At 38.4% G+C, this 72,089-nt stretch overlaps 1 protein-coding gene across 2 annotated transcripts; it reads left to right on the top strand.

Moving 5' to 3' along the window:
- The first annotated feature begins 24,863 nt into the window (after window positions 1-24,863).
- Window positions 24,864-33,295, top strand: LOC117979456 (PC-esterase domain-containing protein 1B-like). 2 transcript variants are annotated; one of them, XM_055109072.2, is made up of 2 exons: window positions 24,864-25,027; window positions 25,159-33,295. In XM_055109072.2, the coding sequence occupies exon 2, from the start codon at window positions 25,815-25,817 to the stop codon at window positions 27,027-27,029; it is 1,215 nt and encodes a 404-aa protein (XP_054965047.1). In that variant the 5' UTR covers window positions 24,864-25,027; window positions 25,159-25,814; the 3' UTR covers window positions 27,030-33,295. The 2 variants fall into 2 exon arrangements, with proteins under 2 accessions (XP_054965047.1, XP_034810957.1); XM_034955066.3 differs by having other exon boundaries at window positions 24,876-25,027; window positions 25,164-33,295.
- Window positions 33,296-72,089: the final 38,794 nt, after the last annotated feature.

The following is a 72,089-nucleotide window of genomic DNA, read 5'->3' on the forward strand; positions in this document are numbered from 1 at the left end:
TTTGGTAGAGATATATAAGGCAAATTAAACTGTTTGGCAGAATCTAAGATTTCTGAGCAAGGCCATCTCATATGCAGAAGAAAACAAATAAAGAGAAATTCTGGCAAGCTGCCAGTAGAAACTAGTTGCATGGGCCCTGGTAGATGCTAAATGCAAGGCCATGAGATATCAATTGACAATGAAACTTAAAATGCCCATCAGGAAATAGCCACCTTCAGATCCTTCCCTGTCTATCCTAAAACAGTAAAAATTCAGAGTACAGTGGAAATGGGGATTGTGTTCTAAAAGGTCCAGATCAGATAAGTTAATGTGAAGAGGTGGCCCAGACCCCTCTTCACCCCAAGTTATCAACCTTTCTTCTTCAGGTCACACATATAGTCCCATGGTGCATTCCTATATCCTGATAGGTTTGTTCTATATGTTGGGGCAAGCCATTAATCAGGTGACTGCTCTTGCACTACAGCCCAACTCATGGGTGGCCGTGAAAGATGATGGCAAGGGCAAACTGAACAGTACACCTGGTCATCAGCTTCCTGTAAAGGGAGAACTAAAAGTTCAGACCACTTAGGGATGAAAAGATGATGTTCTGCGTAATCTCACCAGGCAAACAATTTAGATCAGTGAAAGTGTTGACAAGGTGAGGGAAATCCAGAATGATTGGTAGAAAACACAAATGATATGTTTCAAATTTGGCCTTGGAACCAGTTAGAGCAACAGAGATAATAGCTCATCTCATTATCAATCCCATTATATTTTATTAGATTTTGACCAACCACCTAGCCACTGACAAAACAAAAGACTCTGTATGGGACACTATACCTGAATACATTTTACTGCAAGCACCGTGACTCTGCATGAGAGCTTTCTCTGGCTACAGGAGCTTGCAAACCTACACTCACCCTACATGCTGGCAAACCTGGAAATGTTGTGGAGTTGACATCTTTAAGAACGATCTTCAATCAATTATAGTCTGGATTTGATAGATAAATATCCTGGCTTCTTCACCCCTCAGATATAAAAATTCTGAGGCATGCTCTACATAGTCTTCCAGAGTTCCACAGTGGGACTGATCCCCCATTGTTCAAATAAGTGACCTGGTCATTAATGCATTCCATATTGGGTTTCCTACTTTCTTAATCTTTTTTTCCACTCTTCCCTAATCACCTTCCAAATGAACTACTTTCACTCCCTTAGGAAGAGGGATCCTTATCCCAGGACAAATTAGATTCTGGAAATGTGTATTCTTACTGCTTTCTATACGTCCCTTGTCATAGCACCACATTTATTGTTACCACTTGTCATTTTCCAATTGACTATAAGTATTAAGAAGACAGGGATGATTTCTATCCTGCTCACAACAAATAGCAAATGTCTAGCACAGCTTAAATATAGTATAAACCCAACAAATATTTGTTGAATGAAATCACTTGCAAACTAAACTTATCACAATGGCTTCCTTCCATCTCAGTGTAGAATAGAAAACCCAGTTGTCCTCTCATCTCCAGCCATCTCGCTAGATGTACATTTTATTTTATTTATTAAATTGCAATTCTCTGCACAAATCATATTGTCATATTGCCAAGGCTTTGCCCATTTGTTTCTTCTGCTGTTATAGTATTTCCCTCCTATCTTATTACTACCAATCCTTCAAGTCTCAATTAAAGTATAACCATCTCTGGAAATCCTTCCTTAATACCTCAGTAACATTTAGAGGTCTCTCTGTTCCCAAAGAACCTTGAGCATAATTCTATTATAATTCTTTCTAACGTTTTAAAACAATTGAAACTTATTTTTCTTTCCCCCCAAACCCATAAGCTGCTCAAGAAATGAATCTGCAGGTGTTTTATTTTTATGAAGTGCCTAGTACAGTGTCTGGGGGAAAATTATGTGCTCAACAAGTATTTTATGGCTGAAGATGAACATGAAGTATTAATATTATTAAGAACTAGTGACGTTTAGCCTGGAAAGAAGTCTTAAGGAATGCAGGGCATTTGTCTCAAGTATTCAAGGGCTACCTACAGGAATAAGCATTAAAAACTTCGGTGTTTTTCTCAATGGATTATGGTTAATTGTTTTCTGAGTTTGCAGAATTAGATGCTTGGGAATGTAAAACAAAATGCTTATTGGTTGCAACAGCTGCTGATGTGTGTAGTTTCTTATATCAATTACTAAATATTGCTGTTGGCAGTTGTTAGCAGTTTGATATGTATCTGTACTTGTTAATAGCAAAGGCTTTGGGTTCCAGCTGCCTGGGTTCAAATACCAATCCTGCTTTTTAATAGCTACACAACCTTGGGAAATTCAAAGTAATATTTCAATGCCTCAGTTTTCACATCTGTAAAGTGGGTTTAATAAAAGTATCTACTTTACAGGGTTGTGACGGTTAAATAAATTATCATATGTAAAATATTTAAAACAATACATGCTACACAGATGATCGTTATAATATAGCCATTTTATTCAACCCACTAGGCCAAAGCAGGTCCAACGAATGAAAGTATTAGCATATTTTGATTCAATACGAAAATTACTTTTGACAATTTGTGCTATCCAACAGTGAAACTAGCTGTCTCACAACAGTAAACATTATACTACTAGAAGTCAAACCATCCAACCAAGCAGTGGTTATCTACACTGGAATGTAGTCGAGATTTTTTAAAAATTCTAATATATTCTGATTCCATGACTACTCCAGCACCACATTGTGATAGCACATGCCAATGTGTACATCATGTCTTTATTTAACAACATCAAATCCCTTAAAATTTAAACTTTTTTTCCCTTCCAGAAGTAGAAAACTAAAAGAAATGAAAGAGAATGAAAACTTTGACCTTTAACACTTTCTTTAGTATCTCCTCCAACTAGATAACAAACAATTATTCAGCTGAAGAAGACATTAGTAAAGGCTTGCTAGAACCTTAACAGTTAGAACACACGCACAAACTTTCTTACTGCCAATATTATTCCTCAGCTGAGACCATTCCTGAGCTTCATGATCTAGATCGGGGTCCACAACCACCAGGCCATGGTACCAGTACTGGTCAGTGGCCTGCTAGGAACTGGGCCACACAGCAGGAGGTGAGTGGCAGGCAAGCAAACATTATCATCTGGCTCTGCCTTCTGTCAGATCAGCAGTTGTATTAGATTCTCATAGGAGTGCAAACCCTATTGTGAACTGTGCACATGAGGGATATAGGTTGTGCGCTCCTTATGAGAATCTAACTAATGCCTGATGATCTGAAGTGGAATAATTTCATCCTGAAACCATCCCACAACCCTGGCCATGGAAAAATTGAACGAAACCAGTCCCTGGTATCAAAAAGGTTGGGGACCGCTGGTCTGGATGACACATACTGGAGGGTCATAATATTGCCACTTAGACTTCCACGGGCACAGGTGGAGAGATGCTGGAGAAAAGGAAGTTTTAAAGCCATAAGAAGGCATAACAGAGTCCTAAATTCTCATTCATTTCACAAGAGCCTGTCTGCCCCATAAAGAAAAACTAAACAACATTTCACTAAGGCTAACCCCTGAAGTTTGGTCTGGAAACAAGCACTATTTTTTCCAATTCTTCATGTTATCCAGCACCCCATCCCCCACGCCCATCACTCTCTTTCCCAGATAATAATGTATCTAACCATGGACACATAGAAACTCTCACAGAAACAACCTGTATTTTTTTCCCTGACAAAACCATTATATTAGATTGTATTCCTTGTTTCACCACCATTTTTATTCCTTCCAGCAGTGTTTTAGGTTGCATAAATCCAAGATTTAGAAAAAGAAATTGATACAGATATGAATTGAATCACTCAAACAGAAGGGTCACATTGAAAGTTCTCTAATGACATTAGTCCAATAACTGGAATTCAACAATGAAGTTTCTAAAAACAAAAGTATAGGTCTTCGCATGTTTTTCTCAAGTATTCTTTAAATGGAAACTGCGTGGAAATGTAAAACCTCAATCACCACAGAATTAGTCTCTCCCAAAAGCACTGAGACAAGTTGTAGCCCTAAAACAACAGCTTTATTCATTGTACTTTTTAAAAATTGCCATCATACTCTCCTGTCTTTTGTCATGTACTCATTAAAAGTGACTCCTTAAAAAACACTATTTAGAGTTTCTGTTTGGAACTTTTAAGCACTATTATTGCCCTGTTGGAAAACTGCCCTAAAACTTCCAGGTAAGGAAGCCAATCTACCCTACTGAAGCAGCAGAAGACATGGAGACCTGATGTGACCCAGCTGACAGCCAACACCAACATGATAATGAGGCCACCTTGGACAGTCCAGCTGACTAGCTAGTAGAATGCAGCTGCCTGAATGAGCCAAGAAGGCAAAGCAGCAGACGAACCACCCTGCCAACCCATGGAACCATGATAAATAATAAATTTGTTTGTTTTCACAAAGGAAGTGTGGGGATGATTTGTTACACAGCTGTAGATAACTGGTATATCTTACATGAAAGTCCCATTTCCTCCAGGTGGTTCTGGTTTTCTGCTATATCTGGAATAGTAGCTTATGCTTCTCACCTCTCTAATTCTGGAGAAAATGAGAATACAAGAGTCTGAACCTGGATTGATCCATAGTTGTTAACTTTTACAGGCCTACCCTATGCTACCAAGACATGTATTCTATATTTTGAGTTTTGAATCTGGAATGTGAATCATTCTTGGTCATTAGAAAAGGCCTATTTTGGTTGTTCAGGAATAAACTTCTGTCTTCTGATTTTTCTTTACCTGTAATTTTATTCAAAATGTAGGGTGATGAATTCCCATGGGCAGCTAGCAAATTATCTGATGTGGGAAGCAGGTTCAGGATTTCTCAACGGTGAGTCCCAGTCTATTGTTTTCATCTAATGATAGCCTTGTGGTCTATTTTCATCTTTCTGGCCCTTGCCTCAGAAGAAGGAGCCATCCTGGCAAAATGCCTTTGCAGCTTTTTGGAAGTGATACAATCTGAACATGGCCATAAGTGTAAACAACGAATATTAGGGTCTCAGTGTTAAATATTTTCCCCACTCTCTGATGGTCATGATATGTTCAAAAAGGAAGGGATGGGTCATTATGGCTGGTGGTAAGTGACAATTTTATGATTTATTTGTTCTGTCTACCTAGAAACTGCTTCAGAAAAAAAACAGTCAAGGATTTTGTAAGCACAGAAGTGCTGTTTTGTTACAGTCAATTCAAAAAAGAAAGATAACGATGTGGTCTAGTGGTTTCCACATGTATTTCAGTGTCAGCAACTCTGAGTTGTAATCTCATCCAACTGTCTTTCTGGCTGACTCAGATTACTTAAGAAAAATTACCTAACTTCTCTCTGTCTCATTTTTCCTACCTATACAATGAAATAAACCACCCTTATAGCACAGAAAGAATTTTTTAAAAATTTAACTGATATTTATAAATACCCAGGAAATATATGCTATGGTGATCCAAAATACACACATACACACACACACACACACACACACACACACATGCATGCACATATCTTTTTTTTTTTTTTACTGTAAAATAACTTTTACTTCATTTAAAATCTTAGAGAGAAAATAAGATGGGAACAGGGAGGTTTGTAATTTTTTTTTCCCCATTTTAAAGGCATCTCACTCCTAGTTCAGCAGCATGGAGAAAGATTTGTTGTCAGCTCCTAGGTAGGGCAGTGATTCAAATTCCCAAGGTTTGTGGCAGCATCTGAGAGAGATTTTCAAAGCTCCATTTTCTTTTAATTAGCTCCCTCTCTGCCTCAGGCAACAAGTTCAGGGAATCAATAGGCTAGACTGAGTAAAGACTTTGTAGGTATCAGGAGCTACAGTATGTTAGGACTTGTCAGACCCTGGATTCAGGTTTCAGAAGGTAAGCATCACAGGCCCAAGAACATTCAGAAAGGAGATTTCAAACAGAAGCAGCTCACCAGCTTCGGGAGACTGTCTGACTCTGATTCCCAGACAGAGATTACCATGGCTTTCAACCACATGTTGTCCCTGCACAAGTCACTGAAGCTCCAAGGCTTGCCCTAGAGGCCTACAGATCTAGCCAGACTCTGGTTAAGACTTAATATCACACTTGAGAGAAGCTGCAAGTATGAATTCAGCTGAGGTGTTAAAATACTTTTGGAGTGGTTCTCAACGCTACATACTGTCTGTTCCCCTTATTATTATTTCTTCTTCTTCTTCTGATTATTATTAGTATTAATTTCTCTTGTCATAGTAAGTGCATAATAACATCTCTGCACCCAGATGTTGTGAGTAATGTTGGCAATATTTTTAACTTTGTGGGGCATAAATTTAATTTGTGCCATTATTATTACTTATTTATTTATTTATTATAAGCACAAGCTGCATGCAAGGCTGATAACAGCCTTGCCAAGTGAGGCATGGTGGATTTGTTTTCCAGAGTTCACATCTCTAATGAACAGTTCCTGCTGATTTAGATGCTACAATAATTGTTCTGGAGCAAACTATACAAAGTCAAGGGTAGAACATTTGGGATTCTTTGTGAGCATTCATTATTTATTCAGGGAATAGAATTCTGAAATTCCTATCTAAAAAATCTGATTATGTGACATGGAAAAAATAAAAAAGACAGAGCCTCAGTAATAAATCAGTCAGTAGCTAAGATTAAGTGACAGTAAATACCATTAGGTCCTGTTCTATTTGAAGCTTTAAACAGTGTGACCCTGAGCGTTTGTCTAAAAGAATCACGAGGTATCTAAAAAGTTGGGAAACATGGATAAACCTATTTTTAAATTGTTTGGTAATTATATTTTCAAAATTATATGTTCAAAATATTGTTGGTTATGATCTGTTGATATATCAAGCAATGGGTTTAATTTTTACTCTGGAAAAGTACAATGAATATAGAACTGAGTATCCAAAAAGTCTAGAAACCTAAGGAAAGTACTGCACTTACTGTATTTTTTAAAACTAATACCTGAGTATTTAGATATATGCTTTAAATTTTAAAACATTTCATCTGAAAATGTGTCAGGAGGTTGCAAGAAAACATATTTCATATATTGTTTGAAAATATAACCAGCATACTGTTTGACAATGATTCCAGACTTTTTTGGACAACCTGTAGAATAGTGAACGATCCAGTGTTGCTCATGCCCAAAAAATAAAAGAAAGGGCTTAACTAGATTCAATCAATTATTTTAACAAAGCTGCAGAAGAGGGCAGTGTGTGTGGAAAGAAACGAAGGTGTGCTTATAGGAGGGTAACATAGTAATCAATAAAGTAAAAAAAATGACTGTATGGAGCTTCAGAGATGAATTTAGGGATGGGAATTCTGTTCACTCTATGGGCATATTGGGTCAAGTGCATTATCAGGCTCCCCCATGGCTGAGACAAAAACATCACCTGTGTCAAGGTGAACCATCTCCCCTTGCCTTAAGTCCTTGTTCTTTGAGGAAACTTCATGATTGCAAATTCCTGCTTTCCAGGTATCTCAAGCCAGGGAAAGGGCATACTTTGGTTATAATTTTAGGCCATAAATCCACAGAAAGGATTTATGTCTCTCAGCCCTTCAATTTTCCTTTCTGATGTGTGTGAGACCAAAGTAAGCATAGTCCGTATTGAGGATCTTAAAGCAGAGCCACCATTAATTGTGATACAGGTATCAAAATGTTAAACATGCATATCCTCCTGTACCCTTTTCCTTTCTTTGAACCCTAGACATTGGGCATTTTATAAACATTGGAGATCAAAAAGAGTAAGTAGGCAGTACCCAGGCTTCATCTCTGATGCAAGAAAAGTTACCTATACTGGGGCAAATGCTTCTCTGACCATTCCACCCATGACCAATACACCTGATGGCTATTGCTGAGCTCTTACAGCTTTTTTATAGAATGTTAGCATAGAAAACCGTGTCAGGTCTGTCCCTGGGGTCTCTGTAGTCGTGGAGAGAGGCCAGTCAGTATGGCTTCACTTATCTGATTGACAAAGATCTGTACTCTCTACTTTCTGATATCAAAAATGAAGGAATGGTCAGCCATGATTAGAAATCCACTGATCCTTTACTTTTGAACTTTCACTTTTCTTTAATATTATGTTTATGTCATTTCTCAACCTTTCTTTGTTTTTCCTCAATACACAACAAAGCATTCAAAGCAATGAAGTATACCTATCCAGAAGATAAGCACTTGCTAAGGCCCTATTGTCCTATAATATATGGATAGCAAATCAAGCAGACCTCTCCATGTTAGTGACAAATTAATCCAGATTCATTCTAACTTACATTAGATATCATTCTATTGTGCCTTTGATTGTGGCACCAATCTGTAGTCGCCTCTGTAGTACTACCGAAATAGAGTTTTCATATCTATAAAACTGAGAATTAAATTATACAACCTGATGAATTCATCTATAGGAAAACTCCTATATATTTTTTGATGTCTGAATTTCTGGTTTTTGCTTTTCCAAATTTTATTTTCACAATGTCATATATCTATGAGCACTGTTAGAATATGCTTTGGACCAACCCCTGAAAAGAATAAAAGCATTACTCATCCTACGTGTTTTTTCCAAAGAAATGAAAATGTACTTAAAATTTTTAAGTAAACAGTGTACTATAAGGGAGACTTTGCTTTAATATATGGGGGTTAATAGATTTTTTCTAATCACTTTTCTATCTTATTCCATTTTCCTTTAAATGGGTGGGTACACTTGACAGCCCTGAAAAGTGAGGCACTAATAGTAGTGTCAGGGGCCAAGAATTGAACAAGCTTTCCTACATCACCCCTGTGTCTCACCCAGAGCTGTACCAAATGTTTAATTTTAGTCTTTGGCTCAATGCCAAACACCTGGAAATGGCATCCAGCCAGAGATGAACACAAAGCTAAACAGTGGGTGAGCAAGTACATATGTCTTTTCTTATTTTCCCATTTTCAACTATTAGGTAAATAAGGTAGTTATTAGGTAAATAAGGTAGTTATTAAATGATGACTTCTGCAAAGCCTGCAATTTTAGTGTTCACATTTCATCTTACCAACACTGATCAGGCTTCTCAGCAAGCAACATTTTTATAATATCTGTATGAAAACCAGTTTGACTTCCTACTCAGTGCCATCTTTGAGGAGGGATTTCAGCCTGTTGTCTTCTTAGACTAGAATGTACATAAGAAGCATGTCAGATGCCAAGTTTGTTGAAATGCAAACTTTGTCACTGGTAAGTTTTCAGTCGCTGATATTTCTGCGTGGGCACATCCCTCCGCACTTGTTCATGTCATAGCACTCAGGACTCCTGACTCCATTTCTGCACCCACAGAAACCACATTTCCTCTCAATCCTTCTCACTTCACCAATCCACAAACCCTTTAACTACCCCTGAAATATGGAGATATTTCCCGACATCTCCACAAATATAACAGAAAGCTTTTGTGGTCTCATGTAACCAAACTTATAACCATATGCACGCCTTCTGTGACCAAGAAAATCACTCATCTTTCCAGTGTGTCCAATTCAGGATTCTTTGCAATAGACCATGGTACATGGAATTTGAAGGCCAAATCCTGGTGCTATGGATTTCAAGGGAAGCAGGCCCATATACAAAAACAATGAAAGCAATGCTATATTTTGTCTAATGCTTTATCTTTTTAGGTATATATAGTTTGTTTACTTTTTTATAAAGACGCTAAATTTTGCTTGCTCTTTGAAATAAACGTGGCTATTTGGTACAACTTTCTGGTCTCAGAAAGTTGTACGTGAACATGATTTAAAATGAAATTGAGTGATGTAATTATGCTTTCATGAGCCATACGCATTCCTAAAGAATCCTACATAAATCCATAAAGTAGTAAAAGGTAGTTTTGTTTATTAGTAACAAACTTGCCATTTAAAAATACTGTTGTATATTGTATTAATACCTTTTGTGCACCTTTTCAGGTTTTCTTAGTTGCATCTGTCCTGTTCCAGACACCAACTTGACCACCTGATCTGTGAGGGCTTAGGTGCAGCATGACAGCACTTCACCCCAAGAATCTACCTCTCATTTCCCACTTGGGGCTATTCTGTTGACACCTCAGCTTGGGACCAGGAATGAAATCCACTCTCCATTTACACATGTACCACCCAGAGTGTGGGAAAGTTAACACCCTCTATCAGTTTGTTAAGGCTGCCGTAACAAAAGACCACAGGCTGGGTGGCTTCACTAACAGAAATGTATTTTCTCACAGTTTTGGAGGCGAGAAGTCCAAGATTAAGGTGTCAGCAGGTTTGGTTTCTTCTGAGGCTTCTCTCCTTAGTTTGCAGATGGCCACCTGGTCTTTCCCTCTTGCATACAAACCCCATGGTGTCCCTCTGTGTGTCCACATTTCCTCTTCTTATATAGGGACACCAGTCATATTAGATTAGGGCTTACCCTAAGGGCCTCATGTTAACTTAATCACCACTTTAAAGACCTTATATCCAACATAGTTACCCTATAGAGTTACATTCTGAGGTACTGAAAGTTAAGACTTCAACATATAAATCAAGAACGGGGACAGAAACAATTCAGCCCATAACACACTGCATGGGTGATCAATGGGGGAAGGAAATAAGAGTTAATAAATTATCTTTTTATTCCCCTAGATGGATGATCCTGATTGACATTTCATGTGACAGTTCTCAATCTCTTCGTGATTGGGAAAGTGGCACTTATAACCACCGTCTACTGGCAAGTCATTGGCTCTCTCTCCTTCTTGGCCTGGTTTCCCTGTCCCTCATTCCTACCTTTCTCCAGGATCACAAAAGCCGATAACAAGCTTGCACTCAGGTTCTGCTTCCTGGAGAGCCCAGGCTGTTATCTCACTTCATATTTACAACAACTATGCAAGATAGGTCTTCTTGTTGTTGTCTCATAAATAAAGAAACAGGAGAGTCTAACAAGATAACTGACTTGTACAGAGTCACACAGCTAGTAAGTTACAAAGGCAGAACTCTGATTTAAGTCTTCTGCCTCTCATCTTGCATTATTTCCCAGGTACCACAATATCTCCTAGCAATTTTTATTTTCTTAATTTTAATTTTTTTGAAACAGTGTCTTTCTCTGTCACCCAGGTTGGAGTGCAGTGATGCAATCATGGCTCACTTTAGCCTCTACCTCCTGGGATCAAGCAATCCTCCCACCTCAGCCTCTGGAGTCACCGGGACTACAGGCACGTGTAACCATGCCCAGCTAACTTTTAAATTTTTTGTAGAGACAAGGGCTCACTATGTTGCTCAGGCTAATCTCAAACTCTTGAGCTCAAGTGATCCTCCTGCCTTGGCCTTCCAAAGTGCTAGGTTTACAAGCAAGAGCCTCTGCGCCTGACTTGTCCTAGCAATTTTTATGCATCATTATATGTAATTTAGGCCATTTTCCCAACCAAATTTTAAAATGTTAAAATGTTTAAATGGATTAGAGATAAGACATCCCAAGTACATAATTCATTTCCCTATTACTTAAATGCTCTCCTTTCCCTTCTTCCCTAAACCTATGAGTTTGGTAATCCTTTTACATGGCTTACTTATATCTGAAATTACTTTTATTCAATAGAAAGTATATAAATTAAAATCTCTTTATTGGTATTATCACGATCTATACCTTTCCAAGGAAACCACTTCTCACAGTCAAATTAGGGAGGCTCTTATATCTTAATCAAAGCTTAACAGTTTAATCGTTCATTAAACATGAGAGTAATTTAGTGTCCTACTATGCAATCATTATTGTTTCCTGAAAATCTGGTATGATGAGGTACAATAAATGCAAACTGAAATATTGCCTGTGGAAAGTTATTTATTATTTCTTCTAGCTAAAAACATTCATAACTGAAATTTATTGGCTCATACTCCCTTCATTATAAATATTTTATGTTCTGCCTCAGGGATCCATGTCTTAGCATTTAAATGTCTCAATCTTGTGTCAGTAACAGGAAGAACAAGTTCACTGGGTGGAAATTTTGCCCTTTGCTTCAGAATGTTACAATAATAATAGGCTATAAATATGTTATAATTATATCTTTGATCATTGCCATGGTTTTCTAGCCTGAATGAATTAAATTCAAAACTAAAGCTGAGCTGATAGGCAAAAATGACAGCCATTATCTTATACTAAAATTTTTCTGAAAACCATATTAATATAGTAAAAATATTTAGAGTGGCCAGGATAGTACATCATTTTTCCTATTACTGTACTTTTACTTTAATGTGAAATAGTACCTATACCTATTACCACCCTTACATCTCAATAATGGTTTACATTCATTTAAAGCTTTACTTTTTTAGTTCTTTCATGTTCTAGTCACAATAACAAACTTTGAGGTACTAAGGACTGTTGCTATAATAGTCATTGGTCAAATGAAAAATGTGAGGTTCAGGTAGTTAAAGATGTCTAACTTTTTTAATGTTAATATTTTTAGTTATGAGATACAGTAACATAGTGCAATGGTTTGAGTTAGGCTTCTGTTTTCTGCCGACCTCACCTGATGGGGTCAGCTTGGGGTAGGAGGTGCAGTGGAGAAGGAAATGGCAGAGAGGAGAGGACATGAGCAGGTGACAAAACAGCAGATGACAGGTAATGCTATCTGGAGAAATGAGGGTATAAGACACAGGGAATATCCCTCATTGGCTATATTCTCCCAGATTCATCTCCCTGTATAAAGCCTACTGAACAGATTACTGAGAGATTCCTAAAATTGTGTAGCTTTCCTAGAAACCCCAGAGAGCTGTGGGACAAAGACTTGTCCTTACTGAGATGAGGCGTACTAGATTGCATTAGTTAATGGAAATTTTAAAGTTCCATCTGGAGGACCTTTTAAGAGTTCTTTATCTCAGTCCATTCTCTTTAAAATTCCAGATACAAACTTTTGAGACCCACCCTTCGTAAGAAAAAAGTGCAGAAGAAAGACAAATTGGATTTCATTTCAAGAAAATTGAAAATAAAATTCTTCATACTGGTGTCTTAGTTCGTTTGTGTTACTATAACAAAACACCTGAGGCTGCCTAATTTATAAACAATAGAAATTCATTTTTCACAGTTCTGGAGCCTAGGAAGATTAAGGCGCTGCAAGTATGCTGTCTGGTGAGAGCCTGTTCCTCATAGATGGTACTGTCTAGGTGTTCTCATATGGTGGAAGAGACAGAAAGAGAAAAAGAGATGAACACTGTGTTCTCACATAGCAGAAGAGTGAGACAGAACGAACCTACTCCCTCAAGTTCTTTTATAAGGGCCCCAATCTCATCCCTGAGGGCTCTACCCTTATGACTTCACACCTTCTAAATACCCCACCTCTTATCATATTGGCGATTAAGTTTCAATGCATGAATTTTGGGGAAAACATTCAGACCATAACACCTGGTATTAAATTATCCATAGAAGAAATACATGAAGGAAGGACTAACTCCTCTTAGTGTATACAAACATGTTGACAGAGGTGCTTTCCTTAAGAAATATCATGTAATTTGAAGGTAAGATGATTTTTTTCTTTTTCTTTTCTTTTCTTTCTTTTCTTTTTTTTTTTTTTTTTTTTGAGACGGAGTCTCACTCTGTCACCCAGGCTAAAGTGCAGTGGCACAATCTCGGTTCACTGCCACCTCTGTCTCCCAGGTTCAAGCGATTCTCCTGCCTCAGCCTCCTGAGTAGCTGGGACTATAGGCGCGTGCCCCCCAAGCCCGGCTAATTTTTTGTATTTTTAGTAGAGACGGGGTTTCACCGTGTTAGATAGGATGGTCTCCATCTCCTGACATTGTGATCTGCTCGCCTTGGCCTCCCAAAGTGCCGGAATTATAGGTGTGAGCCACTATGCCAGGCTGAAAAGATGATTTTTGATAGCTTGAATCCAGGTCTTCTTAGGGACTGAATCCTCCTGCACAATCCTGTGAGCCTACATCCCCTCAAGTGTATTCCTTCAAACACTTGTTCTCCAGGATGTAAATAAGTTTACGTGAAAAGAGTATTCTGTGATCAGATCCTTAAATGCTGACACCAGCCCGAAAATAATCTGTTGATAAAGCAAAGCTAATTTTATTGTTTACTGTGCTAAGGGAGATTGCTATTTTGACAGTCTTAGTCACATCTGAATTCGAGGAAAAAAAGTGAAGGTATTAATAAGATGTGGGGGGTGGACAGCGGATCCTTCAAAGTGGGAGCTAGACTAGGACTGCAGAAGATTCACAATATTATTGTTTAGGATTGGTGAACATGGCATGGATATGGTTTCAAAGAGAATTTCTGAAGAGGAAACACTCTTTTCATGCTATATTGTCCTGAGAAAAGGTATTTTCTCTGATGAAGTTATTGGGGCTCAGAAACTGGTACCCCAGCAGCTTTGACATACTGAACTAAAGAAGCAACCTCAAGGTCTCTTTGACCTTCCCCTACCCCTTCCTGTCTCTCAATCCTCTGTCTCTATCAAAGCACTTGATGAAGCTGGTCTCTGAAGTTCCTTTATCTGCCTGAAGTCCAGACCCACCAAAGAAGAAAACAATTACCTCTGTTCCCTTCCTTGAATTTGCATTAACTTAATTCATATGGCAAGAACAAAGACTAAAAGACCTGGACAGACTTTTGTCCAAACCATTGTCTTCCTTTTTGGTCCATTCAGTATTTCAAAGAGAATCATTTACCAGTCACTGTCTGTTTTGTGGGATCAAAATACTTTGTCCTAGGCCATTGTATCTTCTTCAAATCCATTTATTTTCACCTAAAAATCATTTATTATGTCTCAAATTGCCACACTCACCCCATCTCCCTTTGCCCTATGAAGAAGGGTATATAAGCATCTGTACCCCACTGGGTCATTGGGTAATCATTCTCCTGTGATTTCCTTATGTTATGCACAGTAAAATAAATTTTATATGCTTTTCTCCTATTCACCTACATTTCTAAGTTGATTTTCTGCAAAATTTCAGAGGAAAATAAATTTTTTTCTATGGCTCCTACAATGGTAAATGGAATGTTTAGATATATAGATTTTCTGTGAGGTCCTGAAATTAACAATAAAGATATTTACAACTTTAGTTTCCTAAGTTTCTTGAATAGTAAAATCATGTAAAACAAGATAAAAAAATAGTAAACTCTTGTTAGTGCAGAGTATAGACAATAAACTTATAGTCTCTTGAACAGACACTTTGTAGCGAAACAAAATGTGCCTTTTCTTTAGGCCTCAGCCATCCTCATGACAGTACCTCCCTAACACCTACCATCTTTCTGGATTCTTCCTTAAACTCTTACCTGAAACCTTTCTGCTTTGTAGTCCAAACTTGAATTCCCATAATCATTTCTATTTCCAGGCCTTTTCTGTTGAAAATCAATCTGATATTTTCCCGTTCCTAGGATTCCAATCAGAATGACAGGATGCCAGCCCTAAGGAGGCAGAAACAATAAAGGATCCTTCCTTCTTAGAGCTGGAAGGGAGTGGAGGTTGACTTCAGTCTCTGAATTTGTATGTTAATATCTGTGTCCTCTCTATAGGTTCAAAAGATCTATCTGATGAAAGAAACAGTGAGGAAACAATTAATATTAGATGGTGGCACAGAATTAAGTTTCAGGATGTTTGTAGCACCAAATAGAGGAAGGTTTTTTTTTTTTAAAAAAAAAAGTATTTTAAGTCTTCTATGAGTGCAAGTAGAAGGAAAGGAAGGGAATGTTCTCTGTTGGGGGCCAATGATATATTGACTAATGACAAGGAAAAAGCACACCTCTCTTTGGACTGAAAAAAAGACAAGACATGTTGATAAGAGGAAACTGTAGCTTTAGCTGGGGAAGCATAGTTAAACTTCTGGTCCTGAATTATTTCTAAAGGTCTCTAAAGAATCTTCAAATTAAATCATTAAACCAAACATTGCCAGTGACCTTTGAGGGACGATCAAAAACAGTAAAGAGGAATAAAACTGGAGACAGGCAAATACCAGCCAATCTTTGACAAATGGGACAAAGAAAGATTTGGCAAATTAAGACAAGTAAAAGTTACATTGATTTCAGCTAAGATTTTAGAATCATTTATATAAAGGAATAGGTGTAGAGAACCTAAAGAAGCAATGATCACTAGGAGCCAACAAAGACTTCCATAAACAATATTAGACTCGCCTCATTTCCTTCTGTATTAGTCAAGGTCCAGGCAGGGAACAGATGCACACATAACAAATTAACGTACTAGAGGAGAGTTTAGAAAACAGAATCCTCATAAAAACATGGGTCAGGGTTAAAGGAAGCTTAGAGGGACAGTAAAGCAACTGGGGAGAACCAGTACCGACCACAGAAGGACTGTCTGCATAATTTGCAGGCACCCCCACCCCACTAAAAAAATGATTAAGAATTTCACGACAGGGATAGCCTAGCATTAAACCAAGCATGAGACCCTATATGATCACACAAGCTGCAAGACTATGCAGCCTGCCCTGGTCTTTAGGTTTGAAGAGGCAAGGAGGAAAATATGTATGGGAACCTGGAGAGGGTTGTAGCTGTATCTTCAGCTGAAGCAGAGTCCATTGGAGGGACATTGTGGACTTCGGTAGAAGAACTAAGTCACTTACACTAAACTACTGATTATCTCTGGCTATGAAGAGAGCAATCTGGGGAAATACATATTTTGATCTCATTCTCCTCATGTCCTCCTGCAATCTTTTGCCAGTGCAGGACAAAGGAATCAAGTTAATGCAGTGCATGGAAGACAGCTTCCAGGGACACAAATCAGGGTGGATAGTGGATTAGGAGAAGCAGGAAGAAGATAACAGACATCATCCTGCACATCTTTGTGAGGTTATGCTGTTAAATCTGTGAAACCAATCTATAAGGAATTCAGAAAGATGTTTGACACAATTTCACAATTTTCCTTTGTATAAGATGGAGAAATATGTACTAGAAGCAAAATAATTATGTGGATCAATAATAGGCTAAACAACTATATCCAAAGTCTACTGAAAACTGGATCAATGTAAAACTGAAGGGAGTTGCATATGTATCTCAATTCCTTTACCCTGTCCTATCTAGCTCAGAATTTTTATTATTGACTTGCAGACATAAAAGGAACATGTATTAAAGCATGGTTTGCAGATTGCTGAGAAGGACATTGTCTAACTGGGATGAAAGAATTAGAATCCAGAAAGATCTTGACAGGCTGTAGCAATGGAATAAAAAGATCTTGCCCAACTGGAACAATAGAATAAATCTAGCAGTAATAAGTCTTGAGAATTGTTCTCAAATTCAAAAAGCCAGAGGCATAAGTTTGGGACAGGGAAGACCATACTTATCAGCTATTAAAATGACTCAGGGAGTTTAGTGGAAGGTAAAGGCAATGTGAGTCATGAGCATGGCAGATCCTCCAAAAAAGTGGATTAAGTTTTAGGCAGTATTAATTGAACAAAGGAGGTAATAATCCAAACCTATGTTGTGTTGATCAGACCATACCTGGAAAATTTGGGTTACTTTTGAATGCCATATCTGACTTGCAATGCATTCTGAAAAGAATAACTAGGATTGGAGAAGACACTTATAGACTAGGACCAACCACAAAAGCTGGTCCAGCTTTAATAACTGATGTAAATGACAATGTGAACATGACAGTGTTGAGATTACTGCTCAGTCAGCAAACCAAAGAAGAGCATAGGATATACATGAGATAAAAGAAACATAGAGACTTATGAGTGGAAGAGGCAACTCTTGCTTCCCTAGTTCTTCCCCCTGAAACTTGCAGAGTTAAGAATTCACCAGGACAGATGATCCATAACCAAATCTCACTACTTTTTGGAAGGGAAGGGGGACATTACCCCACAGGAATCAACTTTATCACCATATAAAGAAATTCTTGCTGTGTCATGGTTACATACTTGTGAATTCTCTTTCTTATTCTATCATTATACCTATTTGTATATAGAGCCATGCAATAACACAGAACAGAAATCATGCCTAGGAAGTAATAATTGAAGAGATCCAGGGCCAGTATAAGAGACTACTCAGGAGAACCATGGCATCCAAATGGTATCCAAATAAATTAAATGCTACCACATGGAAGAATAATTATCACTGTCCTCTATTATCTCAAGGAATAAAAAAGGATCCTTAAAAATATCAGAGAGATACTTCATTATGGTCCAACTTTCTGAGGACTAATGGACTGTCATGGAAAGTAGAAAGTTTCCCAAAACCAAGCATAAACAAACATAGTATCATGTCTGAATTACTGCTTAGTTGACATGTTATTTAAGCAATTCAAGCTTTAGATGGGTATTTAAAGGAGTTTTTAAAGATCTCTTCCAATAATGAACTTCCATGGCTCATTCTTTCTTTCATTAAGTAAGTATTTATTAAGAACCAGACATGTACCCAACATCATCCTAAGAACTGAGGATACTGCAACAAACAGAAACAAGCCATTTCCTCATGAAATCTGATGGAATAGGTAGAAAATAAACAAATAATTAATAAAATCTCAAGCAGCAATAAAGATTGTGGAGAAAAATCAAGCAGGGTATGGATCTTGAGTGATGGAGAAAGGGAAGAGACATGAATAGAATGGTCAGAAAAGCCTCTTGGGCCAATGAGCTCATCTGTTTATCATAATCAATTTCTCTAAATTTTCAGTCTGGTAGCTTCCTAAGGCCCTTATTTTTCCTCCTCATGTTAATTACCATCTATGCAGTTTACTCTTTAACTCTTAAACCCAGAATAACTCTAACTTATAAATCCAATAGAACTATTAGTGAAACTAGAACAGTGGTATACTTATTTCCACAATCAAAAAACTAAGTGGGTATCATTCAGTTTAAGATGGCAGAACAAGCAAAGTTTTCTATTTTCCTCTTGTTCCTAGTTACTATGAAATCATAGAAAAATAATTTTTAAATAAAAATTGCAGTTTTGGAAAACAAGAGATTCTGATGACAATTTGAGAAGATATTAGAAGTAGACACGGTCTGATCACTGGGGGAAATAGAGCAGGGAAACTATGGCCCCAAATGCCCTAAGTAGAAGAAGTCTGAATATTAAAGGAATTCTCAAAGGTTTTCCACGCTCAGAGTTAATAAGTACAAACAGCAAGAGTAGATTGTGCAAAAATATCAGAGTAATTATTTAGAGAATCATACCTGAAAGGGGAAGACTTCTCCTCTTACTCCTCTCCCTCATGAATATCAAGCAAATGGTGATGGGAGCTGAAATTGTAGACCTAAAGATACACGTAACACCCCGTCACATGACTGCCTGGTCACATACCTGAAGTCTCTCACTCTTCTCACTGCTTCCAGACATGGATAAAGCACCACACAGCTGGATTTACCAAGCTGCTGCTAAAGGGTCTAGATATTATAACCCAGTTATAGAGGAGTTAAATCCCTAATGGACAAATTCTAACCAACGGGAGACAGGATTCAGAAGAGCACCAAGCAGAAAAGTTATCCTCTATTCCTGACTCCCTGGGATGGACTTGCTTGAGACTGATTTTCTCTTTATTCTTTATCTGAAAATATCATACATGAATAAATAAGCACATCTGCTTTGTAAACAACTGTGCTTTGCTGTGGCTTGTTGAGAAATGTGGCTAAAATGATAATATTTCACTGTGAATTGCTTCCTGGTCTTCCCTCCAACATTTCCCATTTCCCTCATTCTCTCACCAATGGGATTACACTTCTTCATCAACATTTAATCCTTGGCTCAGGCTCTTTTTCTAAGGAGTGAGGGCCATTATAAGTTAAATTGTGCCTCACCAAAAGATGTGTTGAAGTCCTAACCTTCAGTATCTCAGAATGTGTGACCTTATTGGAAATAGCATCATTATAGATGTAATTAGTGAAGATGAGGTCATACTGGAGTGGGGTTGGCCCTTATCCAATATGACTGGTGTCCTCTTCAGGAAACAAGAGACAAAAACATACAGGGAGGAAACCATGTTAAGACTGACATAGAAATTGGACTTATGCTGCCATAAACCAAGGAACTCATAGAGCTACCACATACTGGAAAAAGCAAGGAAGGATCTTCCCCTAGAGATTTCAGAGGAAAGATGGCCTTGACGACACCCACCTTCATTTTGCACTTCTCATCTCTCCAAAAAGGAGATTATACATTTCTGTTGTTTTAAGCCACCCAATTTGTGGTAATTTATTATGATATCCCCAGGAAACTAATACAAGGGGTCAAGTAATTGGCACTAGAAATTGTTCTAGAACACAGACCTTTACAATGGGATTTTGGAGTTGGATGCCCACTTGTTGGAAGGCAAGAGGGACATCATTACTGTGTTAAGTAGGATGCTAATAACCCATGGCACACAATGGTATCACAATTAAGCTTAAGGTAAAGGTAAAAGAAGGAGCCCAAGTATCTGTGGTAATCAGTATGGGTACATGATAAATAAAAAGAAAATGGAGTAAGGTAGCTACTTTTGATAGGCCTAAATAACTTGTAAAAAGAAAATCATAGGCTCAAAGCAGTTAATTGCTAACAAGGCATGCTCTGATTCCCAGAGGATTGCTATGGCAGCATTAATGGAAACTCAGGACAGACTGTGGTGAAAAATTAAGACTGGAATCCATTTATGGCATTGTTAGAGATGTAAACGAAACTAAATGTACAGTTGCAAGCGTTCTCCCAAGTCATCGTCAGAACCCAGATAGAAAATATTGAGACCATTAGTATCTTGGATAATGACATTTAGGGGGATGAGCATTGTAATCTTGAACCCCTGGATTCTCCTGAGATTTCCTGGCGGATAGAAGCAGCCTCATCCTTCTCACCAGCGAAGAACAGTCTCTGCTTGCCTAGAGACTGTGTAATGATTACACTGAAATTGTAAATTTGCAAGATCTCAGGGCGTGACATTATCATCTCTCACTGCTTCTAGGCCAACAGCCAGATCATGTCTTAACACAACTTGTGCACGGAAGTAAAATCCCAGCTTCCATGCTAAAGGCATTTCATGACCTAGCTAATAAGTATCAGCAGGAATTGGAAGAATGCATATGGGATTGGCTCTTGAGTGAGTTAGAGGTAGAAAATGGAGGTTGGAGTTTTGGATGAAAGAATTCATTGACAACTTCCTGACCAAAGACCAAAGGCACTATTTTGCCCTTTCCCATCCTTCCTTGCTTTATTTCCTTTTTCCTTTATTATCATCACAAATATTATTAGATTATTTAAATAACTTGTAGTATATTCCTTCAATGAAGTACTATTCAGCCATTTAAAGGTATGAGCTATACCTGTAAGACATAAGAAACACGGAAAAGCATGTTTCAGTCATCAATACATACTAGCACATCAGATCCTTTTGATAGTACCTGTGTCCAGGCCTTTATCCAATATGACTGGTGTCCTCACAAAAAAAGAGACAGGCTACTAGTTTTACCCAGGTGTTACGGTGACAATTCACTTTCTCAGACCTTACTATACTGTCCACCTTAGGCCCCAGGGCTTTTCTGTTGCTGCTGAGCTATCAGTGGCAGGGGGATCCATTTGGTTCTCACACACTGGTAATCTGGAATCACAGGGGAACTGAATGCCCTGTACGGTGAATGAACTTTTGACATGTGGGAGACTGAGCTAATAGATACACTTTTCTCCCTTCATTTCAGAGATTAATTGTCCTGAGAGGAAACAGTTTACTCAATATCTGGGAAGTTGATCCCATGAGATCATGCCGTCAGTTGCAATTGACACCCACAGTAGTGAGCCCAGTAATGTATCCCATCATATTTGTTCTCTTTTCTTCCCTTATTCCTATTTCTCTGGGATTTACCTGCAAGTAAGTGAGCATATCAGCTTTTTCTTTAAGCTCTGTTTTCTAGGGTACTTGACTCAAGGTAAATGTTTGTCATATAATGTTACATGAAAAAGTAAGTTACAGAATACTATGGAAAATAATGAATTTTATGTAAAAATATAAAAGCATATACACATTTAATTATTTGTGACATGGTAAAAGAGGACTGGATGGTACACATCTTTGAGAACAGGTACGAGTAAATAAAAGATTGAATATTTATTTATTCTTCTCTAGAATTTTTAAGGTCATGTATTACATTTGCAATTTTTTTAAATACTGAAAAAAAACTTTAAAAAATACTGAAAAATACTGAAAAAAATACTGAAAAAATATTTTAAAATATCATAAAGTAAGTTCATATTATGCTATACTTTAAATTGAACATATTGCATATTTTTATATCATTAATAACAAATTTTAGGCATTGGAAATAAACAATTAAAAAATGATAATATTGGAAAATGAGTTAAACAAAGTAAATGTTGACGTGGTTTTCTATTAGCTTTAACATTTACTGGTCCTAAAGTGAAATGTCCTTGTACGTAGAGTGGAATTACAACACAAAACAATGTCTTTTAAGGTTGTATTTATACAACACAAAAAAACCCCCACAAATCTATAAATTAACTGATTTAAAAAAAATCAATATGGATAAACAAGTAGATAAAAACTGTAAAAATTAAGTGGTTAAATGACAGTATTTATTCACTGTGCTCTCAAGACAGACCTCTTTATCTTTGCAAAAAAAAAAAAAATAGCTCCTTAAGAGAAATTAAAATCGGTTTCTTCCCTTTAATCACATTGAAGTTTCAACTTCAATATTATAATAGTATTCTAATAAAATATAATGCTTCTTTAGCCATACATGTTCATTTTTAAGATGTAGTATGAGGCTGGACACGATGGCGCATGTGTGTAATCCCAGCACTTTGGGAGGCTGAGGCGGGCAGATCATCTAAGGTCAGGAGTTCAAGACCAGCCTGGCCAACATGGCAAAACCCCACCACTACTAAAAATACAAAAATTAGCCAGGCATGGTGGTGGGCACCTGTAGTCTCAGCGACTCGGGAGGTTGAGGCAGGAGAATCGCTTGAACCTGGGAGGCAGAAGCTGCAGTGAGCTGAGATAGTGCCACTGCACTCCAGCCTGGGTGACAGAGCAAGACTCCGTATCAAAAAAAAAAAAAAAAAAAAAAAGATGTAGTATGAGGCTTCTATATCACCATAACTTGGGTTTAAAACATTTTTCTTCACTTTATCCTGAAAGTGAGAAAATCTCCCCAAGAGAGGGTAGCATGTCCATGAAGGTAGTCTGAACAAAAGGTGATTGTGTAGGTTATTACAAACTGACTTGTTTTATTCAGTTATTACCTTTAAAATGCAACATACAAATAAATCATTTTGTTTTCACAAAATAATATAAAATTTCAGATAATTCTTACATACACTAGTGAATAATATCAACTTTTTTTCTTGGCAATAAGGACAAACAATTGATTCTAGGGGCCAAAAAGTAGTTGTTAAACCAATATAAATCATGCTTTCATTTGTAGTGAAGGCAAAAGGCTTTGACGCTCCCACTAATTAGAAATATGTAAAATATGAGAAGAAATTACCAAACCAATTCATTTATATCCAGTTATATATATATGTATAAAATAGGTAAGGATGAAAGCATATAAAGTCCCCTTAATGTATAGATAAGTACAATTCTTGATAATGGTCTATTTATGAATTTTATGGTTTTCATGAATTTATATTGTTAACCTAAATAGAAAACACAGAAGGAGATTCTGCAAAAGAAAATTATGTTTATTCAGAAATAGGTATTTCAGTGAAAACATACGTGCCATAGCAACTATGTGAATATTCAGGAAAGTAAAGGAAGACAGAGGTTTTTAAAGGAAAAATGAGGATTGTGTCACTGTTTTTAGGTAATTATTCTGGCTACAAGGATCAGTAACAACAAAGGTGGTGCCAGTCCAAGGTTGGACAGGCAGTTGCTGGGCAGATGTTCTACAGAGGTGTAAGATTGTAAGGTTGTGATGGCCTTTGTTCAAGATTGTGGTTTTTGTGGACACTTTTGTGATACTTCTTATGAGGCATTTATGCACGAGAATTCTCCCTTCATGGCTTTCCTTACCTCTATTTGTCAGAGATTTTTAACACAAGTGACTGCATTTTGATTTTGACAATTTTCACAATGTTTAGGTCATAACTAAAAATTACAATAACTGGCTCCAAAATTAGCTGTTTCACACAAAGGTGTTAACTGATAAATAGGACAATAATAAGGAATATTTTAAAAGGTGATTGTTTATTAACCTCTGTTAAAAACAGGTTCAAGAATTTTGCACTCAGAACCAAGGATGGAGAGAAAGAAGTCCAGATTTATTCAGCAGAAAGCTCATATTCCTAAATGAGGATGAAGAGGCTAGGATTACACAGGCTAGAAGCTCACATCCATACCGAAAGATGAAAGAGGCCTGCGTTACACAGCTTGACACTTAAATGCCCATATCCAAGGAAGAAGGAAACCAGGGTTCATACAACCAGCAAAGTCATATTAATCTCCATATAGAAAAGGATTCCCGGGTTTACAAATCCAGGACATGCATATCTACATCTCAGAAACAAAGAAATTAGCCACTAAATTCATTACTAGTGGGAATATAAAATGGCACAACCACTCTGGAGAAGAGTCTGGGCATTTCCTAAAGCCCTAGATAAATACATAACCATTATACTACCCAACAACTGCAGTTTGGGGTTTATCCTGGAGAAATGAAAACCTAGGTTTGTAGAAAAACCTGCCCAGGAATGCTCGTAACAATGTGATGTGTAATAGCCCCAAAGTGGAAACAACCCTACAGTCCTTTCAACAGGTGATTAGTTAAACCGACTATGGTACATCCATACCATCGAATAGTACTCAGCAATAAAAAGGGAACAAAGTATTGACACCTTGGTACCACTGGAAACTCACTTCCTAGTACAGAAAACAGGTGGCCAGGGTTTACAAAGTAAACACACTGAACGAATTTGCAGAGAACAATGCTGCAGGGGGAAAAAGCCAGTCCCCTAAGCTTACATATTACGCCATTCCATTTAAATAGAATTCTTGAAATGGCAACATTCTGTAAGTGGGGAACAGCTTAGTGGTTGCCAGGCATCAGGGCAATGGAGAGGGAAGAAGGTGGTTAGCACTGGAAGGACAATGGGAGGCATCCTTGTGCAGAGGAAAGGGTCTGTATGTTGAGTGCGCCGAGGTACTACAGCTGTCCAAGACGCCACCGGTGGGGGAAACAGGTAAAGGGTACACTGCGATCTTTGTATTATTTGTTATAAGTGCAGGTGAATCCTCCGTGAGCTGGTAAAAAAGATTTTAACTAAAATAGAGTTGAACCCTCCAGCACAGACTGACCTGAGTATTCTATCAGTACAGGTTGACCTGAGTATTCTGCCAACAGACTGACCTAGCAGGTCAGTCCCCAGGCCGGGCTCTACCCCTGGGAATGGCACCCCTCCTCCAGAGGAAGCATTTCCCAAATGCCCCAGGATAGGAGTTGGCGCGGAAGGAGAGCCAAGCCGGCGATGAAGACATTCTCCGCTGGATACAGGAACGCCAAGAGCCAACGCTAAGAAGCGGCCTCCACACTGGACGGCGGCCTCCATTAGCCAGCTGCTGCTGGTAAAACAAAGAGAAGGCCGTGGGCAGGTGGCGCTGAGCGCAGACTAAACGCAGTCCGCGGCGGCGGTACCTGAAAGCCAGCACAGATCCACCCAAATGGAGCCCTCGCCTCCCCACAGCTAGCGGGGCGCTCCCGCGGGGGTTCCGCGCCTCCCCTCCGCCAGGTGGAGCCAGTACTCGCAAGGGGGCGTCCGCGGTTCAGAGGTCACATACCGGCTGAAGTAAACCGCGCTCAGGCAGCCTTCAGGAGCGCGACCCCAGCGTCTTTCCTCGGCCCAAGCCCCGGCGCCGAGCAGAGACGACCTTAGCGGTCCTACACCTAGCGGTCCTGCAGGTCCCTGAATCCTCTTTGGATCAGCGCTGAGGAAAGGCGGGAGTGCGGCCGCGCGCCCTGCCTCCGCCGCCATGGCCCAGCTGCGAGCCTGCGAAGTCCGGCAGCTGCTGCACAACAAGTTCGTGGTGGTCATGGGGGACTCGGTCCAGCTGGCCGTGTACAAGGACCTGGTGCTCCTGCTTCAGAAGGACTGCCTGCTGTCCTCCAGTCAGCTGAAGGCCAAGGGCGAGCTGAGCTTCGAGCGCGACATGCTGCTGGTGAGCTGCAGCAGTGGCCGCATGCACTACGACCGCCACTACCGCGAGGTGCGCCAGTTCCGCTCGGGCCACCACCTGGTGCGCTTCTACTTCCTCACGCGCGTGTATTCGCACTACGCGGAGCGCGTCGTGGAGGAGCTGCGTAGGGCCGAGCCCGCCCCGGACGTGGTGGTCATGAACTCCTGCCTCTGGGACCTCGCCAGGGATGGCCGGGGCTTCCCCAGGAGCTACCGGCGTGACGTGGAGAGCCTGTTCGTGCGGTTGGACTGGGCGCTGCCCACGTCCTGCCTTCTGTTGTGGAACACGGCCATGCCCGTGGCCGAGACCATCTCGGGAAGCTGCCTCCCATGCGCGCGCCAGCTCCGCCGCGCCCGCCTGCGCGAAGACGTGATGGAGGCCAACTTCTACAGCTCCGCCGAGGCGGCGAGGCGCGGCTTCGACGTGCTGGACCTACATTTCCACTTCCGCCACGCCACGCGGCACCGGCTTCCCGACGGCGTGCACTGGGACGAGCGCGCGCACCGCCACCTTTCCCAGTTGCTGCTGGCCCACCTGGCTGACGCCTGGGGCGTGGACCTGCCCCGCCGCGAAGCCGTGGACGGGTGGGTCAGGCATGGCCACGCCAACAGACGTGCAGCCCCGGCGGGCAGAAGGCAGCCCCGAGACGACCGACCGGACCCACACGGCCGAGGCGACCGAGCGGGCCGAGGAGACCTCCGTGCCCCTCGATCGCTCGCTTCGTTCTTCTGGGCTCGACCGCCTTTCCCTCCCCGCCGTCAGGTCGCCTTTCTGTCCTCTGACCGGCATTTCTCCAGCGACTCCTCCACGCGCCACATCCGACACAGTGGCGAAGAAAACGCCAGGGTTGGCCGCGAGTCGCGGCCAGGCCCCATCCGCACAAGCTCTGCTCTGCGCCGAGAGAGGAGGCATTCCCCTTACCTTCCGCGGCGCCCCAGCGAGCCACCCCTAAGCCAGCCAAGCCGCACACGCACACACAGAGGGGTCCCGAGAACACCCAGGCCTCAGTAGCCAGACTTGGGAGAACGTCCTGTCTTCCCCAGCATGGTCAATGGGCTGCCTGACCACTATCACACGGGCCTGGCCTTCAGCAACTCTTCCGAGGTGGGGGTATTTTTACGCTTCCTACTCCAATCAGTGAACCGCTTTCCACATCACTCGTCTTTGCCAGAGCTTCCACGCCACTTTTTGGGAAGGGAGCAGGGACCCAGACCACCAGGCCGTTCTCCTCTAAGCATTTAGGGAGAAATGAAGTCTACATAAAAGTGCTCCCCGCCTTAAAAAAAAAAAAAAAAAAGCAGCCATACCCGAATGTAAGTCTTCAGGCAGTATTTTCCATTGACATTCTTCCAAAAAAAGGTAAAAATTTTGATCCTTAGAACTTAAACATTTCAATTAAGATTTCCATTTCACCGTTCGTTTTTGAGTATGTTCATAGAACCTGATATCTAAAGCTTTCACCTAAGTTGTCTTACATATTCTTTACATTTCTCTGTGCTTCAACATAGCATTTGTCCTAAAAAAATTCCATTCACTAATGCAAGGTTGTTTATTTTCTGTTAGAAACATAATCTTTAAAGTTCATCGAATGCCTAGCACATTTTTAAAAATAGACTTTTTACTTTTTTTTTTTTTTAAGATAGGGTCTCACTCTGTTGCCCAGGCTGGAGTGCACTGGCTCAAGCGATCCTGTTGCCTCAGCCCCTCAAGTAAGTGGGACCACAGGCGTGCACTACCATGCCTGGCTAACTTTTTAAATTTTTTGTAGAGATGGGGTCTCGCCATATTGCCCAGGCTGTCGTCAAAGTCCTGGACTCAAGCAGTCCTCCTGCTTAGGCCTCCCACAGCAGGGCACCTGACCTAGAATTTAATTTTTAGAGCAATTTTAGGTTCACAGCAAAATTGAGTGGACAGTACAGGGAGTTTCCGTATACTTTTTTGATTTCACACAGGCAAAGCCTCCCCCACTATCAACATCCCACATCAAATGGTACATTTGTTATCTTTGATGAAGCTACGTTAACACATCATTATCACCCCAACACCATAGTTCATTAGAGTTCGTTCTTGATGTTCTCCATTCTATGGGTTTTGACAAATGTATAATGGCATGTATCGTCCATCATTATAGTATCATACAGAATAGTTCCACTGTCTTGAAAATCCTCTCTGCTCTGTCTCTGCATCCTTCCTGGAAACCATGGATCTATAACTGTCTCTATAGTTTTGTTTTTCCCAAAATGCTATATAGTTAGACATACAATATGTAGCCTTTTCAGATTGAGCTCTTCTGATTAGGAATTTAAGTTCCCAACATGTCTTTTCATGGCTTGAGAACTCATTTATGTTTTTTTATTTTTAATTTTTGTGAGTATATATTTATGGGGTACATGAGATGTTTTTATACAGGCACGCAATGTGAAATAATCACATCATGGAGAATGGGGTATCCATCCCTTTATGCATTTATGCTTTGTGTTACAAACAATCCAGTTACACTCTTTTGGTTATTGTAAAGTGTACAATTGTTATTATTGACTGTAGTCACCCTGATATGCTATCAAATAGTAGGTATTATTCATTCTTTCTGTTTTTTTGTACCCAATAACTCATTTATTTTTAGGGCTGAATAATATTCCATTGTCTGAATGTACCACTGTTTATTCACCTACTGAAGGACATTATGGTTGTTTCCAAGTTTTGGCAATTATAAATAAAACTGTTATGAACATCTGTGTGCAGGTTTTTTGTAAATAAAATATAATTTGAATAATTATCAAGGAATATAACTGCTGGATCATGTGGTAAGAGTATGTTTAGTTTTGTAAGAAGCTGCCAGCCTGTCTTTCAATGTGGCTATACCATATTGCATTCCCATCCACATCCTTGGAATCATTTGCTGTTATCAGTGTTTTGGAGTTTTTCTGAAAAGTATAAGGTAGTGTCCAGATTTACGTATTTATTTTTGCATGCAGATTATTTTTACATGCAGATGTCCAGTTGCTTCAGCACTGTTTGTTGAAAAGACTGTCTTTTCTCCATTATGTTGCCTTTGCTCCTTTGTCAAAGATCAGTTGACTATATTTGTGGGTATCTATTTCTGTGTTCACTATTCCGTTCTATTGACCTGTCTATTCTTTTGCCAATACTGCACTATCTTGATTACTGGAAGTTTATAGTAAGGCATGAAGTCAAGTAGTGTCAGTACTCTGACTTAGTTTTCCTTCAATATTGTGTTGGCTACTCTGGGTCTTTTGCCTCCCCATGTAAATGTTAGTATCAATCTGTCAATGTTCACAAAGAGTTTGCTGCAATTTCCCTTGAGATTACATTGAATCTATAGATGAAGTTAGGAAGAACTAACATATTGACAATATTGTCTTTGAGATATCTCTCGAGATTTCTTCTTTGATCCAAGTGTTATTTACAAGTGTGTTGTTTAATCTCCCAGTACTTGGGGATCTTCAAACTACCTTTCTGTTACTGGTATCTAGTTTAATTTTACTGAGGGATTTGAGAGCAGACGTTGTATGATTTTTATTTTTAAATTTGTTTAGGTGTGTTTTATGGCCAAGAATGTGGTCTGTCTTGGTGAATGTTCCATGTGAGCTTGAGAAGAATGTGTCATCTGCTGTTGTTGGATGAAGTATTTTATAGATGCCATTTATATCCAGTTGATTGATAGTACTGTTGAGTTCAACTATGTCTGTACTGATTTTCTGGCTGCTGAATCTGTCCATTACTGATAAGTGTTGAAGTTTCCAACTATAATAGTGTATTCCTCTATTTCTCCTTGGAGTTTTATAAGTTTGTGCCTCGTGTATTTTAATGCTCTGTTGTTCGGTGCATACGCTTTAAGGATTGTTATGTCTTCTTGGAGAATTGACTCCTTTTATCATTATGTAAAGTCCGTCTTTATCTGTGATAACATTCCTTGCTTTGAAGTCTGCTCTATCTAAAATTAATGTAGCTACTGAGTTTTCTTTTGATTTGAGTTATTATATCTTTCTCCATCCCTTTATGTTTAATCTTGATATGTCTTTATATTTAAAGTGCGTTTCTTGTAGACAATATATAGTTGGGTCTTTTGATCCACTCTGACAATCTCTTTTTGTGTTAACGACAATTGATGTTTAATTATTGATATTGTTGGATTAATATCTTCCTTATTACTGCATTCTATTCATTGTTTTTTATTCTTCCACTCTTTTGTGGTTTAACTGAGCATTTTGTGTGATTTCATTTTTTTTCTCCTTAGCATATCACCTATAGTATACTTATTTATTTACTTACTTTTTTTAGTGGTTGCTCTGGCATTTTCAATATACATTTGCATCTAATCCAAATCTACTTTTGAATAACACTATACTGCCTCATGGATAGTGCAAGGTTATCCATAAGTTACAATCACTAAATACATTATTGCCATTATTATTATTTATTTATTTATTTATTTATTTATTTGAGACGGAGTCTCACTCTGTAGCCCAGGCTGGAGTGCAGTGGTGCGATCTCGGCTCACTGCAACCTCTGCCTCCTGGGTTCACGCCATTCTTCTGCCTCAGCCTCCTGAGTAGCTGGGATTACAGGCGCCTGCCACCACGCCCCACTAATTTTTTGTATTTTTAGTAGATCTGGGGTTTCACTGTGTTAGCCAGGATGGTCTCAATCTACTGACCTCGTGATCCTCCCACCTTGGCCTCCCGAAGTGCTGGGATTACAGGCGTGAGCCACTGTGCCCAGCCTGCTATTATTATTTTTAACAAACTGTTGTATATTCAACCAATTAAGTAGAGAAAAATAAGTTCTTTTTTGTTTACCTTCACTTATTCCTTCTCTGATGCTCTTCTTTATGTGAAGCAAAATTTCTGACCTATATTATTCTCTCTGAAAAATTTCTTTTAACATTTTTTGCAAGGCAGGTTTACTGGCAACAAATTTTCTCTATTTTTGTTTGTTTGGGAAAGTCTTAATAGGCATACCTCAGAGATATTGTGGGTTTGGTTCCAGACCACCACAATAAAGCGAATGTCTCAAAGCAAGTCATGGATTTTTTGGTTTCTCAGTGCATACAAAAGTTAGATTTACATGCTACTATAGTCCAGTAAGTGTGCAATAGAAGTAAGTCTAAAGAACCCAATGGACATAAGTTAATTTAAAATTTTTTATTGCCAAAAAATGCTAGCTATCATCCGAGCCTTTAGCAAGTTGTAATCTTTTTGTTGGTGGAAGGTCTTGCCTCCATATTGATGGCTACTGACTGATCAGGGTAGTAGTTGCTGAAGGTTGAGGTGGCTGTGTCAGTTTCTTAAAATATAACGTTGAAGTTGCTGTATCAATTGACTCTTTGTTTCACAAAATATTTATCTGTAGCATGCAGTGCTGTTTGACAGCATTTTACTCACAGTAGAACTTCTTTCAAAATTGAATCAATACTCTCAAACCCTGCATACTGCTTTATAAACTAAGTTTATGTAAAATTTTAGATCTTTTATTGTCATTTCAACAATGTTCAGAGCATCTTCACCGGAGAAGTTTCCATCTCAGGAAACTATTTTCTGTGCTCATTTATAAGAACCAACTCCTCATTCGTTCAAGTTTTATCATGAGATTATAGCAATGTAGTCTCATCTTTAGGCTCCACTTCTAATTCTAGTTCCCTTGCTATTTTGACCACATCTGCAGTTGCTTCCTCCACTAAAGTTTTAAACCCCTCAAAGTCATCGATAAGGGTTAGAATCAGCTTCTTCCAGACCTCTGTTAATGTTGATATTTTGACATCTTCCCATGAATAAAGAATGTTCTTAATGGCATCAAAAGTGAATTCTTTCCAGAACATTTTCAGTTTATTTTGCCCAGATCCATCAGAGGAATCACTATGTATGGCAGCTCTAGCTTTATGAAATGTATTTCTTAAATAATAATTAAAAGTTGAAATTGCTTCTTGATCCATGAGCTGCAGAATGGATGTTATGTTAGCAGTCATGAAAACAACATTAATCTGTTTATATATCTTCATTGTAGCTTTTGGATGATCAGGTGCATTGTCAATGAGCAGTAATATTTTGACAGGAATCTTTTTTTTCGGAGCAGTAGGTCTCATCAGTGGGCTTAAAATATATATTAAGAAAACCATGTTGTAAACAGATGTGCTGTCATCCAGGTTTTGTTGTTCCATTTACAGAACACGGAGTAAATTTAGCATAATTCTTAAGGGTTCTAAGATTTTCAGAACTTCAAGCCACCAGCATTAGTCCCTAACAAGAGATTCTCCCTGTCCTTTGTGGCCTTGAAGCCAGACATTGACTTCTCTAGCTATGAAAATCCTAGATGGCATCTTCCAATATAAGGCTCTTACCTCTACAATGGAAATATGTTGTTTAATATGTCCACCTTCATCATTGTCTTTGCTAGATCCACTAGCTTTCTCCTTTTCTTCTGCAGCTTCCTCACCTCTCTTGGCCTTCAAAAAATTGAAGAGAGTTACAGCCTTGCTCTGGATTGGGCTTTGGCTTAATGGAATGTTGTAGCTGGTTTGATCTTCTATCCAGATCACTAAGACTTTCTCCATATTTGCAATAAGGCTGTTTTGCTTTCTTATCATTCATGTGTTCACTGGAGTAGTGCTTTTTATTTCTTCAAGAACTTTTGCGGCCGGGCGCGGTGGCTCACGCCTGTAATCCCAGCACTTTGGGAGGCCAAGGCGGGCGGATCACGAGGTCAGGAGATCGAGACCATCCTGGCTAACACGGTGAAACCCCGTCTCTACTAAAAATACAAAAAATTAGCCGGGCGTGGTAGCGGGCGCCTGTAGTCCCAGCTACTTGGGAGGCTGAGGCAGGAGAATGGCGTGAACCCGGGAGGCGGAGCTTGCAGTGAGCCGAGATCACGCCACTGCACTCCAGCCTGGGCGACAGAGCGAGACTCCGTCTCAAAAAAAAAAAAAAAAAAAAAAAAACTTTTGCATTCACAACTTGGCTAAACTGTTTAACACAAGAGGCCTATCTTCCAACTTATCTCACATTTTGACCTGCCTTTCTCACTGTTTAATTATTTCTAACTTTTGATTCTAAGTGGGAGACCTGCAACTCTTCCTTCTACTTGAACACTTAGAGGCTATCATAGGGTTATTAATTGGCCTAATTTAAATATTGTTGTGCTTCAGAGAAAATGGAGGCCTGAGACGAGGCAGAGGGATGGGGGAATGGCGAGTCAGTGGAGCAGGCAGAGCACACACGACATTTATCAGTTAAGCTTGCCCTCTTATATAAGTGCAGTTCATGGCATCCCAAAACAATTACAGTAGTAAAATCAAAGATTGCTGACCATAAATCACCATAACATATATAATAATAATAATAAAAGTATGAATTATTGTGAGAATTACCAATATATCACACAGAGACACAAATTGAGCACATGTTGGGAAAATACCATGGATAGACTTGCTCAATGCAGGATTGCCACAAACCTTTAATTTGTAAGAATCATAATATCTGCAAAGTGCTATAAAGTGAAGCATAATACAATCAGCTATATCTGTACTTCTCCTTCACTTTGAAGAATAATGTAAAAGATACAAAATTCTAGGTTGGTAATTTTTTCCTTTTTTCTGAACATTTTAAATATATCACTCCACTCTCTGCTTTTTAGTTGTGGAAGTTTCTATGGACATATCCTCAAGCTCATTAATTCTTTCCTCAGATATGTCTAATCTACTAACCACACCATCAAAGGCATTCTTCATTTCTGTTACAGTGTTTTTGGCTTCTACAATTCTTTTTGATTCTTAGAATTCCATCTCTCTGCTGAATTACCTAATCTGTTCTTGAGTGTTGTCTACCTTTTTCTATTAGAATCTGTAGCATATTAATAATAGTTGTTTTAAATTACTGGTTTGATAATTTCAAAATCCCTGCTATATCTGAGTCTGGTTCTGAGCTTGTTCTGTCTCTGCAAACTGTGTTTTTTTTTCCTTTTATTATGCCTTGTAGTTTTTTGTTGAAAGCTGGACATGATGTACTAGGTAAAAGGAACTGTAGTAAATAAGCTTTTAGTTATATGGTAGTAAGGTATGGTGGGAGGAGAAGCATACTATAGTCCTGTGATTAGGTCTCAGTCATATAATGAGGCTGTATTGCTGGGCTGTAATCTTCACAAGTGCTTCTAAGTTTTTGCCCCCACTTAGTGGGACAGGATGGCTTAGAGGGGGCTGGAGTTGGGTACTTCCCTTCTTTGATGTCAGTTAGGTGCTGATAAAACCCCAGTAGATTAGATTCCAGCAAAATAGTTTCTCTTGAGGGCAGCATGTGTTAGGAATAACAGAATTCTCTGAGCATATTTCACAATGGCTGCTTTTTCCCTCTCCATGCAGAAAGGATAGGGAATATTTCTTTCCTTTTTACTGTGAGAACCTGGTAGAGCTCCTGAAAGTAGAACCTAGAAAACATGGGGCTCACCTAAAACTGGGCTCTCCTGGAGTTTTTAGCATTCAGGTTTGTTCACACTGAGCCTTCAGCAATTAGCCAATTACAGTTTAAGTTTTCCTCTCTTGACCCAGCTCCCACAAGGTTTATTCTCCTTTAAGTTGTGCTTCTCTGTATTTGCCAGTCTGTCCCCAATTCGGGGGATAATGGTTTGCCCTGTGTTCTCAATTCTCTGAGGGATCTAAGATTTGTTGCCTTTCAGTTTATTCAGTATTTTAACTGTTAGAATGGAGTGATGACTTCCAAGCTTCTTACGTGCTGAACCAAAACTGGAACTCCCGTCTAGCACGTTTTGAAGTGGCCCAGAGAACTGAAACACATTGCACTGTAAGCTACAGCTCCCACTAAACAATTTTTATTGTCTATTTTTATTCCTTAACATTATATACTTCTTTATAGTTTATGCTTTTTAAAAAACTTTTGGTTAAGAAATTGGTCTACTTTCCCATCAACTATCTTTGGTTAGAACTTTACATTGACTACCCCTTCTAGTAATACTGCCCCCCATATGACAAATCAAAGTATGGGTTTACTCCAGGCTGCCCTGACTCTCTGTCTTTGCATCCTTTCCCCAGCTATAGTGTGGCATATTCCTGGGGTAGAAGCCCTTCTGCCAGGCTGCATGCTGCAGGAGGTACATGCAAAGTAAACAAGACAAAATGAACATCATCACACCTTCAGCTTCATTACATGAACGGGAAATTGAAAGCAACATTTCCATCACATTTTCTCAATAATCAATGCCATGGAATTTTAATAATGAAAGATAGAGATTAGTACATTGTGATGTAGAGTGTTTTCAGGGAACTAGGATATTGCCTGAAAATAAATAGCATTGAACATTTCCTCACTGTTAAGTTTATGCTAGGTCCTCTTATGTCTCGCTTATCATAATTCTCTGAAGCAGGTTCCTTTGAAAAAGGCTCCATTCTTATCCCATCCTTTGTTACACTCTCCCCATGTTTTCATAGACTGTAAACTCGCTAATGCATACACATGGCAGGGACCAAGTCTCATCTCAATGCATCTTGTGTCACGGTGTACCCATCAATCCACTGTGCACTGAAAAAAGACTACAGCCCTACAACCTCTTTACTCGGGTTTTGTGCATGCTGCTTAATTTCACTGCATCTGTCAAGCCGTTCTTTATCGAAGAGTCTAACAGCCTTTGAGTGCACGGTGCTCTATCACTTATGTAGGGGTTATATTGATCTTTCTGGTGTGTGCTCTAAAGTGGCTGGCATCAAAAGCCAGTGAGGCAGCCAGTTTGAGCAGTATGGGCCATTTACAAACTTCAGGATGAGATGCTGCAGGATGCCAGGGAAAACGTTTTTGTTTTTCCAGAGGGAACCATAGTTCATGAAATGTGGTTAATGTACCATATTTGTATACCCTTAAAATCATTTTATAACCACACTGAGTGCCTCTAAACATTAAATATATTTTATAAGTAGTTGGTTAACTAGCTGTTGTATGCTTTAAATAGTAAATAAAATGGAAAGGCACTAAACAGTGACTATATTTCATAGAGTAAGATGCTTTTCCAGCCACTCAATAATTCTCAATGTTAAGAAAAATTGATTTTAGAGGCTGAGTGCCTCTAAAAATTAGCATCTTATCTTCCTACAGGGGATGATATTCAGTTAGTCTCCTTTCTTCCAGCTTTTGACTTAATGGTCTCTAAGGGTCCCTCCTTTCTGAAAAATTCTGTAGGTTATGTTGGATTATAATTTGGGCATATATGTAATTAACTGGGCAAAATATAAATCAGGAAGCAGTTCCATCTTGTTTTTTTTTTTGAATCTTAATTGCAAAAGAACTACCTCTTCACCCACTAACCATTCCATAACTCCCATCTCTTCTCTCTCCACCAAAGACTGCATAGAGTCCAAGCACTGCATAGAGAGACCTATGGCAAATTAAATCATTTTCCTAATTCTTTAGCAACTCCGGCCTTTAAGGAAGTCATATTGCCAATATTGAGACTTTAAAGATAAATAGAGTAATAGCTGACAGCATCACAGAAGTTGAGAACTGAAGTACTCAGATACTCCACAGTTATGGAAAACTGTGTTAAAAGAAGATGCAACTCTTAGTTCTGCCTAAACCACAACCAGCTGGGTGACCCTTGAGATGTCACAGGGCATCCTTGAGTAATCTGTTATAACCTCGTTAATGTAACTCATCAGTCAAATGCATAGTTTGAGCTAGATTCCAGAACCTGGCAGCAGGATAATCTCCATGGTTTCCTTTTAGATCTAATAATTTATAAATTACTTCTAGCTGTTTATCTCATTCTGAAGAACCATGTGTCTCAAGTGTTCTCAACAGTTCCACAGCAGTGGGTGGCTGGCATGTTGAAGCCTGAGGAAGAACAGATAAGCATCAAACTTCCTGGGTACATATGCTTATACTTAGAAAGAATGCAAAGAGTGAACAAAATTCTTCTCAGATACACCCTCAGAATTCCCACTGATGTCATTAGGAACTATGTGGGATTAGATGAGTATGGGTTGCTGATTTGAGTCAAATCCAGCAGTGAGCTGGCACTGATTTTTCCAGGTTAGAATGATGTTGCCTCCTGGTTCACAGACTTGAGAAAGATGTGGCAAAAAGCAAAACCCCAGGATACTATAGATTATAATTTGGGCACATATGTAATTAATTGGGCAAAGATCTCTGAGGTGGCGGTATTGCATCAATTGCCATTGTATCCCTAGCATCCAATCAATAGCAGTTGATCAGTGAACATCTGTGGAGCTAAACTGAATCCCATAAACAAATGCAGCATAGCAGACGGAAAATGTAAACTGTCTAAAATGAAAATCCAAGAAGGCTGAGGCAGCACTCAAAATGAGCCCTCTAGTCAACAGTGTTATAACAGAAATGCCACGAAAATCATAATTTCCCAAAAAAGGAATCATTTCGCTGATTGGATTCAATCCAGAATTTGCTTTTCCAGCTAAAAAGCAGAGTAGGGTCCCACCCTTCCTCCCAACACAAATACATCCTCAAATACAGAGAAGTAAAGCAAAGAACACAGACAATGTCACCTTACTACTGAAGTAAACAATAGTAATTAACAATAGATGGCTTACCTTGTGCCAGCTACTCTTCCAAAAGCTCTATGGGTATTATCTAATTTAAATCTCACTACAGTCCTCTTAGGTAGACACTGTTATTGCCATTTTATATTATAGTTAAGGAAAAACATGCACCAGTGTTTTGAAAAACCTCAAAGTCTGGGCAATTTAGAAGACAAGATGACTGACTCTGTAGCAATAGTCACTATAGATAGCTCTGTATTTAAAATCTGAACTTCTAGTGGTCTACCATTATACAAATAAAAATATTCTCCAATTAATGTAAAACTCCATGATGTGAGAAAGCATTATAGAAAAGAACAATATGAAACACAGGAAATGAGTCAGCAAACCAGAAGTCCAAAATGATGTGGCCAGGAAAAGAAACAATTACCATAGCCACAGTTGGAGAAAGATTTTATCTGTCCCATTGGGTATGATCTCACTATGTATAATCCCAGTGATTAGGATATGTGTATATTCATAACTTTTGATGCACTAGAGAAAGAAATGGGCCAATAATTTTGTATACAAAAGGGCATTTTTTTTCCATGGCTAGCCCTAGGCAAAATTGTAGACTATGATGGAGTAATGGGCTTATATATCAGATCTGGATATGAATTATGACTTTTACCAACTGGTCACAAGTCCTATGGCTGTCCTGACAGAGGTCCAGGACCCCTTCCTGAACAGCAACCATGGTAGCTCACTAGTATTTAATTTTTCCTCTTAACTGTGGAATGCAACCTCATGTTAATAAGACTTAGATAAAATAGGTGAGTAAACAGAGAGTAGACCCAAGTTTTGAACCCCTCAGTGGTTACATCTACTTCTCCTATGTAGAAGACTAACCCTGATTATTAACTTATTCGATGTTTAGTCAACAGATGTTTGTTGAAACATACAATGTGTCAGAAACTGACTAGTATCTGGGGATAAATCTAGTGAGAAAGATCTCTACAAACATTGCTAACAAGGGAGACTAACAAATATAGTGAAGCATTAATAAGTGCTAGGAGAAACGTAAAGGAGGCAGTGTGGCTTGGCAAGGAGTATGGTGATATCAGATATCAGATGATCATGAAAGTCATTGCGGAAATTACATTTAGCACAGAGCTGAAGGAGGTGAAGGACCAAGTCATGAAGATATTTAGGGAAAAGGGTGAAACCCTGATGTTTCAAGGTAGATGTATGTTGTCATATTCAATGAGTTTTAAGTAGCAGAAGGGTCAAGCTGGGAAGGGGTAGCTGGTTAGCTCAGATCAATCAGGTTTCATCCTTAGCCTTATAGGCCATAATAAGCATTTCAGTTTTTATGCTAAGAGAGATGAGAAACATGAAAAAGTTGTATGATCCTTTAGGTTTTAAAAGGACCATTCTGGCTATGGGTTGAGAATGGGGAGGAGGCAGAGTGAAATGAAGGTGATAAGTTAGAAGACCATTGCAAATCCCAACTTTCTTTCAAGGCTTGGGCAAGGATGATTTTGCTGGAGGTGGTGAGAAAAGGTTGATTTGGGAGATATTTGGGATTAAAGCCTGGAGCTTTGCTCATGATTTGGATATGGGATGTGAGGAAAAGAAAGGATGCAAACATGACTAAGATTTCTGCCTGAGCAACCAGAATATTAACTAAATGATTATAGCATAATCTCAGTTTTCTTTCCTCAAAGACATCTGTTTAACCTTTCAGATGAGTTATGACACCACACAACTTATCACACACAAAAAAAGAAAAAGAAATTGTATCACATTATATCTAGCCTCCACTCCCTAACAGAAGTTGAGGTCATTTACAACATTAAAACCTAAATAAAGTCAAACAGTTGGAATAGAAATAAAAACACAAACAAATAGAAGTGAAAAATAGTAGGAAGACATAGAACCTAGGAAATATTCCCTACTTCTGTTTCTAGCTGAAAGAACAAGCTAAATTTCTTGAATTCCAGAACTTCAAATCAAGGAACATGTTTCCTCAGATGCTCCACCCAAACTGTAATAATTGCTTAAGCCCCACAAATCCAGAATTAACACAATTTGCTAAAGTAGGCTGGTGCCAGCCCGAAGGTACATCAGGGACAAACACTACAGAATGAGAGAAGAAAGGTCATTCACCAGGTTAGGGGCCATAAAGAACACACAATTGTCCACTTCCCTGCCTGCAGAGCCTGTCTCTTCCTTGCCAATTCCCTTTACCACTCATCCAATAAGCCCCGGTTTTCTGGGTGAAGTGTGCCTTTTTTTCCCTAAGACTCTTGATTCCTCGAAGTTTTAAGTTTTTCTCCCAACCCATTCTTCCTCAAATTAATAATACTGTGAGCTGAGACTCGTCTGTTCTGTGTGACCCCTTTTTGCCTCCCAGGGACTCTTACGCATATCCCTAATAAGACATAAAAGGAACCAGCATGTCTCTCCTTTTCCTACTAGAAGGAATGTGTGAGAGTCATTTCTGTTGAGCCATTGCCCTGACACCTAATATTTTCATAAGGAATAAGCAAACTGTCAGGTTTAGTCAGACTCGACACTCCTCATAGGCAACTTCAGAATTTAAAGTCACCAGCACTAAGATTACTCACCTTTTCAAACAGTCTCTAATCGGAGCTCCATGTTTGGGAGTTGAACTAGGCTGGCACCATTGCTTTAAAGTCTTAATTATTTCAGCACAGGATGGTTATGGAGAGGCTTAGAAAGTACTATATAATTTCATCTGTTTAATAACATTTCAGGAACTAGAATCAAAAGAATGGTAATACTCTAGATTCCAGTGTCAATGTCAAACCTCCCATGGATGTGGTCTTACAATCTGGATCTGAGGAAGGGGTTAAAAACATTTCAGATAAAGAAAAGAAACTTAGCCTTGCAGCCCACCTGGAACATCACCATCCCCTTAATGAGTAAACCTGGCAAAACTTTCCAATAAGGAAGAAAGTAGAAGCAGAGTCCTCAGTTCCCTTTCATACAACTTATGATACCAGAACCAGAAGGGCCAAGAGGAACAAGGCAGCCAGACATACCATTCCTGAAATAAAAGTCAAAAAATGGAAACACAATAATCTCTTGAAACCCCTCCCACATATAAACACTGACCTGGGCGTGGAAATAAGAGGACACCTGTCTCCTCAGACTGGGCCACAGACACTGGCATGGAAATATCTTTGAAGGTAGTTCCCCACATCTGTCTTCTGAAAGCTATACATCATTTTGACATAGATATTTTCCTTAATGATAATTTTTATTGATCACTTATTGTGTGCCAGAAATTATATGATTTCTTTACTTGTGGGTCATAGTAACTTTAGGGAGTACCATTATTTCCCTTAAGATACACATTCCTTACCCACAGTAGATTTTCCTTCATTTAATTCTAAGTCTTGTTGATCCACATTGTTTCCCAAGACTTCAAGAGTAACAACACTTGAGTGGTGAAGTTCAGAATGTTTTAGACTAATGAAAATGACCTTGAGACAACATAATCTAAAGTTTGAGTTCTGACTTAACCTTTTAGTCTTATTTAGTAATGCTACATAAGTAATGCCCCTATTGCCTCCTAAATAGTTCATTTCATTTTAATCTTGTCCCCGTTCTGAAGCTGAGGCTGGATTAGAAAAATTGACTTACTTCCATGAAGATGTCCCGTATAGATGTATAGGGCAGGCTATAATCCCATAATCAACAGGTTTTATGACTGGGAGACACCATGGGTGGGGCTAAAAGTCCTCTAAGAACCCAATGATCATTAGTGAGGAGAGACAACCCCCTTCCTCGAGCTCTTGGTGTTTGGATATTTGAGCTGTCAAATGAGGATTCTTGGAGATTTTAATTATGCTTTGCATTTGAGGTCAGAAGCTGGGCTTTGTTCTTCCTTGTCACCCTATACCCTGCGCAGAGCCTGACATGCAGAAGATGCTCAGCCATGTTTGGGGAGAGAAGGGAGGGAGGTAAAAAAGAAGGGAATGACATATGGTTAAACACAGGACTAGATCAAAGAATATGTTTGCAAATAAATATTGCCCTGTGATATGTCTTCTGTTTTTAATCTTGAGGGATATTTTTTATTATTTCACTTGTTATTGTTTAAAAAATTTTTTCCTTTAATAGGAATAAACTATGAGAACAAATATTTGCCTTTTATTTTATTTTTCATGTCTGCTTTATGGCAGCAAGCACAGGATTAGCAGAGGCTTTACAATATTTATGATTTGACTTACTTGCAATGAATATTATTTCATATTGATTGAACTTTAAGTTAAATAAAATTTTCATGCAAACATTTTTTGCTTTTTAAAAAGCTTCTTCAGATTCTGAAGTTTAAATCTTGTCCCCATTCTGAAGCTCAGAGTAGATCAGAAAAAAAATGACTTGGTTTCATGAAGATGTCATGCATATTAACATACATTTTCTATTTCCTAACAATTATTTGACATGGATTTCATCTCCAATTTTTCTAAATTCTAATTTCATTCTAAATTCATTCTAATTCATCTCTAATTTTTCCCTCCAGGATTCATTATTATACTTTTATTTATTAGCAAAAAGATACATTTTTTGAGTAACTTCCCTAATCAAACATTTTAAAAGTATATAGATACACCCCAAAGAGCCTGTAGCTTTAGTCTGATCTCTAAAAATTACAGATAAGCCTCTATATAGAAGATAGTTGAAATGTATTTATTATAAATTCAAGGGACAAGATTATTCATGATTTCCTAGCTGTATGGTACTAGATGAAATCATTCATAATTAGGGCAAGTTAACACTTCGTTCCTATTAACATGTGGAGATCTAGATAACAGTCAAGATCAAACCAACAGAATTTCATTCAAATTTGGAGAGTTGGAGAGAACCAAAAGTTTGTTCTAGGAAGCAATAAAAAAATGAGGTTTGGTTAAATTCTAAGATCAATAAATTAGTATGATTTATTTGAAGCTGAAGGTTATGAAAAGTCCATTTTCAAAACACTGGTTGATTGTGTTTCTGAACCAAAAAGCCAACAAATATTTACTGAGTGTCTACTGTCTCCATGGCCCTATTAGGTGCTAGTGATAGATACAAAAAATATATAAAATATGATTGGTGATTACCCACATGAAGCTTTCAATCATGTTAGAAAGGAAGAAAAAGACACTTATGCATAAAAAGTTACAATATCAACTGGTGTTTTGCAAAGTAGTTCATATTTTCTTTGTTCTTATTCTCTTTTAAAATTCTCAGGAAGCTACATGTAATTTCTAGAAAAGGTGATAATTTAAACAATGTTTAAAATTTAGTAGAAAGAATTAGGCCAAAATAAATATTTAAGAGTAAAATTCAAACAATTGTTAAAAATGTATTTTACAGGCAGAACAAACAAGGGAAATTATATTTATTAAAACTCAGATGATTAGAAAAGCAACCAGCAGAGTTGGATAAAAGAAAGTTTAATATAAAACTCTTGGAGGACAACAGCCTTGGTGCAATGAAAGGTGTCCAGACCCAGGAGGGCTTCCATCAGAGCACTTCCTTTCTTTCCGGACCCTGCAGAGTACAAAATCCTTGTAGGTGCATCCTTAATTATTTCTTCACATAACACAGAAGCATGAGCCAGCTTTAAAATTCTAGCTAAAGAATACGGCCTTGGGCATCAAATACATGCACACATAAAGAAGTTCTTTCATACTTAGGAAAGTAGAGACTGAACTATTGTGCAAGCAGAAAGGGTAAGAAGCCAGGAGAGGCCCCAGAGTATACCATTCACTATGTGTGCAGTAATTTGTGTAAGAAGGTAGTGACATGCTTGTCTGCCTCACAGATTACCCGCCCAGAAAGCCTATGTTAAAGAAAGGAAAAAAAGAAAAAAACAAAAAAGAGTTGACCAAAAAGTACTAGTAGAGCATAGTCTCTTATAAAAAAATATTTTTATAAATAAAAAGAAGTGCACTTTTATGAGCAAGGTCACATTTACCTTCAGGAAACCGTCATGTTTGGGAGTTGGGTGTGGAGATGGAGCAGCTTGTGTTTGGGGTAGACAAAGAATGCATTACTGTAAGGCAGGTAAATTATCAAGTGGGAATCACCTCCTGTTAGAATTACAGGAGATGTTGAAAACTATTTACTTACTAAATAAACAAGCAAATAACATGAAGATGGGGGGTTAATAGAACTCAATTCAGGACACAAAAACAGTGCAGAAAATCATGAAGATCAACAGAAATATTATTGCTACTGAAGAACAAATGATTTGAGGAATAGATGGGGACAGATTGCAAAGGTCAAGAAGTTTAAGCTTTTGGACTTGAATCCATGAGCAATGGAAGGTCCATTAAAGCTTGAGAGGCCAGGAAGGCTAAGGATAGGGCCAGCTGGAGAATATGAATCAAATTCTGATTCAGGAAGATTTATCTGGTAAGCTTGTGACATAACAAAAATTAAATGTTTGGTCTCTGCCCCTGGCTTCTGGCATACAGTGTCTAAAACCTTTGTAATTTCCTGACCAGTAGGGGTGCTGGATGTATCTTTTGTCCTAATATTTGGTCTTTGACCCGGTTCCTGACACAGAGCTTCTATCCCTTAGGATTTTTTGGCTGATAGGGGCATCATTTATTATAATGAGGCAATTTTTGTGGGCTCCTAGATATGGGCTGATCACCAGAAACACCAAACTATAATTAGAAGCTTGAAACATTCAGCTCTTGCACCCTCTGGGAAGAAGAGAAGGGCTGGAGATTAAAAATCAAACATGCCTATGTGATGAAGTCGACATAGAAATCACTAAACTATGGGGTTCAGAGAGCTTACATGTTGGAGAACACATCTACCTGCTGGGAGAGTGCGGCACAGAGGCCTCTATGTTTGGGGCCCTTCCAGACCTTGACCTAAATATCTCTTCCTCTGGCTGTTTAACTGTATCCTTAAAATACCCTTTGCAATAAATTAACACTAGTAAGTAAACTGTTTTCCTGGGTTCTGTGAAATGATGCTCTGGCAAATTATCAAATCTGAGGAGAGGGTCATGGGAACATCCAATTTGTAGCCAAGTCAGATAGAAGTTGTAGGTAACCTGGGGACTTACTAATTGCAGTTGGCACCTGAAGAGTAGAAGAAAGTCTTGAGAAACTGAGTTCTTAAACCATAGGGTCTGTGCTAACTCTGGTTGGTGTCAGAATTGAATTGGATTATAAGACATAGAGTTGGTGTCTGCAGAGAATTGGAGAATTGCTCGGTGTGGGGAAAATCCCACATTTGGTCACTGATGCATGGAGTGTGAATATAGAGAAAAACAGTTGTTTTTTTTTTCCTGTACAAAGGTGTATAGCTCAAATCAAAGCAATGAGAAACCAGAATCAAGAAAGTCAATTAAGAGACTACTATAACAACACAGATATAATGTTGTTAGGAGACACAAAATTTTAAGAAGAGAGAAAAATTTCCTGGAGATGAAAAGAAACTATTACTTTGTGGGTAATATGATAATTCTGTTTTTGAAACACTGAGTTTCAGGTACATGGGGAATGCATGTGCAGGTTTATCATAGGAATTTGAAAATTTGGGTCTGGAACTCAGGATAGCAGTAATGGCTGGAGGTATAGACATGCAGGTCACCTGTATAGAGGTGGTGGTGGAGTCATAGAGGGAAAATGCCCACTGAAGAAGACAAAGAGGAGTGGAGGGTCCAGGTGGAAACCTGCATTAGGAGGATGAAGGAGGGAAGAGGGAGTTTTAAAAGGATAGAAAAAATCCCAGCTGATAAATAGAAATGGAAGCAGGACCAATGCCTAAGGAGGAGAAAATTTCCATAGTTGTGGAATGAGGCAGAGAAGGCAAAGGGAATTAAGTTTGAGAACAATCTATGAGGTGCTAAATAATGAAAATTGTGGAAAATGGGGGAATAAATTATAAGAGAAGCTCAATAATGAAAGCCAGAAAAAAAAACCAAAAAACTAAACTTAGGCCAACTCTAAAATGCAGATGCACAATACAGGTTGCTGCCAAATTAACCCCCTTAAAATGCACCTTTGCACACCACCTTCCATTATCAAAAACAAACAGTGGTTCTTCATTAGGGTAGAATTCAGTCTAGCTCTCCTTTTTCCATCACCCAAGGCCCTTCAACAATTGGGCCTTGCCTATTTCCTCTCTTCTATGCTCATAAGTGGACTACTCTAATCAAAATGGTCACTGTTGCCAGCTTAACTGATGTGTTTGTGGTCTGAGCACTACCACCATTGGCACTGAAGTTGACAATTTTTTATGTCTTTCTTTCTTTTTTGGAGACAGGGTCTCTCACTCTCTCACCCAGGCTGGAGTGCAGTGACGCAAACATGGCTCACTGCAGGCTTGACCTCTTGGGCTCAAGCAATCCTCCTGCCTTGGCCTCCCAAAGTGCTGGGATTACAGGGGTGAGCTGCTTTCTCTTAAGCCTAAAATTTTAACTCTCCTTTTCTCCATATCATGTTTTCCCAGGAAGACTTTCCCTCTTGCGCTGGCTCTGGGAAGATTACTTCTGTTATCATTCATATAGTACCTAACATTACAAGAGAAGAATGCTGATAGTACTAACTTTTGTCTGCTCTACTTATCCCATAATTCACCTATCTCAAACCAATTCATTTATCCAGTGTTTAGCTTCTATACCCATATTTCAGAAATGTATTGAATAAAGATGCACAATTAGTTCATTTTAATGTCTCTTAGTAAGGTGATGTCCTTAATTGCACTCAGCAGGCCTTTGTATCTCCCCTTTAGTTCAGTTCCCTTCTCCTTAGCTTCTTTGAATTATCAACCACTTTTTGGCTTCATAGGTCATGAGTTCCTTCAGGTTTCCCTCCTGCCCCTAAGGTATAAACTTCTCTATATCCACAACCTTCTATAAGCCTTTTCCTAGGGGAAGAACTTAGTTTTCTCCTAACTTGCTCTAGGTCTCAGGTTCTCCAGCTTTTACCAATTATCTTTTATTAACCAACTTTTCATCCTTTTCAAACTCTCACCTTCTCTTTCTTCCTTTCAAAGCAAGTTTCTTGAAAGAATAATCTATACTCTTTCTTCACTTTCTCTCCTTCATTCAGGTCTCAATCCATTGTAATCTGGCTTCTGTCCCACTATCTTTTGAATCTCTTTTCATCAGGGTCACTAGCTACTTTCTGATTCTCAAGTCCAGTGACCGTGTTGATGTTTCTCTGACATTTAACAGTTGACCACATGTTTTTAAGAGGGCTCTGTAGTGTTACAACACATTTTTTCTTGCATCTCCCATCAGTTCTAGGGCTTCTCTTTCATTTGTGCTGTTTCTTAGCCTCCTGTTTTGACTATCCTTTTCCCTGCGAATCCTGTTAACTCAAGGGTTTCCATTTTGACCATTAGAATTACCTAGGCTGTGTTTTAAAAATATTAGTGCATGAGACCCACCTCCAGAGATTCTAGCTGAATGGGACTGGAATGGAGCCAAGGCAGCCCTTTTTCCAAGCTCCCTGAATGATTCTAATGTGTACCTGTGGTTAAAAGCCACTGTCTTAACTCATGGTTCCCAATTTTGTCTCTTCAGAAGAATCACTTGGGGTAGGTAAACATAAACATGCCCAGATCCCTCCTTTTTGACGTTCTAGTTGACTAGGCCAAAACTCAGAAACCAAAAAGTTACCAGACACTCTCCCTTCTACACACATCCACTGGGCAACACTTAGAGCCATAGCCTTTTGCAGCATCTACCATTTGCCAGAAAACTCACATTTTTTTTCTCTCTCTGAAGCCTGTATGAAGTGTCCCTCAAGCTAAGAACTTTCTCAGAGTATTTTCCATATATCTATGACTTGTTTGTTTGTGTCTCCTTTACTTAACTGTGAGTTCCTGAAGGGCAGGCAATCTGTCTTACTCATTTTTATATTTCACAGTGACCAGCAGCTGGTCCAGCACATATTAACTCCTAAATAAACATATACATATATATTTTTGTGAAATAATGAATGAATAAACAAATTATTTTCACATACATAGTCGATTTCTAACACAAGATATAGAGGATGTTCTAAGCCTGTTTGTATTCTTGGCACTTAAGCAAATTAGGCTAAGTGTTCATGATGATGAATGAGAATTTTTGGCAATCTGTGTCTTTACCTATAGAATCCTTCTGTATCCTTATGTGACTCATTTTTTGTTTTTATTTTTTTTCTTTCCCAGCTTTTTCTCTGTTGATACTGTTCCTAACTTGGCCAAATGAATTATACACAATGTGGTATATATTTGTGATTCTCCTTTGTGGGAGGCAGAGTGCACACGGACTTTTGAGTCAAATATATTTGGACGGCTGTCTCTTTCCTTGTCATTTATATAATGGGGATAAGACCTACTTGTGATGATTACAGATATGAGAAGCTCTGGACAGTTCTAATTTTTTTCTTATCAGTCACTGCTTTTATGTGAAAGATTATACAATTTATATAAATCCAAGGTACAGTTTTTCTTTAGCTTTTTCATTGCCACCTCCATACACATGACAATATCTTCACTAATTCTTCCTTTTTCCCTCTGAAATGTTGAAAATGTTGGGCCTCTCTTTCTATTCAAGCCTAAGGAATCCACCTGTGTCTTTAATCATGTTAACACTTTGTCTGCCTAGACAACTCTGATTCATCCCTGAAAACCTTCCTGATACAGGGTTAGGCATTTCTTCCTCTGTACTAACTCTGTCTGGACAGCAGCATTTTTGTCTTTGCATAAGTCATAATGGACTGTAATTTTGTCGTATTCATTCTGTCCAATAGATTTCAAGATTCTCTAAGACCAAGATTTTTTTATCTTTCTCATTTCAGTGCACTGCTGAAATATGGACACTTGATATTTGTGGAGTTGAATTTAGTGCCAAAACCAGACTTTCACTTCATCTCTACCCAAAACTCTTCCAAAATTCCATACCCTCACCATTGTTCAACATTAACTTTGGAGTCAGAGAGCTCTAAGTTCAAACCTTGGCTGACTTTTTGTTTTCAACTATGAAATAGAGATTATTGTACCAACTTACAATGCTGTTTGTAAAATTAAATGAAATAGTAGATATAAATAACTTAGCATGATGAACACTCAATACCTGGTGATAATATGAAGGTCATCATAATTATGGTAAGTTTATTTGGACCATTTACTCCAGGGTTCTACTAGTAAATTGCAGTACTGAAAATGCAGCTCTGTGTTAAGTAATCAGGCATTTTGAGTAAATCTAAACCTTTCCTGTTTGGCATTTTTATGACCAACTCTTAAATCCTCCTTCTCACCTTTCCATACTTCCCTGGAGGCTTCCCGACATGTGAGGGGGCTGAGTAATCCTTTCTGCAGATAGCAAAATCTTATTTCAGGACTAAACCCATCATGCCCGACATTCCTGTTTACTTCATTCACTCCCAAGGGCTACAATTCATCTCTCGTCACCTGAACTCTTTCATATTGCTTTGAACATCCCCTAATCTGGAACCACCTTCCACTCCTCCCTTCTCCCTCAAATCCTTCCAGTGGGCTCTCTGGAATTCCTGATAACTCATCTTAATTCTTCTTTAAGTGTTTCCATTACCTTCTTGCTATAATTAAAACCTGGTTGTACTTCCAATAGTGCTTTCCTTGTAGTCTCTAAACATGGTGAAATGTTTCTTTTTTTTATCTCACAAATCAGAAGATGTGGTAGACACTCTCCTTTGTTGCTTGTTGATATTTCCAAGTTAGTATTACCTCTTTCCACACACACACACACAAATCCTTGCCGTTTGAAGTTCATGCCATGTGGCAAACTCCTATCAATACCCCCATCTTATTGAAATAATCTGCGGACACTGAGGTCACACCTCCTCATTCTGTGAAAATGTAGCAAGTAGCTCACTGACTCTTCACCAGTACTCTGCGATCATTCTTGGTGACTGTGATATCCATGTCGTTTGACACTGTGGAAAATCCTTTTATTATCCTCACGCTCAGTGCCTTGACCTCCTGATGTCCAATGATTTTGTTTCCACCTCCTTCAGCCACCTTCTCCCAGGTTATATCCTAGATCCTACTGTTGCCTAGTGCAGATCTCAACAACCTCCATTTGAAATATCCCACTTTGTGACCACCTCTTTTTGTTTATTTTCAGTTTCATCTCTTTCATACACCATCCAAAGACGCGTCATTCTAGTGGTGAAAGAGATCCTAGCAACTTTAGCCTGTCTTTCATCCTTTTCACATTCTCACTTCCCTGCTCACCCAATGTATTAAAATATGATCCATCGTGATATTGACAGCCTCACACAGTCCCCTAACACTGCTGCCTCTCTTCTTTATTGTATACTTGCCTGACAAAACACCACCTTCATTGAATTCAACTTTTGTTTGTTTTGTGCTTGGCTATGAGAAGCTGGACGTGAATTGACAAAACATGTAACCATCCTGACTTCTGTGACTTGAAATGTGTGACCACCACCTGAAGTGGGTTCATGGTGCTCCAACAATCCTATTACACATTGCAACTCAATTTGCCTCCCCACTTCCCAAAATGACTATTTCAATATTTATCCTTTCTCCTCAAAATCTAATTTCTGGGTTTTTTGTTAATCTATTCTCAACACAACAGCAAAGTCAATTTGGTTAAAACATAGATCAGTTTATTTCACTGTTCTGCTCAACAAAACTTCATGGCATCCTATATCACTTGGGAAAAAAAGTCCTAGTGGCTTCAAAGATTCTGCTCTGGCCAACTGAGACACCACTCCCCACTGATTACACTGCTCCAACCACTCCTGCCAGGCACACTCGCCTCAGGGCCTTTGTACTTGCTGGTCTCTCTGCCTGAAAAGGTGCTCCTCTAAACATCACAGTGGTTGGTTCCCTACTATACTTTGGTCTCTTCTAAAATGTCACCTACCCAGACTGGGCAACATAGCGAGATCCCGTCTCTACAAAATGTAAAAATAAAACAGAGTAAAAAATTAGCCACGTATGATAGTGCCCGCTTGTAGCTGCAGCTACTCAGGAGACTGAGGCAGGAAGATCACTTGAGCCCAGGAATTTGAGGCTGCATCTCTAAAAATAAATAAATAAATAAATAAATAGTGACCTTCTCAGAAGAGCACTACCTTTTTTTTTTTTTTTTTTTTTTTGAGGTGGAGTCTCGCTCCATCACCTGGGCTAGAGTGCAGTGGTGCCATCTCGGCTCACTGCACCCTCCACCTCCTGGCCTCAAGTAATTCTCCTGCCTTAGCCTCCCAAGTAGCTGGGATTACAGGCACCTGCCACCATGCCCAGCTAATTTTTGTATTTTTAGTAGAGATGGAGTTTCACCATGTTAGCCAGGGCTGGTCTCGAACTCCTGACCTGAAGTGATCTACCCCTCTCGGTTCCCAAAGTGCTGGGATTACAGGTGTGAGCCACTGCACCTGGCCCAGAAGAGGAGTTCTTAAAAATGGTTACAGCCTCTCTCTCCTCCTTGGTAGTCACTATCTAATCCATTAATCTGCTTTGTTTTTCCTTCATAATGGTTAATACCACCTGCCACATTATGTATCATTTATTTGATTATTCTTTTTCTTCCCCACATAAAAGTAAAGCTCCATGGGACCAGGTACACAGTATCTGTTCTTTGTTGTTGTTTTTCTCTTTTCACTGCTATTTCACTAGTAGCTGGCTATATTTATTGCTCAATAAATATTTGTTGAATAAATAAACCCATCTTTTAAATGTCCACAGTGAGCAGCATCTGCATATGCATTCCTAAAATCACTGAACACTTTGATCCACTACTTAAACCAAATCCCTAGCATAGTAAATTGAGAATTTAGGCAAATAGGTTGGCAATAATCCTCTGTTGAATGCCTTTCCTCTGTCCTAGCACTCAATTTATTGACTCACTTTTCTAACTCTCTTCATTTCCCACAAAATGCAGGGTGGTTGAAGTCCAAAATCAATAAAAATAAGCATGCTTAGAGCAGGAAAGAAGAAAAAAAGAGATAATAAAAGAAGAAAACATTTTAAAGGAACTCATACACACCTTGGAACTATATTTGGGAAAAGAAGATCATGCAGAAGAATTTTGAAAGAAAACACCTCCACAAAAGTGCACCTTCTCTCTCCCTCTGTTTTCTCCATAAGATATTCTAATATAATTCTTGCTTGGGCCGGACTGTGCTCTGTCATGCAAAACAAAGGACAAGCCTCTTAACTTCAGCTTCTAGTTATTTGAGCCCAGATAAAGACAAACAGGATAGGCCAAAGGCAAATTGTCAAGTGGAAAAACTTGGCTTATGTCTGGACATTCCCTTTTCCCTGCTCTCTCCTGACTTAGAGATACCCACCCACCTCCACCCTTAGTGCCCAGTACTCACCTGCTCTAAAATCTCTCTTCTATCAAAAATAGAAAGCATGTTTTACAATATTTATCTATATAGCCAGGTTTCAATTTCACTTTTACTGCATTTAAATAATAAAAACAATATCAGAATTTTTTTTTAATTAACTGATTTGATGTTTCCACTGAAGCAAGGCAGAATAGACTGAATCCAGCCCAGGAGGCTCAGGCCAACCCAGTATCTTTAAGTAGTATTTCACATACATACTCAGTGTCTGCAGGTAAAGTGCCCACTCTCATATTTTCTTCCTCCTTGGCATGGAGGTGTTTGTGACCCCATGACCTAAGGGGTGAAGAGGAACCCAATCCTAGCATTTTTCTCTGCATTTTCACATTTTCTGACATCAGAGTAACTCCCTTGTTCTGTTCTTTGGGTTGGTAACTGTTGAGTTTGAAAGGCCCATCTGCCTTTGGCTGGGGATGATGAGTGGTACCTACTGCTGGGGTCTGTGTCTCAACTTCCTGCCTGCTGCCCCTCCTTTCTCTAACATTAGATCTCTGTACAAATTCATTGGCTCTCTCAGCAGCTCCATATTCCCTCAGACAGGAAGTGGAGAAGCAGAAGGACAACTGTCTCAGGCTTCTCTCCCTATCCTGCTCCTAGCACCAGTCCAGCTCTCTAGCTCCTGGCCATGCTGGGTGTGGGAATTGTCCTAGATACTGACTGGCGGCTTCCCTAACATGCCCAAGAAGACATGCATGTTAGGTGATGCCAGGCTCTGGACAACAACAGTTAAGGATTTCTGAGGCTGAAAATACATTGACTTCTTATCTCCTAAATATTATCTCTATTACACATTAGGAATCTCATTCCTATTAACTTACTCAGATATTAGCACTTAAACTTTCTATTCAAACTACCATCAGAGAATACTATAAACACCTCTACGCAAATAAACTAGAAAATCTAGAAGAAATCGATAAATTCCTGGACACATACACCCTCCCAAGACTAAACCAGGAAGAAGTTGAATCCCTCAATAGACCAATAACAGGCTCTGAAATTGAGGCAATAATTAATAGCCTACCAACCAAAAAAAGTCCAGGACCAGACGGATTCACAGCCAAATTCTACCAGAGGTACGAAGAGGAGCTGATACCATTCCTTCTGAAACTATTCCAATCAACAGAAAAAGAGGGAATCCTCCCTAACTCATTTTATGAGGCCAGCATCATCCTGATACCAAAGCCTGGCAGAGACACAACAAAAAAAGAGAATTTTAGACCAATATCCCTGATGAACATCGATGCAAAAATCCTCAATAAAATACTGGCAAACCGAATCCAGCAGCACATCAAAAAGCTTCTCCCTCATGATCAAGTTGGCTTCATCCCTGGGATGCAAGGCAGGTTCAACGTATGCAAATCAATAAACGTAATCCAGCATATAAACAGAACCAAAGACAAAAACCATGTGATTATCTCAATAGATGCAGAAAAGGCCTTTGACAAAATTCAACAGCCTTCATGCTAAAAACTCTCAATAAACTAGGTATTGATGGCACGTATCTCAAAATAATAAGAGCTATTTATGACAAACCCACAGCGAATATCATATTGAATGGGCAAAAACTGGAAGCATTCTCTTTGAAAACGGGCGCAAGACAGGGATGCCCTCTCTCACCACTGCTATTGAACATAGTGTTGGAAGTTCTGGCCAGGGCAATCAGGCAGGAGAAACAAATAAAGGGTGTTCAATTAGGAAAAGAGGTAGTCAGATTGTACCTGTTTGCAGACAACGTCATTGCATATTTAGAAAACCCCATTGTGTCAGCCCAAAATATCATTAAGCTGATAAGCAACTTCAGCAAAGTCTCAGGATACAAAATCAATGTGCAAAAATCACAAGCATTCCTATACACCAATAACAGACAATCAGAGGGCCAAATCATGAGTGAACTCCCATTCACAATTGCTTCAAAGAGAATAAAAAAAACCCTAGGAATCCAACTTACAAGGGATGTGAAGGACCTCTTCAAGGAGAACTACAAACCACTGCTCATTGAAATAAAAGAGGACACAAACAAATGGAAGAACATTCCATGCTCATGGATAGAAAGAATCAATATCATGAAAATGGCCATACTGCCCAAGGTAATTTATAGATTCAGTGCCATCCCCATCAAGCTACCAATGACTTTCTTCACAGAATTGGAAAAAACTACTTTAAAGCTCATATGGAACCAAAAAAGAGCCTGCATAGCCAAGACAATCCTAAGCCAAAAGAACAAAGCTGGAGGCATCATGCTACCTGACTTCAAACTATACTACAAGGCTACAGTAACCAAAACAGCATGGTACTGGTACCAAAACAGAGATATAGACCAATGGAACAGAACAGAGGCCCCAGAAATAATACCACAAATCTACAACCATTTGATCTTTGACAAACCTGACAAAAGCAAGAAATGGAGAAAGGATTCCCTATTTAATAAATGGTGCTGGGAAAACTGGCTAGCCATATGTAGAAAGCTGAAACTGGATCCCTTCCTTACACCTTATACAAAAATTAATTCAAGATGGATTAAAGACTTAAAGTTAGACCTAAAACCATAAAAAGCCTAGAAGAAAACCTAGGCAATACCATTCAGGATGTAGGCATAGGCAAGGACTTCATGACTAAAACACCAAAAGCTTGGCAACAAAAGCCAAAATTGACAAATGGAATCTGATTAAACCAAAGAGCTTCTGCACAGCAAAAGAAACTACCATCAGCATGAACAGGCCACCTACAGAATGGGAGAAAATTTTTACAATCTATCCATCTGACAAAGGGCTAATATCCAGAATCTACAAAGAACTCAAACAAATTTACAAGAAAAAATCAACCCCATCAAAAAGTGGGCAAAGGATATGAACACACACTTCTCAAAAGAAGACATTTATGCAGCCAAAGACACATGAAAAAATGCTCATCATCACTGGCCATCAGAGAAATGCAAATCAAAACCACAATAAGATACCATCTCACACCAGTTAGAATGGCGATCATTAACAAGTCAGGAAACAACAGGTGCTGGAAAGGATGTTGAGAAATAGGAACACTTTTACACTGTTGGTGGGACTGTAAACTAGTTCAACCAATGTGGAAGACAGTGTGGCGATTCCTCAAGGATCTAGAACTAGAAATACCATTTGACCCAGCCATCTCATTACTGGGTATATACCCAAAGGATTTTAAATCATGCTGCTATAAAGACACATGCACACGTATGTTTATTGCAGCACTATTCACAACAGCAAAGACTTGGAACCAACCCAAATGTCCATCAATGATAGACTGGGTTAGGAAAATGTGGCACATATACACCACAGAATACTATGCAGCCATAAAAAAGGATGAGTTTATGTCCTATGTAGGGACATGGATGAAGCTGGAAACCATCATTCTCAGCAAACTATCACAAGGACAGAAAACCAAACACCGCATGTTCTCACTCATAGCTGGGAATTGAACAATGAGAACACTTGGACACAGGAAGGGTAACATCACACACCGGGGCCTGTTGTGGGGTGGGGAGAGTAGGGAGGGATAGCATTAGGAGATATAGCTAATGTAAATGATGAGTTAATGGGTGCAGCACACCAACATGGCACATGTATACATATATAACAAACCTATACATTGTACACATGTACCCTAGAACTTAAAGTATAGTAAAAATAAATAATAAATAAACTTTTTATTCTAATTTATTCATTTGATGTTTTCCAAATTATAAAACCAATATCTAACTGTGGTAACAAGATAAACAATATAAAGAGTGGTTATAAAATTATTTTTATCTTTTCTCACTTAATTTCCTCTCCTACACACACATACACACCCTATACACACACTCACCCATATACACCTGTGCATATACAGCCACATATACACACAGAAAGCTTTGATTTCCTTTAAATAAAACATCAAAATGGCATCATATTCTCTTACCCTGGGTGTCCTTTTATTCAGTTAACAATATATTATGGCCACCCAAAAATATGTAGGAATTAACTAAACTCTGTTTTTTCTAATAAATAATATGTGAACACAAAATAACATATCCTCATATGCACACATATAATATTATATATAAATAGAATTATATGTCTTATTTTAAAAGGTAGTCATTTTCTTTATTCTTCACTCCACTGTCCTCTTATCCTTCTGTCAACCTGTACACTGCCATATCCTCTAATCTGCATCTGCTCTGGCAAAACCAAGATAAGTAGTTAATAATTCAGGTGGATATTTTATATCACTAATGCTCTAATCATTTAGTTATATATTAAGAGTGATGGAACAGACCCTGGGGTGCCTGTAAAGAACAATCTTAAATACTGGAGTTGAAAATACAGGGCATTTACTTGTCTGTGGTGTTGTTTAAAATAAAATTCAAACCTATTATAATGTAATGTGACTTGACACCTTGTTTTTGTCTCTGATCATGGAAAACTCTGAGTAAACTGCAACCATTCTAATTCATTTCTCTTGGTGGCTGCATGATATTCCAAGGTGTGAAGTTTTGGTTTGAGAACTTTACTATTTTGAATAATGCTGTTTTAAACATTCTTCTACATCTACCCTTTCATATTTATGGGTGAGTTTCCTGTGGGTTATATTACTAGATCAAAGGGAATTTTAAATTTTCATAGATTTTCCCAGATTGTTATTTCAAAGAGGTTATAGCAACACTTTCACTATCAATGCATAGAAGAATACTTTTCTGCAAATCTCTATGAAAAATGGCTAATACATTTTTAAATGTTCCAGTTGGCTGTGTATAAAATCATATAATTGTCATTTTAATTTTAATTTCCCTGTTTACTTGGAAGTCTAGGAACCTTTTCATATGTTAACAGGTCACTGGCACTTGCCCTTTTGTAAAAACTCTAGTCATATATTTTGCTCATATTTCCACCTAGTTATTTATATATTTTCCACTTTTATTACTTTTTAAGAATTCTTTTTCTATTATGGCTCAATTTTCCCAAATCTATCACTTGACTTTTACTTTATGTTGAATTCTTGCTCAGAGAGCTCATATAGTGCTCATTAGGGTCATTCACTGGTTCCTTGTTTTATCCATTTGGAGAGGTCATAGTTCCTCCCTGTTTGCTGTTGTTTCTTGTGGGTGTACATTTATGTATTTGCATTGAATGATTAGTTACTGATTCCAGTCTTTTCTGTCTGGCTTGTTTTGTTTTATAATTGGACACATTTTGTTAGAGTCTTTGTAATTTACCTGATGAATTCCTTTTCTTTTTTCCCCACTAGGTTGCTGCCTCTTTTTTGGCACTAGATGGCGCCTGAAAGCCAGCTTTGCCTGTGCTCTAGCAAACAGAATGCTGCCTGACCTGAATGGGGTGGGTCCCAAACAGATAGTATCCTGGCCCTGTGGGAAGACTGGTTCATGCGCAGAGGACCTGTGTAAAGTACTTCCTACAGGGTGATGCTGCTGAACAACCACTCTGCTTTGGCGTCTCCTTTGGCTGAGCTACAGAGCAGAGTTTCCCTGGCTGAGGATGGTAGTCCCATCTCCACATTTTGTCTCTGCCTATCCTAAGGAATATTTTTCCTTTCAGGCACTAGGAAAGCTTTGCTGTGTTGAAGCAGGGACAGATATCCTGCCAGGGAACCCAAGATGATGGGGAAACTGGCCATCTGCCATGACCTCACTTTTTCTAGTGTAGAAACCATGAGTTAGAGGCAGACTTCCCATGTGCTTGGTGCCAAGCTGACTGGTGGGAGGGGCATCACAGGTGTGGAAGTCCAATTCCCTTATCATTTGCTCAACGTTTTTTCACTGACTTGTGGCCCTGGAAACTGTCTCATCTTTATATTTGAATTCTGGGATAATGCTGGTGATAATCTCAGTGCTGTTTATTTGGTTTTGGTTTTTCTGTTGTGGGTGGGGGTGCGTAGTGAAGCCAGATTGATTCTGTGCTGCCATTTTGAAAACAAAAACTGACTTTAAGCTATTTGCTGTACATTTTAAGTGCTTATATTAGTCAAATCAACTACAAAAAAGTTTACTCAAGTAATTGAATAACAGTTTCCAAAAAAGAATTTTTTAAAAAAATCTTACCAACAAGATATTTGGATGTGAAATTCTAAGATAGTTCCTTGGCTTAGAGGGAACATCATGGATTCACCCCTTTCCATTCATCCTTTTGCTCTTTCATCTAAGTGTTTTAGCTTTTTATCCTAAGCCTAAATATTGACTGTTAGACATAAGATAGCTTCTAAGATACAAACATGGTGTTTTCACATGGTTGTGTTCAAAGGTAGAAAGTAGAGGTACTGGGGCAGTGAGAAAGCTCTCTCTTTCTCTTATTTTATTTTATTTTATTTTATTTTATTTTATTTTTGAGTCAGAGTCTCTCTCTGTTATCCAGCCTAGAGTATACTGGTACAATCTCAGCTCACTGCAACCTCTACCTCCTGGGTTCGAGCAATTCTTGTGCGCCTCAGCCTCCAGAGTAGCTGGGATTACATAGGTGTGTGCCCTCACATACGGCTATTTTTTTTTTTTTTTTTTGGAGACAGAGTCACGCTCTCTCACCCAGGCTGAAGTGCAGTGGCACGATCTCGGCCCACTGCAACCTCCTCCTCCCAGGTTCCAGTGATTCTCCTGCCTCAGTCTCCTTAGTAGCTGGGACTACAGGCATGTGCCACCACATCGGGCTATTTTTTTTTTGTATTTTTAGTAGAGACAGGGTTTCACCGTGTTGGCTAGGCTGGTCTCAAACTCCTGGCCTGAAATTATCTGCCCACCTTGGCCTCCCAAAGTGCTGGAATTACAGATGTAAGCCACCACACCCTGCCCAAGAAAGTTCTCCTTACAAAAGAAGGGAATAGCCCTTGGATGAGCCATGTGTTTTCCACAGCCAAATACATACTTTTCTTTATAGCTTCTAGATTTCTTACATTATTTAAAAGGGTTTCTTCTACCTATAGATAGTACATTTAATCTCCCAATTTTTCGTTGTCTTATGTTTTATATTTAGGTCTCTGTTCTATCTAAAATTTATGTCTTATATCATTTGGATAAAAAAATTCAAAGAAATTTAATTTTGTTTTCCTTCAGGAGGAAAGCCAGTTTTGTCTGCACTCTATTAAATAAACTGGCTTTCCTCACTGAAGAAAAATACCAGCATTGTCATCTATTTAATGTTTGTGTATTCTGGAGGATTTTGAGTCCTCCCTTCTCCTGGCCTGATTTTATATCATGGGCTAATTCATTATTTATTTTATTTTAATTACTTTAAAATATTTTTATTTTCATGTAAGTCAAATGTTTTCCCACCATTCTTCACTTTTTCTTGGCTGTCATCAAATGTATTGTTATATAGGAATCTTAAGCTCATTGTATTCAATTTGAAAATGAACAAACCAAATGCTAATGTTATTCTGATGGGATGAAAATGCATTAAATGTATGCATCACTTTTGTGGAGATTGACATTTTAAAGATATTAACTCTTCTCATCTTAGAATATAGTCAAGGTTATCATTTGTCTTTTATGTCCTTTGTCACTTTTTTTTTTTAGTTTTCTCTATTTTGGGGGGTTGATCTTAAGTTTATTTTTATAGGTCTAATTACTGTTGTGAAGGAGTAGTCATATTATGAGGAAATTACATATTTCTATTTCTAAGAAAACACTTTTTTTATATTTGTTTCTTATGCAGATACCGTGCCACATTTTTTCTAAGAAGCTTTTACATATAATTTGAATTTTCAAATGCACAATTTTTCCACCAATAGCCTTTATATCAATTACTTCACTTTATTAACTTATTGCATTCCCTCAAATCTCCCAATGTTGTAGTGGTAATAACAGGTATCCCTGTGTAATATCTGATTTTAATTGAAATAGTTTTTTTGTTTAACAACTCAGAATAATCACTAGATATTGGATTTGGGGAAACCAATATCTTATTTATGCAGTTTCCTTCTTATTTCACTTATATTTTTGTTAGAAATGGCTATTTGATTGTTTGAAATACTTATTAGCATTTACTGGTTTAGTCATATGGTTCCCTTTAAACAAAATTATGTAATAAATGATGTTGATTGATTTCCAGATATTGAACCATCCTTGTATTCTTAAAATAAAATCTACTTCGTTTTCAATATATTTCTAGATTCTATTTGTAAATATTTTCTTTAGAATTTTTGCATCTATATTTGCAAACTATATTTTATATTTTTCTTTTTATAGTATATTTGTCAGCTTTAACATTGTTGCTATTTTATTAGGCCATTCTTACATTACTGTAAAATACCTGAGACTGGGTAACTTATAAGAAAATATGTTTAATTGACTCACGGTGCTGCAGGCTGTACAGGAAGCATGGTTCTGGCATCTGCTTGGCTTTTAGGGAGGTCTCAGGAAGTTTATAATCATGGCGGAAGATGAAGGGGAGCAGGCGCATCACATGGCAAAAGTGGGAGCAAGAGAGAGAAAGTGGGGGTGGAGGGGAGGTGCCACACAGTTTTAAATAACCAGATCTCATGAGGACTCACTATCATGAAGCTAGGACCAAGTCCGGGGGATCTGCCCACATAATCCAAACAGCTCCCACCAGGCCCCACCTCCAGCATTGGGGATTATAATTCAACATAAGATTTGGGCGGGGACAAATGTCCAAACTATATGTTATACTAGCTTTAAAAATGAATTAGAAAGATTTCCACTTTCTTCTCATTACTTGGAAGAATTTAAGAATCTTTGAAATTTTATTTTCTGTAAAGGTCAGAAAGAACTTATTTGTGAAACTGGTTTTGTTGCCTTTCTACATGGCAAATCTTTTTATTGCTTCTATTATATTTATTTGGGTCATTCCATTTTTTTCACTTTTTCTTGAATCAATCTTGGTCATTTACATTTTGTTAAGAGATCAACATCTTTGGCTTTTAAAGCTTTGAATATTAATTTGTATTTAGTAATGTATAATTAATTAAGTTTATTCTGCACTTAGAGTTATGTCTCCTTTCTCAATTTTATTTTCACTTTCTGTTTCATTTTGTTTTTCACTTTTAATAACAGTCAAATAATTTATTTGATAGTCTTGAAATAAATATTTTTTGATATGTTGGTCTTTTCTATTAATTTTTAAAGTGTTTAAAATTAATTTCACCTTAATATTACTAATTCTCTTTCTCTAAATTCTTTTGTTCTTTTTTGTTGATATTCTGCACATTTCTTAAGATGGTCACTATCTCTTACTCTTTAATATGTTTTTATTAACAATAAAGGCATTTAAGGCTGTAAATTGTCTTCTTGGTAAATTTTGCTATTTACCATAACTTGATATGAGACATACTGCTTTTAATTACATTATGGTGAGCTTGTAATTTCAGTTTTGTTTTTCCCTTTGATTTATACATTAATTTAATGCTTTTCATTAACCAGAATGCCACAATAAGAGCATATTAGTATATTATATAAATGGCACCAGGTATTACAGCTATTTTTCAAATTCATTCTTGAATCAAAACGTCAAACAATGGTATAATAATTATGTTTGGGAGCCACCCAAATGTTACCACAAAAACAAAAGTGCATAAACATAGCTGGAAATGAATGAAAGCACTGTGCAAAGTTCCATATGTGCTTCAGCATTCCATGAGTCTCCTTTAAAATAAAGAAAATAAACCATCCATGAATATATTTTGACAACAGGAATATGTAGTATGTTTTAAGATTCCCACTACACATCAGCATCTCCTAATGCATCCAATTAATCAGGAAAATAGTTACTCCTCATGGCAACCAGTTACCTATTTATTGGCTGTGGGAAGGCAAAGTAACAATGCAAAAAGTGGCATGAATCTTATTTTCCCAAAAATGGAAAGAGAAAAATGGTTCTCAAAAGTTATCTGGATCTGCACAACTACTACTGAGTATCTTCTGATATTATTTCATCCCAAGTTTCTCTTTACTAATAAGGATTCTAGACAACTAGCTCCTCTACTGTTCTGAGTGTTAAGTGGGCAGTACCAATCAGATGAAATGAACAGCTATCTCACACGGAAGGAAGAGGACAAAACAACAACTACTCAGTATGATTGCTCAGTGCTTCTCTACAGAGGAACAGGCAAAGAGTATACAGGGTTGGGTCTTGGCAGGAGCATAGCATAGGTAACCCCTATTAGAATAATCCCAACCCAAGTGCCTCTTTAATTTTTCCTACTCTTCTAGGTAAGTTCACACATTCAATTACTTATTGAATGTGTACCTATTATGTGCCAGGCACTAGTCTAAGCTGTGAGGATTTGATTAAAAGATATAGCTCTTGTCCTTAAAGGTCTTTAAGTATTCTTAAAAAGAAGACAGGAAAAAAACCACAAATTATGGCATAATAAGAACACTGTTATAACTGAATAGAAAAGTTTAGTGGGAACAGAACAGAAGGAGCATTTATGGGCCCAGTGCATAATCAGGACTCAATAAAATTGAACAAAAACAAAAGTGAATGAGTAAATGAATTAAAGACCTTCAATGATAATGAAGGTTTCATAGGAAAAAACTTTTGAATTGAAGCTTATAAAAGCATGAATTTTCTGGAAATGCAGGAGGAGAGGGTCCTAGATAGAAGGAAAGGCAGATGCAACTTCAGAGGGTAAAAATCATGGCACAGTAAGGGAGCTTTGCATAATTTAAATGGCTGGAAGTTAAAGATCCAACTATTGGGAGGAGCAGGGCCTAAGAACTGAGGCTGGACAGTTGGCCGGAGACGTCACTGATATCCTTGAAAGCCATATGAAGGATTTTAGGCTTTGTCCTGTAAGTCAGAGGATAGCCCCTGTAGAATGTTAAATAAGGGAGTGAAATGCCAAATTTATGTTTGATAAATATCCTTCTGGTTATTCTCTGGAGGAAAGCTTGGAAAAGAACAAGCCAAGAAGCAGAGAGAGACAGTAAAGTACTCCCACAATAGTCCCAGGACTTGACAATAGAAACCTGTAACTGTCTCGTGGAAGTGAGGATGGAAAATGAGGAAGATACCTAGAACAATTGTGAGGAAGAATTCACAAGTCTGATGGGCTGTGAAGGGTGAGAAATAGGGAGAGAGAAAAACCTGGAATCCCTCAGATGACTGCTTTTCTTGCTTAAGCAGTACATTCATCAAGACTAACAGATGTGTCTTAAAAAGATGACTCTGGCTACAGAACTAATAATAGATTGATGTGGGACCAAAAGGGGGTGAAAGAATAAAGGGTTGCTTAACAGGGTGTTTTCTGTAAATACCAAAGCCTCCCTAGGCACCTGCTGTAGTTCTGTAAATGCTGCCAAGGAACTGGCCCAATAACTCTTCCATCTGAGCAAAACTGCAGCATCACAGAGCCCAAACCCTCTCTCTTTTCATTTTCCCAAAATCTGTGTGGCTGCAATGAAGGGAAGGTTTCCTCTGAGGTCCTTTCAGCTCACTCATCTACAATTTTCCCACATAGCCCATGGCATACACTCAATGTATTATCCACAGTAGCTTTACTAGCTTGGTTCATAAAACTACTTGGAAAATGCATGATTGAGAAACTTTTAAGAGCTTCAGGGAAAATTAAACTCAAGGAAGAAGATCATCAGGGAAATGATGAAAGTTGTTATCAATGTTTTTACTGTAATTTAAATGAAATAATATGGAAGGATATTTAAATTCAATATAATATCTAACGATTTTTGAGGAGTTCATCTGAGCTTAGCACTGTGCACTATTGTCTCATTTAATTCTAACAATAGCTTTATGTGTTAGATACTATTATTACTCCTAGCTCATAATAATAAGCACTGTACAATTAATTTGTAGTTGCATTTCATTGTTCATTATAAACATTTAACAGTTTTCTTTCCTACAATTTCAACCAGATACTCACTGATTAGCTTTTCTTTGCTGCTTATAATAGGAATGTTAAAATTTATTCTGTGTACCTATTTCTTCTACTAAATGTTTAATATCTTTCTGATATTATTTGTATTTGTTTATTCTCACCTCCTACATTTCACCACAGTCCTGGAGACAGACAGTAACTTTGATGCTCGCCATGGAAACAGCTTAGCTGAGATGCTAATTTTTAAAACTCCCTGTTAATATATAGTGAGGCATAAAACTCTGGTTTTATCTAAGGTCAAGTCACCCCAAAGCAGACATCATCAGTCTTTTTGATACACCACTTGCTTTTAATGATGTTGGAAGATCTCTAAGGTAGAGTTTAGGATTTCTTATGTTTCATAAGTTTTTCCTAAATAGTTCAGTTCCTGCTCTACAGCACACTTTATCCCCATTTTTCTATGCTGGTGTTTAATTATCTCTCCAATTATCACCAAGATAAGTGACTGGAAATACAGGTTTATGTCAAGTCCTAAATCTGCCAGGGCATAGAAAGGTTAAACTAAAGTAAACTTTACTGGGGTAAAGTAGAATTTCATGTCAAAAAATGAGATGTTGATGAAAGATTACTGTATTTCTCTGTCACTTGACAAAAACATATCCAGGTATACTAGACTTTTGTTTTGTCTGACCAACATCTATTTGTCCTTCTTCTAGTAACAGAAACAGCTTCTATTCCATTTTTCCCACCACGGTGGCATTTGAGTGGGACTGACTTGAGTCCTCAGCTTCAGGAGTGGATAGATGTCCTTTAAAGTGAAATTCGGCAGAATTGTAGCCTAGGATCAAAAATGGAACAAAATCAATCTATTACAATACAAGTACCAAGCTTGAGTGGTCATTCGGAGCACTCTATTGTACTTGGCCTTGGTAATTACTCAGAGGTGAGTACATGACACAATAGGAGGCACTGGTAGCCATTCCAGGAGCTTTGGCTGAAGTGACAGGGACAGAGGTGCCTGTATTCTTATATTGGTACTAAACTAAATACAAAATATTTTCCATCTTTGCCCCCATTCGAATATTGCCTGCCTGGGAATTGAGGATATATAAAGGAAGCAAAGTTGTCATCTAACAATGACATTGTTAGACCAACGGACAGGTACACCTGAAGGCAAACAGTCCCAAACTTCACATTTACAGAAATCCAAAATTTATTTTTTGCTAAAGCTCTTTTGAATTTCTGTCACTTAGGACCAATAGTTCTAAAATGCCAGTAAGATATCAATCCTGTAAGCTACAGTGCAGGCTACATGTTCCTTACCCAAAATTCCCACAAATTTGAGTTGGGTAGAGAATTGGGAAATGTGAAGAAAGCCTCTTTTTCTAGCTATGGTTTATAGAATTACCATTCTATAATTGATTGCCTGATTCCAAAATAAGTAAATATATATATGTAGACTACTTGTGAACATCTTGGAACATGAAAAATTAGTACTTCATTGACATTAGAAAAAGACCTTTGAAATCTGTGTAGTCAGCGTTCTACATTATGGTTGCTAGACCACTCAAGTCTGGCAATTTTATTTTAGTAGATCAATTGTGCCCCACTATTGCTTCTAGGCTACAGCCTGGCCAAATTTTACTTTAAAGAGGATTTTATGGCAAAGATCCAAACCCTTTCACAGCAAAAGCTGAATGCTAATGGAATTGTTGTGATTTAAAACTGTGAAACACAATCTACTTTTCAATGGAGGAAACAGAAACCCTAACCACAAATATCTTCAGTTTCTTAACATAACCTTGAAGTATATTTTAAAATTTGTATTCATTATTTAATGATGAGGGATATTGTAAAGTAGCGTTAGATAGCATCAGAGCATCAGATTAAGAGACCTGGGTTCAAGTTTTAGCAATGATACCCACTATCTGGGTAACCAGGGGTAAGTTATTTAACATCTTGTAGCACCAGTATTAAATTGTAGCATGGATACTAAATGAGATGATGCTTGTAAAATGTTTTGTTCTGGCCTGGAACATAGAGAATATTCAACAAATGGCTATTGTTGCTATTACTATCATTGGTAGTAATGCTAGGAAAAGTAGTATTACTATAGATTGAGCATCCTTAATACGAAAAAAAAAATCTGAAATGCTCTAAAATCTGAAATTTTTGTATGCTGACATAATGCCACAAGTAGAAATTCCACACCTGACCTCAAGTGACAGGTGTGTAACACACAGCTTATTTAGTGTTTCCAAGGGAAAAAGAGCATCCTAGCCCCTTTCAGCTGTACTATATCTTTTCTATGCATGCTGAAATTCCCCTATGCAATCACACCCACAAAGGGTAATAAAATGGCATGCATGTGGGCCGGACACACCAGCAATGCCCCGCATAGGGCCAAGACCTAAATGTATTCCTCACTGTGGGTTTTTGTATGTATGTTTGTTTGTTTGTTTGTTTGTTTGTTTTTTGCTTATTCTCTGCTCTGTGGTATAAAGATAATGTTGAAAATGTCAACAAAACCTGTAAATACCCCTATGAGTAACAGTGGCAAAAAAAGGAGGCATTTATGTTTATCTGTAGCACAGAAATTTAAGCTGTTGGAGAAACTGCACAGTGGTGTGTGAAATGTATTATAGAAGAGAATGGTATGGGAATTACCAACATATATGACCTGAAGAGACAGAAGGATAAAATATTGAAGTTCTGTGCTGAAAATGATGCACAGAAATTAATGAAAAGTAGAAAACACTCAATAAATCTAAAAATGAAGATCTCCATCATGTAATGAGAAATGGATTCATTAGCATTGCAGTGAATAGTGCCACATGATAGTATGCTGAGTATAAAACAAATAAAGATCTACCTTGATCAACTGAAAATTGAAGGGAACTGTTAATGTTCAATAGGCTCCTTGCAGAAATGTAAGAAAAGCCACAACATTAAATTTTTTAAAGATTTGTGGTAATGAAGCAGTAGAGAAATTCATTCACAAGTTTGCTGAGGTCATCACTGATGAAAATCTGACACCAAAACAAATCTATGATATTGATGAAACATCACTATTTTGGTGTTATTGCCCCCAAAAGGCCCTGATTACACCTGATGAGACAACTCCTACAGGAATTAAGAATTCCAAGGACAGAATAACTGTGCTGGGATGGGCTAATGCAGCAGGCATGCATTAAGAATGAACTTGCTGTGACAGGCCAAAGCTTGTATCCTTACTGTTTTCAAGGAATATATTTTTTACCAGTTAATTGTTATGCTGACAAAAAGGGATGGATCACCAGAGAAATCTTTTCTGATTGGTTTCACAAACATTTTCTATCAGCAGTTCATACTCATTGCAGGGAAGTTTTACTAAATGACAACTGCAAAATTTTGTTATCCCTTGACAACGGTTCTGCTCATCCTCCAGCTGAAATCGTCATCAAAGTAATGCTTATGCCATGGGATTTTTCCCAAATTTGACTTTATTAATTCAGCCATATGCCCAGGGTATCCTTACATGAATGAAGAGTAAATATGAAAACACTTTCTTGAACAGCATGCTAACAGCAATGAACACAGGTGGTGGCATAGAAGGTTTTCCAACAGAGTTTAGCATGAAGGATACCATATATGCTGTTGCCAATACTTGGAACACAGTGACTACAGACACAGTTGTATATGCATGGTGCAACCTCTGGCCTGTAACTAGGTTCATAGATGATGATGAACAAGATGGTGACTTTGAAGGGTTCTCATATCAAGTGAGAAAAAAAATGCCTGATCTCCTTACATATGCAAAATATACCTTCAGAGTCCATTAGTCAGCTGGAAAAAGTGGACACTGAAGAAGTTTTTGACATTGATAGTAAGGCTTCAGTTTTTCATTCACTGACTGATGGTAAAATAGCCAACATGGTTCTGATTTAAGGAAATCCTGATAATAGTGATAATGAAGATGACGTTATTAGCACTGCAGAAAAGGTATGTAAAGACAACATGGTGAAAATGTGTGATGAGCTTTTTGAAGGACTAGAGTAGCATGCGTTCATAACAGAACAAGAAATCATGTATGTTTATAAAATCAAGGAAAGCCTTGTAAGACAAAAGGTGTTGTTAACAAGGCAGATTACTTCAGAGGAAACATTTTAAAAAAAACATCCAGCAGAATGCCTCCTTATCCCCAGAGGACCCACTTCCTGATCCTTCACTGCTTCTGATGATTTTTCTTACAGAAATAAAATACACTGTACAGTAATCTTTTAATCAAAACACGGCATCACAGGTAGAGACGAAGAGCCTGCTATTGTTTGTTGTTGCTGTTAACAGCTGAGATGGGTGTTCTGGTGATGCTACTGTGCTGCTTAGTTCCCCTGAACACATTATTTTTTCACTGTATCAGTGGTGTGTCGTATTTTTTACTGTTAAGTACTTATGTGTAAATAACTGTAAAAAATGATGGCTTATCAGTAGCATATAATTCAGTAAGGAATGATGGTGATGCTAGACAACCAGATTGCCCATGTGGGTGGCTGAGATAGTGACACCTTTGCTTCTGATGGTTCAATGTACACAAACTGTTTCACACAAAAAATTATTTTAAATGATTGTCTAAGATTACTTTCAGGTTAAGTGTATAAGGGTATCTGAAACATAAATAAATTTCATGTTTAGATTTGGGTCCCATCCCCAAGACATCTACATATGTGTATATATATAATATATATATATTATATATATATATAATATATATATTATATATATATAATATATATATTATATATATATTATATATATATTATATATATATTATATATATATATATATATGCAAATATTCCAAAATCCAAAATTGAAAACAATTCTGGTCCCAAGCATTATAGATAAAGAATATTTAACCTGTACTAGTAGAATATTAGCCATTCACTTTTGTTTCAGTGATGCAGAATTTTGGCATGCATTATATTTTTTCCTTCTGCCCTCCCTCCCTGCCTTCCTTTCCTCTGTCCTTCTTTTTTTTTTTCTTATCAGTTGAAAATACCAAAAATGAAACTTTTCTAGGAGAAATCTTAAGACTAGTAGAAAGAGCAGGACCTTATTTCACAAGGAACAAGACAACTTTTAAATGCCCAGGGATTTTTTTCAGAAATATAATTGTGCACAATAACTCACACATCTGAGAATCTAAGGTAAATTTATCACCTCATAGTCATTGATTCATAGCATGCAAAATCTTTAAAAATTCAAGAGCAAATAAAAATGTGTTTTAAATTTGACCTTAAATTTTGGGGGAAAGGGTAGAGAAGTTGTTTCCTGCTGTTAACAAAAGACAGTATTTCAGGACTATAAAACAAAGATTTTTGGTTAAAGAAGAAATGCAATATCTAAGGATTATCTTCAACTTTTACTCCACATTTAGTGAACATTGTAACTTAAAAAAAAAAACATTTTATAGCAGCATCCAACAAAAATAACACTGGCAAGACCTCAGAGTTCTCATAAAACCAGGATAAGTTTGCAACAGAGGAAAGGACAGAATTGTTCTGATTGTACAAAGAATAGACTGTAGGAAGAAGGTTCCAAGATGGCCGAATAGGAACAGCTCCAGTCTACAGCTCCCAGTGTGAGCGACACAGAAGACAGGTGATTTCTGCATTTCCAACTGAGGTACTGGGTTCATCTCACTGGGGTTTGTTGGACAGTGGGTGCAGCCCTTGGAGCATGAGCTGAAACAGGGTGGGGTATTGCCTCACCTGGGAAACAGAAGGGGTCACAGAATTCCCTTTCCTAGCCAAGGGAAGACACAGTACCTGGAAAATCGGGACATCCCCACCCTAATACTATGCTTTTCCAACAATCTTAGCAAGCAGCACACCAGGAGATTATATCCCACGCATGGCTCAGAGGGTCCCATGCCCACAGAGCCTCACTCACTGCTAGCACAGCAGTCTGAGATCGAACTGCAAGGCAGCAGTGAGGCTAGGGGAGGGGCGTCCACCATTGCTGAGGCTTGAGTAGGTAAACAAAGTGGCTGGGAAGCTCAAACTGCGTGGAGCCCACCGCAGCTCAGGGAGGCCTGCCTGCCTCTGTAGACTCCACCTTTGGGGGCAGGGCATAGCTGAACAAAAGGCAGCAGAAACTTCTGCAGACTTAAACGTCCCTGTCTGACAGCTTTGAAGAGAGTAGTGGTTCTCCCAGCACGGAATTTGAGATCTAAGAACGAACAGACTGCCTTCTCAAGTGGGTCCCTGACCCCGAGTAGCCTAACTGGGAGGTAACTTCCAGTAGAGGCCAACTGACACCTCATATGGCTGGGTGCCCCTCTGAGATGAAGCTTCCAGAGAAAGGATCAGGCAGCAACATTTGCCATTCTGCAATATTTGCTGTTCTGCAGCCTCCACTGGTGATACCCAGGCAAACAGGGTCTGGAGTGGACCTCCAGCAAACTCCAACAGACCTGCAGCTGAAGGTCCTGACTGTTAGAAGGAAAACTAACAAACAGAAAGAACATCTGCGCCAAAACCCCATCTATACGTTACCATCATCAAAGACCAAAGGTAGATAAAACCACAGAGATGGGGAGAAACCACAGCAGAAAAGCTGAAAATTCTAAAAATCAAAGCGCCTCTTCTCCTCCAAAGAAACGCAGCTCCTCGCCAGCAACAGAACAAAGCTGGATGGATAATGACTTTGATGAGTTCAGAGAAGAAGGTGTCAGAAGAACAGTAATAACAAATTTCTCTGAGCTAAAGGAGGATGTTCGAACCCATCACAAACAAGTTAAAAACCTTGAAAAAAGATTAGGTGAATGGCTAACTAGAATAAACAGCATAGAGAAGACCTTAAATGACCTGATGGAGCTGAAAACTGTGGCACGAGAGCTTCATGATGTATGCACAAGCTTCAGTAGCCAATTTGATCAAGTGGAAGAAAGGGTATCAGTGATTGAAGATCAAATGAATGAAATGAAGCAAGGAGAGAAGTTTAGGGAAAAAAGAGTAAAAAGAAACGAATAAAGCCTCCAAGAAATATGGGACTATGTGAAAAGACCAAATCTACGTCTGATTAGTGTATCTGAAAGTGATGGGGAGAATGGAACCAATTTGGAAAACACTCTTCAGGATATTATCCAGGAGAACTTCCCCAACCTCGCGAGGCAGGCCAACATTCAAATTCAGGAAATACAGAGAATGCCACAAAGATACTCCTTGAGAAGAGCAACTCCAAGACACATAATTGTCAGATTCACCAAAGCTGAAATGAAGGAAAAAATGTTAAGGGCAGCCAGAGAGACAGGTCGGGTTACCCACAAAGGGAAGCCCATCAGACTAACAGCTGATCTCTCAGCAGAAACTCTAGAAGCCAGAAGAGAGTGGGGGCCAATATTCAACATTCTGAAAGAAAAGAATTTTCAACCAGGAATTTCATATCCAGCCAAACTAAGCTTTATAAGTGAAGGAGAAATAAAATCCTTTACAGACAAGCAAATGCTGGGAGATTTTGTCACCACCAGGCCTGCCTTACAAGAGCTCCTGAAGGAAGCACTAAACATGGAAAGGAATAACCGGTACCAGCCACTGCAAAAACATGCCAAATTGTAAAGACCATCGATGCTAGGAAGAAACTGCATCAACTAACGAGCAAAATAACCAGCAAACATCATAATGACAGGATCACATTCACACATAACAGCATTAACCTTAAATGTAAATGGGCAAAATGCTCCAATTAAAAGACACAGACTGGCAAATTGGATAAAGATTCAAGACCCATCAGTGTGTTGTATTCAGGAGACCCATCTCACTTGCAGAGACACACATAGGCTCAAAATAAAGGGATGGAGGAAGATCTACCAAGCAAATGGAAAACAAAAAAAAGCAGGGGTTGCAATCCTAGTCTCTGATAAAACAGACTTTAAACCAACAAAGATCGAAAGAGACAAGGCCATTACATAATACTAAAGGGATCAATTCAACAGGAAGAGCTAACTGTCCTAAATATATATGCACCCAATGCAGGAACACCCAGATTCATAAAGCAAGTTCTTAGAGACCTACAAAGAGACTTAGACTCCCACACAATAATAATGGGAGACTTTAACACCCCACTGTCAACATTAGACATATCAACGAGATAGAAAATTAACAAGGATATCCAGGACTTGAACTCAGCTCTGCACCAAGTGACCCTAATTGACATCCACAGGACTCTCCACCCTAAATCAACAGAATATACATTCTTCTCAGCACCACATTGCACTTATTCCAAAATTGACCACATAGTTGGAAGTAAAGCACTCCCCAGCAAATGCAAAACAACAGAAATTGTAACAAACTGTCTCTCAGACCACAGT

Source organism: Pan paniscus, chromosome 13 (assembly GCF_029289425.2).
Source record: "Pan paniscus chromosome 13, NHGRI_mPanPan1-v2.0_pri, whole genome shotgun sequence".
NCBI classification, from domain to species: Eukaryota; Metazoa; Chordata; class Mammalia; order Primates; family Hominidae; genus Pan; species Pan paniscus.

Coding starts and splice junctions, on each gene's coding strand:
- LOC117979456 (XM_055109072.2), top strand. CDS start 25,815: ATGGCCCAGCTGCGAGCCTGCGAAGTCCGGCAGCTGCTGCACAACAAG.